Below are 60,948 nucleotides of genomic sequence, written 5' to 3' on the forward strand. Positions count from 1 at the left end.
TTGCTATTTCTTTCTCAATATAAAATAACCATATGTCAAATTGAATAACCAATCATTGGTATCATGATTCAAAATATGTGAATAAGTTGAATCTATTTCGTTTTCATTTTCATAACTAGCTTATCTTTTATCATTTGGAATAAATGGTTGTATTTTCTTAACTAAATGTCAAAATCTAATAACTCTTATGGGATTTCAAAATCTAGTAAGTACTTAAACTAAATTTCAAAATTAAGTAGATGGTGAGAGAAGTGTGGATGAATTAAATATAAGGAAAGAGAATATTTATTATTTACCTTAGTCAAAAAATCAAAGATCACTTAGGAGATTTAAAAAAAAAAAAAAAGTTGGCGTGCAGAAGAAAAGTTAGAGGTCCAGAAAGAAACTCCATTTCCCAAAACAGGTGAATTTGTGTCCAATATGATAACAACTTGCATTGGAAATAGCAGTTTGGTGGCCATGATGAATATTTTTGCCTCCAGCACCTCATAATTACTAAATGCTTCTCATAACAATAGAAGAAAACTAAAATATTTTCATTCACTCTGTCACATTCACGAGAGAGGGAGAACGATGTAGAAAAAGAAGAGAGAAAGAATATAATAAAAATTTCGTTTGAAAAGATATTTTCAAGACGTATTTCATGTGTTTTGAATTTTTTTTAATTAAAAAAATTCATTCTAAAATATTTATTATGAAAAATATTATATATGTTTAGAAAAGTTTGTTCTGGAAGTTTTACTCCAAAAAAAATTATTCTGAAATGCATTTCATGTTTTCTAGTAATCATATTTTAAAAATCTTATTCCGAAAATTCTATTTCAAAAATTATATTTCAGAAATTACATTCCAAAAATTACTTATTCTGAAAATTTTCCATAACAGACAATCCAAAAGTCACTTTTACTATAAGCAAAATGGTCACTTTAAAAACTGGGGGTGTGTGACGAAATTATGAAAGTGCAGGAAGTAAAAGCGATACAGAATTGGACAAAAAGTGATGTTCTTCGTAAAGAGGGAAATTTCTTCTTACATCTCTAAGATTTTTTCTTTCTGTACCTCCAAAAATTTTTTAAAATCCAAAAATACATTTTGACCATTTCAGAAAAGTTACGCGTATCACAACCCCAAATTTACCTCATGATGTCGACTTCTAGAAAGAATGCTTCCGGACCAGCGAAAAATTTAAACTTTTGGATATTAATAAAAATAGGGTTAACTTGTTTTTTTTCTCAAGTTTGAGTAAAATTTATAATTAATCATTCCTCAAATTTTTTGACCAATTTAATCATTCATCTATTAAAATACTTAAATTTAATATTTGAATTATTTACACTGTTTGATACATTTTCGCTTCAATATAAACTCAAATATTATCATAAAATGTGTTTAAAATATCAAATAAACTTAACAAAATCTAGTAAGAAGGACTAAATCCACGCATTTCTAAAGATGAATGACAAAATTAATATAAAGTTTCGAAGAGAGACTAATTCCAAAATTCACCGAAACATGAGGAACCAAAAACATATTTAACCCAAAAAAATATATACTGGAAATATATATATTCGTTTTTATTTTTTTAAATTTAAAGTTTAATTTTTTTAATTATATTTATTTTTTACTTTTATTAATTATTTCCCAAATTATGTTAAAATAAATTTAAATTTAAAAATAAAAAACATATATAATAAAGAAAATAAAGAAAAATTATAAAAATTCTAAATTTAAATTCTAAATAAAATTAAAAAAAATTCAAATAAAATAGAAAATAATATACATATTATTATATAAATAAAATAATTATAAATAAATAAAATTATAAAATTCAAATAATAAAAATTCAAATTAATTAATTATATATATATATATATATATATATATATATATATATATAATATTTTAAATTAAAAAAACGAAATATTTATACACATATTAATTATTTATTTCAAAAATATATAATGAAAAATTGAATAAAATAGAAAATAATAAACTAAAAAGAAAATTAAAATTCAGAAAAAAAAACTTTAAATTGAAATAAATAGAATCAGAACTAATTTTTCATTTTTTATTTTTTATTTTTATTTTATTTAAATATATATATATATATATTATTTTTTTTGGGAAATTGACTTTCGATATATATTTTTGACATTCGGAAATTTAGATTCTTTATCGGATATTGACATTCGGAAGAAGTCTACATCCAAAATTAAATTTAGAGATGCAATTTCTGTAACTTTTCTCAAATCGTCAAAGAATATTTTTAGGTTTTAGAAATTTCTCGGAAGTGCAGAGAATTTGTGGAGATGCAGGAAGAAATTGAGAGAATTTGTTACTATATATTTCAATAATTTGTGATGACAAGAGCAAAGATAATAACACTAACATAATACAAGCAGAAAGAATGCAGCATAGGTTAGGTAGGAATGACCGCGATCAAATTTTGTTTAACATCTAATCTTTCAAGACTGCACCATTGTCAATTTTAATATTAAATATAATTCAGTGGTAAAATAAAAATAATAAACTCAGATAAAATTATATTTTATGATGGACTTATTTGTACGTTTATTTTTTCATATGTTGTAATTTGTAATTGTACAGTTTAAGTTTCTTTAAGTTTTAATTGCAAATTATCTCTTCCATCGCAAGTTTTAATTGCAAATCATCTCTTTAAGTTTTAATTACCAACTTCATATTAAAAAATGACACTAATATATTTGTTGACATGTTTATGATGACGAAACTTAATTACATTTGTAGTTACTCATGTATCACAATCATATGAAATTATAAGTATTATTAAATCATGTTAATATATATGTAAACCATTACTCCAACTGTCATTTTATTATCCAATGTCACCTTAATAAATATGTTACAAATATAATAAAATATTAAAAGAGGAATAAAGTGCATAATTTGAATACTTGAAGCATCTAAATTATATAATTAATTAGAAAAAATTCTCATAATTATAATATTTACGAAACCAAAAATGCAGTTAAGTATTTGTAATATATATTTAAAATAAATAATATCACAATAAAAAATATATAGAAAATGTACACTCATCTCTTCTTAAATAAAATTAAATGACAATATTATGGAAAATCATCTATTTTTAATAAAATAAAATAATATATTTTCTAATCTTTTCAAATAATAGACATTATTATAAATTTGAATGCCGACATTTCAAAGTTCATCAATTATTTATATTGTTACATCAAACATCATTAAAATAAAAAAGAAAAGAAAAATAAAGGAACATAAAACATGGAGATCACATTAAACTGATGATATAAAAAATTACACTACATGAAACATAGGCAAATTATATATTTTGAAAAAAAATTAAATCAAGACATGCAGGTAAACATTAAACCACTTATTTGTCATCACAATGGTTTATCTCGTGAAAAATTCTAAACTTACGAAAGTGTAAATACTGATGTCATCTCTCTCAAAGACTCCAAGAAGTCATTCACTGATCTAAGGAACCATGATAAACTAAAGTAGAATTACTCTGAAAGTCCTCCCTCAAAGTGTACTCCAATGCATAAATGATCCCATAAATTTAGCACAAATAAAAGGTTGTACTCCTAAAAAAGTTAAACAATTATCGGTATATTCATCATGACTTTCTTTAAAAATACGAACACATGTGACTAAGTCAGGATAACTCTTACTTGTACCATTAGTATTCATCTCAATCCAATTAGTAAATGGAACTTGCCATATAACGTCACTAAATGAAGCCACCCTATCTTCCTACTTTGAATATTGAAAAAATTTTCCACAAAAAAATCAAGGTCAGTATTATTCATATGCTTATTAGATTTATTTCCAACCATACACACCAGTTCCTTTATTTTGAAAAACAGTAAAATAAAAGTAATTGAAACTTGAAATCTAATATAATTTCTAAATAAAAAGTTACTTTAATCAATTTAAACAAAATGCAACAAATGAGACCTCATAAATTGAACAATAAAATTCGAAGAGGAAAACTACAACTTTTGAAAAATCCCCTTCAATTATTCTCATAACTGCATATTATTAAAACAACAAAAGAACAAATGATAAAAAGATTTAACATTATTTTCACACGAATGACACATAGAGCATAAAACCTCTACACTTTTTTTTATGAACCTCCAAAACAGGCAAACGACCATACAATAACTTCTAAAGAATTGAAGTTTCTAAAGAATTGAAGTTTTAGTTGATGACACACCATCCAACCCAATTAACTTCTCATAATTCATACATTCTATATTAAAAGAATAAAATTCTTTTATAATTTTTTTAAAAAATACACTAATATCATCTAAAATCTAATTAAACACGTCCTTGTCCTCATTTGCCACAAAGAAAATAAAAAACAGCAAAATTCACAAAAAAATCATAAAAATTCTAATAAATATTTAATTGAGCTAACAACATTGTGTGTTTTGCGTCTTCACTAGAACTTCTATCACTTTATTTTATGTTCAAGGCAATGTATTAACTAAAGCTTACAAAAAAAAAAATTAAAAGTTTAAAATATTCAATTTTAAACAAATTGAATAATATAAGTGTAGAAAAGTGGCATTCGTGTTTCTTAAGATCTTGTTAAATGTCATCTTTATTAAAGTTTTTTTCTTTCTTAAATAACGTTCATATATTATGAGATGATTCATGTAACAAAAACTGGGTTCATTCCAAAATAAAAAAATATCAATTAGTGACAATCATAATATCATAAACGAAGTTTGTAATATGCCTAACAAATGAGAGAAAATGATAATAAAAGAATAAAATATGGATATAATAAAATAGCATCTTCTTTTTTAAAAGCGTTATAAGGAAGAGAAACGTGAAAAAAAAAAAAGAAGGTTGCGCCTACTTTTTTTTCCAGCCATATTCTCACCAAAATCCTCATTCCTCGATCTTCATCTCTCAATTTTTCCTTCCATGTTTATCCATTTAAGAAATTGATAGAACTACTAAGTAATTAAAGGGTTAATGATTATTTTAAACCGATTGAATTTTGAAATAAAGTAAGTTAAATTTTTATCATGAAGGAATATATTTTTTTTTCATGTAGCCTTATTTCAGTTACATTATGTTTTCTGTGTATTTGCAATTTTAGAATCACGCCTTAATATGTTTGGATCCTGTTGCATGTGTAGATAGAGAGAAATTCAAAAAGAAAAAAGCTATATAGAGTGGCCTGTTTTAGGAACTCACATTGACATGAGTCGAAAAGAACTCGTATGTTACGCTGTTATGGGTTTTGTGTTTATTTATGAACCATTGTGATATAAATGTGAGGTTGAAATTGTTGAAAGGAGTAAATTTGAGAGTATGATATTTTGGTAGAAATTATTTTTTGTTTGTTTAAATTGTTTATGTTTCGTTTAGCTTAGAATGATAAGTTTGATGCTCAGTGGCTATTTTGAAGGAAAATACTACTGTTTAATATGTCAAAGTATATTAAAAGAGGATTTCGAGAGTGAGACTATCTTGACTCATTTAGTATCTCATTCACATAGAGTGTGATATCTAGGTGGTGTGAGTCGAAGGATGCTCCACAACTGAAAAACGGTATGATATGAAAAATGATCGTACTTAGGGAGCTAGTGGAGTTTATGAAAAATAGCTTGGTTTGGGAACATTGGTCCTAAGTGATGTAACATTAGTTGGAGGATTTGGTAGCAAGCATGACAAATACAGGGTTTCACGAGTCCATTCAATGCACTAGTCTTCCGGAAGCAGAGTCTAGAATTATTCTTGTTATTTGAGTAGCATTGGACTAATAGATGTTTAATTCATGGCTAATTTTTTGTTAACCGAGATGTTTGGATAGAGTAGTGTGGTTTGACGTTTGATAGTACATGTTGAATGATTGTGAATCTTTATATTAGACAATAAAGAGAATGTCCACTGAAAGAGTAATTGAGAAGTAGATATAAGAAAAAATGAGGAAGAATTGTTGATTTCATGAATGATGGACCTATACATTTTATATCCATTTTTTATTTATAAATTATCTTTTCATTACTTTTCTTTAAATGTATTAGCTTACCCTAGTATTTTTTTTGTTGGTGTGTTGTTTGTTTACTTTTCTATGCGATGATCGTATGATTATACATCAACAAAAGTAGGTGCAGACATGACTAGTAACTCTTGAGTTGAGACAAGACTTTGAAGACTAAGTAGTCCTAGTTAAATAGAAAGCACAATGTATTTAAGGAAGACTTCATCTTTTATCAAACTTTAAACTACTATTATTTTATTTTTATAAAGATCCTAATTGATAAAGTTGGATATTATATATATATATATATATATATATATATATATATATATATATATATATATATATATATATATGTATGTATGTATGCTAAGTATTCGAATATATTTAAGGATGTTACAAAGTTAATATTTAACGCGATAGATTTATAACAAACTCATTATATTATCAAAAAATAAATATCATACACTAATCTTCAAATAAGTATTTATTAATCACTTATTTTAATGTTTTAGTAAATTAATAATTGTATTATTAGTTGAGATTTTTATTTATACTATTAAAGTCACATATAAATAAATATTAATAAGTTAATAAATTTAATAATACATTCTGATTTTAATTTTTATATTAAAAATGATATTTTCTTAAAAATATAACTTTTATAATTTTTGTGAGATAATTTGTAGTTTGGGGACTATATAACTATAATATTGTAAACGAATAATAGTCAAGTTATTCAATTTTTTTCTAGATTTTTAAAATTTATGTATTGAATAACATTTTTTTATGAATTTATTTAATTTTGGTTGATATATGATCTTTTTAAGTAATATAATATAAGTGAAGTTGTGCCTATTAAAAAATAACTAGCAGGCGTTGTCGCGCCTGTATATTTGCATTTTTTAATTTTTAAAAAATTTAAGTTAAGATCAATAATAAATATATAATTTTTAAAATAGTTGTTAAATATAAAATTAAAAAAAAATAAGAGATGTAAAAAGAAAATTTAAATAATGATTTAAGACAAAAGAGATTTGTAGAAAAATGATTAAAAGTAAATTATTTATAAAATAATTAATTTTTAAATAACTAAGGATAAAACAGATATTATGAAATGTAGACACAAAAAGAAGAATCCCTTTATTATTGTTATAGATTATAAGTTAGTGCTGTTTATTTAAAATATAAAAGAATAACAAAATTAAATATCTATTTTAAAATTAAAGTAAAAAATGATTGGTAAAGTACCATTATTTCTTTATATGCAAAATTATTAAAATACATTGTATTAGTTGGGAAAAAGTCTACAAACCAAAAGGTGCTTGATGAAAAACAAATTAGTTGTTTAATAACAAAGGATGACTGTAGAATGAGAATAAGAAGTTGTGGGGTCAAAGTTTTAATATAAAGGTATGAAGGTTGGAAAAACTTGACAGGAGTTGAAAGGAATAGTCCACTTATATTCTATTTGGTGGAGAAAACTTGAAAAAGGGGTAATCTCATAGTATATTATATTAGTATGTTACTAATTGTTGTATGGTTATAATACTTTAATCTAAAATTTTAGAGTTGATACTACATTATCGACGTCTCTTACTATTATTTGTTCCTTTAAAAAGAATAATATTTGTTTATGCCTTCTTTTTTGGTCATGCACCATTCTTCTATAAGCTTATCACTTAATCTCTCGTTTTGTTATACAGAGCATTATAAAAATTTGCTGTTGTTGAACCTTATTAAATATCCTAATTGGATTATGAGGACATTTTGTTAAAAAAAATGTTCTAAAATTATTTTGGACTAAAAAGGTTGTTATGCTTACATGTATCAACATGTTATGTAAGATCATTGATATATAAGTATGTTCGGATTGGTAGGTTTTCTTAAACTAAGTGTATATTGTTTAAACTAGCTAATGTTAGCTTTAATATTAGATAAAGTTATCCTCTCACTTGTTTAATGAGACTCCTAACTAAACGTCAAATCATAAAAGATTGTAATGACGTTAATACGCAAACTTAGTTCGATGTAAATTATATTTAGTCAATTTTAGTGACTGTGGTGTTATTTTTATTTTCTATTATAATAATAATATTTTTTTTTGTTAAAATGTTAAAATGGATAATTTGGTCTGACTCGGCTCGACCTATTACGGGTTGGTTACTCAGTGAGCCAACCCAACCCGACTCACTTATTAGTGAGCCAAAAAAAATCAAATTCGGTCTGGCCCACCATAGATTGGTGGGTTAAACGGATTGACTCATTGACTCACTTAATTAAAACAAATACATTTTTTTCAGTCAAAACTAAATTATAATTTTGATTAAATCTAAATAAACTTCAATACAATCCAAAAATACATTTCAAAAGATGTTAAACTCCAAATACAAATCAAAATCACAAAATTACAAAGTATCAATGTGTTAGCTAAAAATAAAAACCTAACCTGACCCAACTGCAAAACCCAACTTAATAAAAAAAATACCAGTATGAACTTTTATTTACGGATTGGTGAGCCAACCCGGCTCATCACGAGTTCAATCCGGGTGAACCGGGTTCTAAGTGGGTCAGGTCAAAAATCAACCTGTATTAAAATTTGTAAAAAGTTTTCAATCCAATCCAGCTTGAACCCGTGATGGACCGGGTTGATTCGCGAGTTTCAACCCATTTTAACAACTCTAACTTTAATATAAAATATTTAATAATGATCAGAAAGAAAATTTCTTGAATTTCATATGCGTGTTAGAAGTGCTTTTAAGAAATTTTCTAATTAAAAAAAATAAGGAAGCCAAAAAATAAAATAAAAATCTCAAAATTCTTCGTACTTTTTTGTGATTACAAACTCATAGTACAATTAAAGAAATACTTTGTATAAATAACAATTCAAATTTCTTTTAATATATATTTATTAAGTACTTAATAATTATAAATTTTTTGTGGTATTAATAACTAAAAATGAACTTATTTACTTCAAAACACATTCAAAATGAACTTAAAAGTACTTCAAAACATAAGTTATGAACTTAATACATTTTATTTTTGTTAAACGGATTATCTAAGATACTCTTACACTAATCCTTCAGCTTCTCATCCCAGCTCTTGTGCTACTGTCATCCTCACCTCCTAACACTACTCTCGAATATAAAAATATATAATCATCGCATTAGAAAGAAAACAAAAGACACACAAATACAAGGGTAAACTAATGCATAAAAAAAGAGAGCAATAATATAGAAAAAATAGCAATATATCAAACTAATTATGAATAATATTGAAGTATATTTGAATAAAAATAAGCTTTTGAATCATCTTATATTGTTTCTCCGTATATTACTACACCCTCACTCAGTGATTATTTTTTTAAGAGACCAACATAAAAACTCACATAATGCATTTAAAAGAATATGCTTAATATTAAAATAGTAATAACTTATAATAAATATTATCAAAACAAATCTTTGCTAGAAATCAATCCTTAACTTAGTCTTTCTTTATTTTCCCATTTATACAACTTCATTACTTAATTCCAATAACTTATTCAACAATGAATTTCATTACATGAATAAAAAAAAAATGCAATTAGTTCACATTCATCAATTCAAATATCAGGTATCAGTCCATATGAACAAACATCATTCCAAAGCGAATCAATAACAAAATAAATATAGACTCTGTTTTCATAAGACTACTGTATTGAATGGACTCATGAGACTCTGCACCTGTCATACTTATCACCATCTCATTCTTTTCTACAACTTGTTATCAAATGGAACTCACGTATCCCATCCAGTCATGACAGGGTTAACCTCACTAGCTCCATCAGTATGATTATCTTTCATATCATATTGCCTGTCAAGTGAACCCTCCTTCACCTCTCACCACCTAGTTATCTTCCTCTATGTGGTAGAGTCAGGTTAGTCTCATAACAAATCTCCTTCAATACACTTAGACTAACCCTAGATTAGTCCCCAATTGGAAATAACTAATTTAAACTACTATATCACAACCAAAATACCAAAATTTCTCAAACAAAGACAACTCAATCCAATCATCATTACAAATCGAGGTATGAAAGGATCATTATAGGTTACATAAAATCTTAAAATTCTAGAAATTTTTTGAAAAGCCCGCGCTTGTAATTAATTACACTCAACATGTAATCGATTACCAGAGAAGATAACATATGTATCCATGTTCCTAATTAACTCATCAATCAAACAAAATTTAAAAATCACGGATTCTAACCATGTAACCCAAATTAAACAATGCCAAAATAAATTTATAAATTTCTCAATAATAATAGATACCTCAATAAACTTCATATTCCGTAATAATTCATATCTTTATATTCAGATTTTTCTATGTTTCTACTCTCTTTAAGCTTTACCTTTCATATAACAATAGAATCATAAGTGTAATTACCTCACTGCATAAGAGGCACTCAAATAACCAAACCTAAAAGAATCACTTAGTCATGCAATTACAAAAATCACATTCAATTAATAAAGTTTCTACTCATCTAACTCTTCCATGAGTACTTTCATACCAATTTCACAATGGGTAGTTTCACCCCACTTAGAAACTTCATAGTACAAACCCAAAAATTCCTTCCTCTCGCAAATTCTTAACTTGCAAATCACCACTACAGATATTATGCATTAAACTTATACTTCTCTTTAAGAAATTCTCATTTCTTTGCAACAACTTTCAATCAAAACAATCATTCCATCAATTAATTTCTTTCCAAATATAAAACAATAGATTATAAAAGAATGAAACTAGCTTCCCTTACCTGTTAAAGTTGACCTAAGTCTGGCCTCTTCACCTAAATAGCGTCACACGTGAAAATCATTAACTACAAAATCAAAGGCCTGATCAAGGATCAAGGCAAATTTATAAAGATCATAAACATAAAGGATTTATTAAAAACGAAAGAGGTGACGACGTGAAATTGAATATGGGCTTGCATGCAAGGGAAAAACGGATTGTTCTTAAAGAATGGGTAGAATTTTCCAACTCACCATGAAAAGAAATCGACAGAGGAAGATTGACTAAAGGTTTTAATAGGGCCGCATAGATTACTCCAATAATGTTGATTCCTCAAAAATTATGGAAGTTGATTCAAAATTTTGGGAGAGAAAGGGGAATTTTTGGGGAAATCTAAGTTTATAGAGAAGAAAAGAGTTTTCTAAAAAAAAAAAAATAATTCTCACTTTGACATATAAAATGAAGTTATATATCTATGTAAATGGAAAATGTCATTTTATTTTGTTTATCTTTAATGTTATATTCTTAATATATATTTGAAATTTTTTTATCTAATTTTGTTTAAAATGAGTTAAAAATGAAAAATAGCTTTTTTTATAAATTAAAATTAATTTATATATAAGTTAATTTGTCAATTTTTTCTATCTGAAATTTATTTTAATTAATTAATTAACTAATTTTAAGTAAGTTAATTTTGTTATCATTCTAAAAAATTTGCATGCCTTTGTATGTTGTATTTTCTCTTTTCCTCCAACTTCATTGAAACACTTTTCCATTCAATTTGGAGTAAGTGTAATTTTAGTCTCTCTCAAATCTGTGATCTTTTAGTTTATTTTATGAATGTTTGACCGTTGTGTTGGTTTTGTTAGCAAACAAAAATATTCTCTGAACTACTTTGTTCATTGCTTGAAGTTTTAATTTATATGACAATGTTTCACTAAGTATATAGGATTATATATGGTGCTACTTCAGCCTTCTATTCATCATTTGATAAGGAATCATGATTCATGAAGCATAAAAAAAGTGTGAAAATGATTATTGTTGATTACAGGATGGTTTTGCAGTATTAAGATATTTCAAGGATACCCTTTTTTTTTTTTTAATTACCGCAAAGAGAGTATGGATCTTTTGTTAAGCATGAGTATGGTCTAAAATCAAAATTGAATTTCAATTCTATCTAATTATCAATTATTATGATTAAATTAATGGGATTCGCATATATTTAATTCAAAAAAGGAAACAAAATTTAGAAAAACATATGCAGGATTTGCGCTCTCTCTCGCTCTCAATTAGCCTCACTTAAACATGACTGTCAATTGAAAAAGTAGGAAGAAAATTGAATGGTCGGGACCTACTTTGTCATCTGTTTTTATGTATTGCTTTTAACTTTTATTATATGAAAATAATACAAGTTAAAAAAAAGTATAAATTTATAGACTTAAATACCGATTTGCTTTTCTAATGTTCAATTTATTTTTAATATTTTTTTTATTCAATTTGGTTCTAAGATTTGTCAATTTATTGTTACATTTTCGTCATTTTTTTAACACCGTTAAAATAGTTAATGGATGATAAATATTGACTGTCACGTGCGTGGTTTTTTTTTTTATTTTTTTTAATTTTATTTTACTTTAAAAAAATGTTTACGTGTCAAACTAATATCATGTCACGTATTAAGGTCAATTTTTTATATTCAATGTGGTCATGATATTTGTTATTTTTGTTCAATTTAGTCATTTTTTTTTAAATTGAGCAATTATGTCTCTATCCAGATTGATACTAAATTTAATATTTTTGTATAATTACTGATTTAGTTCTCTATTTTTTTTTGTTAGTTCATTTTGGTCCCCTCATTATTTGCTGGTTCAATTTAGTCCCCAATTATTTAAAAAGGTCAATTTGATAATCTTCGTTAAGTTGAAGTTAACACCGTGTTCATACATGTCACGTGTCAATTTGTGAAATTTTTAATTATTTTTTAATCTTTTTAAAATATATAAACCGTCATGTGTCGAATCACAATTGTGCCACGTGACAGTAATAGTAATTACTTTCAATTTAGTCATCTATTTAAATTTTTTGATCAATTTAGTCCCCATATTTTTTAAACAATCCAATTTTGTGTTCTCCAATTTAAAACTATATTAGTAAATAAACTTAATTACAACTTATATATACATGCTAAAATATTTTTTTTTTTGAATTTATACATTAAATCACTACACCTAAATATTCAAATTATTTTATTGATGTATAAATTTTACAAAATTATTTTAACATATATAGATAAGTTGTGATTAAGCTTAATTACTAAATTGTTCTTAAATAAGAAATGACCAAATTTGAGCGTTTTAAAGAACAAAGAGACTAAATTGAATCAAAAATTCAAATAATATTAAATTGAAACCAACTATTACCATTATCATGTGGCACGACTGTAATCTGTCTGTCACATGACTAGGGATGACAAAAATACTCGTGCCCGCGGATATCCGCGGATAAAATCCGCGATGGATAGTTACTACCCGTAGGTATTTATTACCCACGGGTAGCGGGTATTTTAATACCCGCTTATAAACGGGTTGGGTACGGGTATCATACTATCCGTACCCGCGAATACCCGTTACCCGCAAAAAATTAAAATTAAAATTTAATTTATATTTTATTAAGTTAAATTTAATTAAAATTAGAAGTAACAATATATTTTATTATGTAAAATTTAATTATAATTATAATTATAATTATAATTATAATTATAATTATAATTTAATTTAATTTATATTTTATTTTTATAATTTTATATTAAAAATTTTATAAAATACATATTTTTTTTAAATATTTGCAGGTATCGGGTATCCACGGGTACCCGCGGATTTTAAAAATATCCGCGAGTATTTTTTAAGCGGATACCCGGCGGGTAAACGGACGAGTAACAGGCGAATTTTTTTTTTGCGGGTCGGGTTGCGGGTAGGCACTATCCATGCTCGACCCGACCCGTTGCCATCCCTACACGTGACAGTGACACGATTATAACCTGCCACGTGACATGACTATAATTTGACATGTGACCGTTTATATATTTTAAAAAAAATAAATAAATAAATTTGAATTTTTCATGACTTGACACATGTCACGTACGGACACTGTGTTAACTTCAACCTAGCGGAGAGGATCAAATTAAAATAATTAGAAGACTAAATTGAACCAATAAATAATAAGGGACCAAAATAAATTAAACTAAAAAAATTAGAGAACTAAATCAATAATTATACCTTAATTTTTATATAAATGTTATACTAATATTCTTATTAAAATTCACAATTTTTTATTAAACATTTTGAATTTAAAGTTAGAATTGGTTTAAAATTAAAACGAAATTTTTGTAAGTAGGAAGGACATTGATTTAAAATTTTAAGCCGTTTAAAACAATATAAATAATATAATGATTAGTATAATGTTTATGTGATTTTTGTACTTATACTGGAATTACTTTTTTAATAGTTAGTCCGGATAAATAAATTTTGCTATGGTTAATAAATCAAGAATATCTCATCTTAAATAAAACTTACTCATTTAAATGTTCAAGAAAGAACTTCCAATTAAAATTAATTTAAACTGAAAGAATATAATGATAACTTTTTTACACAAAATTGATAATTTAGTTTTAAAATTATATTATAAAACAAAATAAATAATAATTATATACGGTAAGTTAATACATATATTATTATTATTTATAATAATATAATATATTTACATACATATATATTTAGAAATAGAATAAATTAAAAAATCGAGTTAGACACATCTCGCACAATGAAACAACATAAAAATAATAAGTGGAAAGAAATATGGGATTAGGGACATCCCACACAGCATAGTAGTATATAAAAAAGAAATACACAATTTATTATTTTTTTTTCTCCTTTTTTTCTTCTTCAAGAATTTTGATAGCTTCCTGAGAGTAACTTCAAAAGTGACTCACTATTCATTTTGGTTTGTGATGTTCACAAGTGCAGAATACTAGTATTTATAGGAGTGGATGTTGTAGTATGTGATAAGCTGTAACTAATTCTCTTGTTTATTTTCACTGCTGCAGATCAGTTTCTTAGTCAAGTCATTCTCTTATACTTCAGCTTTTATCTTATAAGATAAGATTAACTTCCACAGTTATATTCTATAACCCCTTTACATATCTGCACGTCAAAAGAAATTTCCCCCTCCCTTTTTAACTTTCTCTTTCCTATCCCACAGGTATTACATGTTCAAATCTATAAATGAGAGCGTTTTTACAAAAATATGTATTCTAACTAAGAAAAAAAAGGATTTTATATTAATAATGAAAGAAACAAAAGTTTCAATTATTTTGTGAATAAAACAAGACAACGCGATTCCTTCTATAAGATTACTTACTTTTAACATCAATAAAATACTCGCTTTGAATCATATATTCAACTAGCTTCATGGGGATGTAGTAACAGGGTAAAATAAACTAAAGCATCTAAGAAAGAATTACCTTCTACATTAGAAATAATTATAAACAGTCAACTAGACAAAAAAATAAAGATAAATGAAAAAAACAATCAACTTTAATTTAATATCAAGGAAGAAAAAAAAACAATTTATTAAATAAAAGTGTATTAACAAGCTGAACATATTTGAAAAATAAAAATAGTAATAAATTGTATATAATATTTACAATATTTAATTATTTGGTTCTAATAAATTTTAAAAAATATATTAGTTTTTATTATTTTTTTTCACAAATAGCATGATTATATCATTCATACTTTTGATGTTAAAATGAGTTGATGGATCACTTTTTGATGTGTAATATCTGCTAGGAGGTGAACAAATATAGATACTTTTTATACAAATATAAAATACAAATGAGCAAGATAAAACTTAGATAGATGATCTTTCAATTAGACTTGAGAGTATTTCTCTTTAATGATATACTTATAAATAATTTTATAAAATGTCATCTAATTGAAACTTATTCAAAGGTGTTTCTAATGAAATGATTTAGTACGCATAATTCAAAGTTTTTTAATACAGTAAAAGCGGGAAAAAAGATAACGATTCTGAGAGTGAAGTTACAGTTAACTATTTTGTTGACTAATTTGTTGTTGATAATTAATAATACAATAGAAACCAATTTGCCAAACAAAAACAGAACACACTGAAGCCAGAATAAGGATCCGCCGTACAGTGTGTCAGGTGGGTCAGCCAAGCACCACCGAACCACACACTAACCCTAACCCTTATTTCCCACATTACCCTTGTTCTATTTCAACGGCGACATCTCATTGGGTGACTCGGTGGACCTCACCATAACTAGCCTGAGCTGAATCTCATTCTATATAAACTAAGTTCATATTTTAAAGCACTTCAATTCAATTTCATGTTTATTTGAGTTATTTCTTCACCCTCAGCATCTCATGCCTAGCAGCGCCTCCCTCTATGAACCTCACAGCATTAAAGAGAGACACAAATTAAGCTACAACCTTAGTTTGTCGGTTTTCCCTTCTCCAGGAAAAGGAAAAAATAAGAAGCGAAAAGTTTCTTTCTGTTTTCTGTGATATCCTATCTTTGTTCCTTGTGGGAATCTAATTCCTCAAAGTGGTGTTAGAAACAAATATATTTTGAGGAGGACCTCGGCTACTCAATTGGCCTGTTGATGAAATGTGCAAGAGGGGTGTGAGGAAAATAGCTAGCTGTGTGATGAATTGAATCGAGATTGAGTTTGGAGTTGAATTGAATTTTGAATTGAGTTTGGTATTGGAGCATGTGATTTGGAATTTGGAGTGGGAAAGAGCAAAGGGATGGCTGGGGATGGGAGTGTCGTCCCTGCAGACCCAGGGGCAATGACAGTTGTAAAGAAGAAGACACAGTCTTCGAGGAGTTGGATTCTGATTGATGCTACTGGACATGGTTCATTGCTCGACGTTGACAAATATGCAATCATGAATCGGGTTCAGATTCATGCGCGTGATCTCAGAATCCTTGATCCTTTGCTCTCTTATCCCTCCACCATTCTCGGTCGTGAGAAGGCTATTGTTCTTAACTTGGAGGTCCACCACATATTTGGTTTTGTTTTTTTGTTTTTCTTGTATTACAATTTCCTCTCTGTTTATTCATTTTTTTTTTTTTTTTTTTTTGTTTTTTTGTTCTGATCTTGCCTTCCAGCATATCAAAGCAATTATCACCGCTGAAGAGGTTAGTGAGCTTTTAATTCTCATGTGTCTGCTTTCATCTCTCGAGGGTCTAGATTAGAGAATAAATAAGAACATTATGCAGATTAATTTAGGGAACCAGTTTTGACTTTTTATTCTAGGGTACTGATAATTGAAAACCTTAACTAATTGAGACATGAGGATTTGGGGATGGTAGATGGGCTTCTCTTAGCATTTTATCCTACTCTTGCATTTAATGACCAGACTAATCTAGAATGGATCAAATTTTGGCGACCAACTTTTGTTTTTGTTGTCAAGTTCATTGAATAAAATGGATAGGAATGGGAAGAGATGTCTTCTTTTGCCTTGCTTAACTAGTTACAGGATATTGACCCTCTTGTACAAGAATATACCATATATCACTTTTGTACAAGAATATACCTACAAGAATATCTCTCAGTAAAAAAAATTTTATATTTATGAATTCGTGTATCAAACATTTGGTCCTTTGTACAATACATAACTGTTTCTTGCAATTGAGATGACATTGGTTCCACATCCTGAATTCCCAATTGTATCTAAATTATGGTATAGGTATTGCTGAGAGATCCAACAGATGAAAATGTGATCCCGGTTGTCGAGGAACTGCAGAGGCGGTTGCCTCGATTAAGTGCCGGTCTTCAACAGCAAGGAGATGGTAAAGAGTATCTTGGAGGCCAAAATGACGCTGAAGCAGCGGAAGAAGATGGTATGTTATATCAATGATGAACCATAAGTAATGAATAAACTTAATGATTGCATCTCTTATTCTTATAAATATCTTTATTTATTTGCATCATCTATTGTCCTCGATATCTGAGTGATCTAAATTATGCAACGTAGAGTCACCCTTTGAATTTCGGGCACTGGAGGTTGCTTTAGAAGCCATTTGTAGTTTTCTTGCTGCACGTACAACAGAATTGGAGATGGCAGCTTATCCTGCATTAGATGAACTTACCTCCAAGGTACATATATTATTGAATTCTTTATCTTCATGTTATGGTTTTGATCTGGGATCCTTGGTCCATACCCTTTCTATACGTATAAAATTTTCTTCCTCTCAATATATCATAATTTCCTTTTGTTATATTTGTCATCTCCAAGGTGTTCATTCTAATTATGCCTGCTTTATTAAAGAAGTATTTTGTTGTCTGGCTTGAAGCGTGGATGGCTATAGTTCCCTTTCTTTCCTTTATTTCTTAACTTTTTTTATTTAATGAACTTTAGATTAATGTAATCTGTAGATTAGCAGTCGTAATTTGGACAGAGTTCGTAAACTGAAGAGTGCAATGACAAGGCTGACTGCTAGAGTTCAAAAGGTAAGCCAAGTTTTCATATGAAAAAGGCCTGTTTTCTTTTATGAAAATATATTCTGTAGCCTCTTCCCCTCATTGCTGCTGATATTTTGCATTCTTTTAAGTAAATATTGTATTTTTCTTAAATATAATTAGTTTAATGTGACTGTAAACTGGCTTTATCAGTTTTAAGTAGAAAACAGCACATCCCTTTTCTTCTTCCATCCCCAGTTTTTGTTATTTGGTACAGGTCAGAGACGAGCTTGAACAATTGCTGGATGATGATGATGATATGGCTGACCTATACCTGTCAAGAAAAGGTGGTTCATCATCACCAGTCAGTGGTTCAGGTGCTGCAAATTGGTTTGCTGCCTCCCCCACCATAGGATCAAAGATATCTAGAGCCAGTAGAGCAAGTCTAGCAACAGTTCGTTTAGATGAAAATGATGTGGAAGAGCTGGAAATGTTACTAGAGGTTATGTTACTTGTTTCAAAAATAGTTGGAAGAAGTTCCATTATGTTAATGAGGAAAAATTGCTATTGATGGTGTTTATTCAATTTTCAGGCTTATTTTAGTGAAATTGATCACACATTGAACAAGTTAACCACGGTAAGTGTCACCATTGTGTATGTGTAAACATGTGCAATAGGAGCAGTAAATCTTAATTTTTTTATATGACAGCGGATATAAAGTAATTTTGGAAGATTGTTTCTTTGTACATACGGAAAGTTTGTTTCTCATTGATCTATTTAGTATTCCGATCATTAGATCGTGAACCCAAGGCCTGACCTATTGGGTAGAGATTTTTGGTTCTGACTACTAAGCATGTTAGAGTTTGACCAAATTGATACTCTTACACTAGGAAATTAAGGTTTAACAAAGGGGTTTTACATTTTTCTCTCTCTTCCTTTTTCTATCTGCTCCCCTGTTTTAAAGTAGAATTTTGTTGTTTATATTCAAAAATCTTGTTTCGGAAGAACTTTGTACAATTTTTTTAAAAACTCTTCACGGTAGCTTTGTGAGATGATATACATTTGTTCGATCTTCTTGCTGAGAATGAGTGATTTATGATGTTTTTTCTTTTGGACCAAATAGATCATACTTGGATCTTTGCTGTGCCACATTTGCCTCTGTCATTAAATATTATGATGCCTGTGATTCTATCTCTAATTTATGTTGTCTAGTTTGCTGAAAATTTATTTGTTGTGCAACGTGTTAAGAGATTGAAAACAAGTTTACTGTTTTTATTTTTGTTTGGTTTCTGTAAAGTCTGTGCTATTTACTTGTATAGGTTTACTTCAACTCTGAATCTGCTGTTCAAGATAGCTTTACTTTAACCTAATTATTTACCTTTTTCTTTTCATTTAAAGCTGCGAGAGTACATTGACGATACTGAAGATTATATTAATATTCAAGTAAGTAGCTAGCAAGTTATTGAAAATATGGTATCTGTTTAATGACATGAAGTTTATGTTAAGTTTTTCCATTTTGCAGCTTGACAATCATCGTAATCAGCTTATTCAGGTGCCTTTCATTTATCAGTATTCTCTTATGTCGTTTTTCTTTTTCATGAGTTTGCTAACTGGTCTTCAATTCTTGTGCAGCTAGAGCTCTTTCTTAGCTCTGGAACTGTGTGTCTATCTTTCTACGCTTTGGTAACTGCTATATTTGGCATGAATATCCCATATACTTGGAACCAAAACCATGGTTACATGTTCAAATGGGTATGCAAATTATTACTGTTTATGAGTGTATGTATATAATATATATGGCTTTTGCTAATACATGGCATTTGCTAATGTATGCAACTATTTGTTTTTTAGAAGCAAGTTTTAATCAAGATGAAATCAAATGTTTAACTTGCTAATACATTTTTTCTTAAAATACAAGCAGGTATACTTTGATAAATACTTGTGTGGAGTTTATTATAGGATATCAACTTATTTTTAAAAAGTGTATAGATATATATGCAAAATTTTGGACTTTGATGATAATGTGGTATTTCTTCTTGCAGGTAGTTATCACCGCAGGATTATTTTCTGCTTTGACGCTTGTCACGATTACTGCTTATGCTCGCAAAAAGGGATTAATTGGATCTTGAAAATAATTGATAGAAAAGGAGTGCCGAATGAACTTTGACTTATGCATATAATAGTCTAATGAATTATGTTGTACAACATTTTATTAGATATAGTTCAACTTGTGGTTCAGTATCAACAACCCGTTAAAGGATCTGGTCCTAAGTTGATGTGAAAATTGAGGGGTTTTGGATCAACTACAGTCCCTAGTTCTCTGGATTCCGTCATTGTTATAATAGACTGTAAATACATTCTGCAGATTCAAAGTTGATTCTTCCTTTTCAATAATTTTTAGGTGTTCATAATTAAGTTGAATATATACATTATCTTATGTGGGTCTGTCTACTACTATAGTGTGAACAAGATATGTCATCAAATGTTTTGTGAATTCCAATGTCTAGGTTCAACACAGAAAGCAGGTCAAAAGAATAAATTGTAATGCTAATACTTTCTCGTGCTTTTTCTATAATGTCAATTAATTAGAAAATATCTTAAACGTAGTTATTAAGATAATTATTATACAAAGTAGCATAATTTTATTCATAGCTTTACATATAATGGTTTATGATTATATAAGTATGTAATTTAATTTTTTTAAATGACTGTTATCTCATAAACTTAACATGATTGCTGGTATTAGCATAATTTAGTTATTTTATTTCATAAATGTAAATGATAATATACCTAGACCTACTTGAAAAAAAAAAAGTAGACGTGAAAGACAATCTATTTTAAAAAACCTATTTAATTCGTTAATGTTTAAGGAATACATCTTTTGGAATTAAATGATTCATTCTACCAAACTTAAAATTATTAGTTTTTCATAATTTTGTAGCCTTCATCAAACGAGTTTATTTAATGTAAGTTTTTATTAAGTTGTTTAACTCATACAAAAATATTTATATTTTACTTAGTACTCTGAACTTCAGATTACTTAAAACGCGTAACACTTTTTTATGGTATATACAATCTTATTGTAGAAAACAATATATATATATATATAAAGAGAGTGTATATTATTGAATATATATAAAATGTTAAAGATGTGTTATATATATATATATATACAAAACTAACTTTAGAAGTCACAAAATAAATGAGTCTAAAACATGGATCTATGCTAACATCTCTTCAAACTCACAATGCTACGGCTAAAGACATTGAAAGTTTGTCAAATAAAAAAATGAAAACGTAAAACGGAGTGTGGCTTGGTAAATATATTTGCAATCTGTAGAGCTAAAGGAACAAACGGTAAATATATAGTGTCAAGTTGAAGATGATGACAAATAAAATGATAATATATTTTAATATGCTTGGTTCGCTCACTAAAAATAGAGTTGAGAGCAATATGAATAACAACAAAATATTTCAAATGACATATGATATCTCAGATAGACACTCATATCTATAAGTAACCAACGCAGCAAAATAATTTCACAGGTAATCAAAGTCATGATGCAATACTCAACTTTTGTAGAAGATCAAGGTATAACATTTTGTTTCTTACTCTTCCATGATATAAGTGAATCACCAAGAAAGATGCACCACCCACATCCAGTAGTAGGTTTTTTATCATTAGGATCATCATTCCAATCTACATCACAATAGGTACGCAAGTCTAAAGACGATGTAGAAGAAAACAAAAGAGACTGAAATTGAGTGTACCGAAGATACCTGAGAATATAAAGAACAACCCAATGAACTATTGTGGGAATTGAAACAAATTGACTAAAAACATGAACAACATGTGCAATGTTTGGATGAGTCACGGTAAGATAAACCAGACTCCCAACAGTAGTTCGATATAAAGTAGAATTAGTCAAAAGAACATCATACGATGAGGAATATTGTACACTTGCTTCAAGAGGAGTATCAACAATCTTGTTGTCAGTAAGCCAAGCACACTCAAATAGGTCAACAACATACTTGGACTGAGACAGAAAATAACCTTTGGAAGAAGAAGCAAATTAATACCCAAAAAGTAATGCAATACACTCAAGTCTTTAAAAACAATGGGATAATGCAATTTTTAAAGATGTAATTCCACCAAAACCATCACCAATAATAATCATATCATCAACATATAAGGATAACAAAATACGTCCTGCATTGGTTTTTCTGACAAATAATGTAGAATCATGATGACTAGCAACAAAACCAAGACAGATAATTACTGTAGAAAACTTCTGAAACCAACCACGAGGTGTTTGTTTAAGACCATATAGGGCTTTTTAAAGTTTGCGAACTTCACCAGATTTGTGAGAGACACCTGGTAGTAGAATCATGTAGACTTCCTCATGTAGATCCCCATTCAAAAAGACATTCTTCACATTCATTTGAAAAATGTTCCATTGAAAAATAGAAGCGACAACTATAAAGGTACGAACAGTAGTCATCTTTGTCACAGAAGCAAATATTTCGTCATAATTCATGTTATACTCTTGGGTATATCCTTTAGCAACAAGTCTAGTTTTATACCTTTCAACTAAGCCATCTGATTTTGTATAGCCAACAAGATCCAATAGGATGTTTTCCTGGTGGTAATGGAACTAGATCCCATGTATGAATATGATGTAGGACAATAAGTTCCTTAACCATTGCTTTCTGCCAAAGTGGATCACAAAAATCTCTTTATAGGATGAAGGTTCATGAAGACAATGAATAGAGGCAACAAAAGCAACAAATGAACCAGAATAAGAGGAATAAACAAAAATTAATAATTGAGTAGACTTACGATTACGACTAGGTCAAACATGTGACAGAGGAACCACAACCTCAAGAGATGATTGAGCAGACATAGTAAGGAAATCAAAAGGTACAACCTCTGGTACGATGTCTATAATTGGTGCTAAGATAGGTTCTGGAGTTGGTATGGAAGTAGGTGTAGTGTCATCAATATCAAAAGGATCAATTTTAATGACTCGGGTGTAGTCAAATAATGTGAGCTAGGTGGAACAGAAAAGAATGAAATATGTTCTAAAAACACAACATGACTTGAGACATACAATTTTTTAGTAATTGGATCAAAACAACAATATCTCTTTTGACTAAGACCGTATCCCAAAAAGTCACACAAAGTAAACTTAGTTAATAATTTAGTACGCTCAACATGTGGTTTTAAAACAAAATAGATACATCCAAAAACATAACAAATAGAGTCATCAGGTACATGACCATACAATTTTTCAAATGGAGACTAATTAGAATTATGTGAAGTTGGGATCCGATTCACAACATGAGTTGTTGTAAGAATAGTTTCCCCCAAAAGACACTTGGAACATTAGTAGATAAAAAGAATGATCTTGCAGTCTCAATAAGATGACAATGTTTTCTTTCAACAACCCTATTTTGTTGATGAGTGTCAATGTAGGAGGTTTGATGTATAGTTCTATTAGAGGCAAGTAAAGTGGTAAAATCATTAGAAGTGTACTCACCCCCAAGTCACAATTAAATATTTTTATGGTAACAGAGTGTTGGGTATTTACAACGACATTAACATTTCTAAAAATCGTGAGATAATTATATTGATGTTTCATTAGATAGATCTAAGTGAAACAAGTAAAATTATCAATAAAAGAGACATAATATCTAAAATCATCAATAAAAGAGACATTATAAATATCATTTAATTTATAAAATTGATGAGAGATATCGAATAAAACACTTTCACTATAAATAATAAAAGATTTGAAAAATCGATAGGAATGTTAGTGATCAGTTTTCAACCCTAAGTTAAAATACAATATTAATATAGTAATGAAGTTTGTAATTTACATATAGAGATTAAAATAAAGAAAAATATTTTATTTCTATTAATATATTATAAATGATATTAGATTAAATTATGTTTTTGATCTCCATTTTCATAAGAAAATATTAATTTGGACTCTTTTTTTTATTTGTCTCAATTTGGTCTTTATTTTGAAATTTTTGATGCAATCAGATTTTTTCCATTAGTATTGTACTGACACGTTAAAGAAATGTCACATGACAGTTTCGTAGTTTTTTTAAATTTTTTTATTTAAAAAATAAAAAAAAAAATTGACATGTGTAAAGTTGATGTTGTGCCACATGGTAATGACAGTGACAGTGCCACGTGTCACTGTCACACCATGTGTCATTTTCTCATCTTAATTTGGTTCCTATATTTTTGTTTTGTCTAAATTTAGCTCTAATTTTTTTTAAATTGAAAAATTTTGTTCTTTTCCAAATTAAAACAAATATATATATATTACACTCATATTTTTATTATAATTGAATTTTTTATTCAAATTGATATTTTTATTATATATTTTTAACAAAATTGAGTTTATTTAAATTTATATTTTACATTCGAATTTTTTTAATTGTTTAAAATTAAACAATTAAAAAAAAATTAATTGGTTTAGAAATTTAAATTTATTTTTTAAAATTGTTTAAAATTAATTTAATATTTTACATTTGAATTGATATCTTGTTATTTTTAAACCAACTCAAATATTTGTATAAAAATTATTGAATTTTACACATTTTTAAAATATACAATTATATAAAATATAAATTCAAATAAAAAATAATATTAAAGTATGATGTAATAAAATATCATAACAAATAAAGTTCAATGTAAAATATAAGTTTTAAAAGACTTCAAAAAGTTGATAAATTATTTGAGATGCAATTAATAAACAAGTTTAACATATTTGTTAGTTGGAATTAATTTTTTTTTTTAATTAACATTACTTACTATAAGTAACTTTAAAACAATTTTAAATAAAGTTCAATGTAAAATATAAATTTAAATAAACTTAATTTTGTTAAAATTATTTAATAAAAATATCAAATTTAATTAAAAAATATACCATTTATATAAAAATTAAATTTGGTTTTAATTCGGAAAGAGACAAACTTGCTCATATTTTTTAAAAAATGAGATTAAATTGAAACAAAATAAAAATATAAGAAACAAATTGAGACCGAGGAGATGACACCTAGCGTGACAATGACATGTGGCACTGCCACCGCAACATCACACTGTCATTGCCACGTGACATAATGTTAACTTGACACGTGACAAATTTTTAACTTTTTTAAAAAATTAAAAATTCAATAAAATCACAAACTGACACATGACACTTCTCTAATCGTACGATACTAACGGAAAAGACAACTTGATTACATTAAATTTTTCAAAATAGGGACCAAATTAATATTTTTCTATGAAAATAGAGATCAGAGGAATAATTTAACCATAATATTATATATATATATATATATATATATATATATTATGAAATAAACATTAAATACAAAAAAAATTGTTAAATATATAATAGTGTCATTATTAAATACATAATAGTGTCATTATTAAATATTAATACATATAATTAATTTAGAAGAATATAATAATAAAAGAACTTCTACAGTCAAATAATAGAAAATTAGAAAAAACTTATAAAATACAGTGGTTTAGTTTTTGTTACATCAAGTCAAAATATTATATCAAAATAACATTTATACAAATAATAAATTTGATCTCAATTTAGATATTGATAATATTGTTCAATTCTAAAACAAAATTCAGATTAAATTTAATAAAAAATAAATTTAAGGATTGAATCAAATACAAGGCAATGACACTAACACACTCTAATACATGATATTGTCACGTGATACTCACAAACATGACATGTGAACAAAAAACTCAAATAAAAACAAAAATACTACAAACTGATACACATTACATATTTATACAAATCTAAGAAAAATGACCTAATTTAAAAATTGAGACTTAATTAAAGAAAAAAAGGGGACCACGTTGAATAAGATAAAAAAAATGGAAACAAAAGAGTATTTTAATCTTTATTTTAAACATTAATAAAATATCATGTATTTTAAATGAATTATATTATGACATTATAAAATATTAATTTACATTAATATATATAATTAATTTGTTTGTTTTTATAATAAATTTTTGGAATATTGTATTTAAATGTATATGACATGAGAATTTAAATAAGCAGTTGAATCATTTATTAAATGCATAGTAAAAATATTATATGAAAATTTTCTAGTAAGGACGGATGGAGAAGAATACAAGACAAAGATGATAAGTATTGAGAGAAGAAACATATGATTAGTAATAGTAATAGGAATAATACCCTAAAGATTTAATTAGTCTAATTAATGTAAAGATGAAATTTAAGTTTAAGAAGTTGAACATTAAATACTATAAAAATATAAACAGTCTGTAGTTATAGTTTCAATCAATTTTTATCTGTCATCAGAATATGTTATAATACATTTGTTAATTAACTGTAGTTAAGATATTATGAGAAAAACTAATAATGATCAATTTAATGAGTTTTGGTTTTGGTGACATTTAATAAAGCTTCATGCATGTGATGTATAGTAACATAGAATTGAAAGAAAAAAAGTAGTCACAGTTATCATTATTTCATTATGAATGTTATGGTAAAAAAATAAAAGGGAGATTGAAAGTCATTTAATTAATAATTAACACTATAGATTATTTAAATTTGAGTGAAAAATAACATCATTTCAATCAGAAATATAGAATCTATCCGGTAAAATAGTTAATAACTCATTTCATTAATTTATAAATTTAATTAAACAAAAATATTTATAATTACTTTAAAGGTAATTTGTTTTAGAAAATTTCAATTTATAAATTACAAATTATAATTAGATTTTAGCTTATGAATATTTTTTGTCTTATATTTTAATATGTGCATGTATTATTATCTATTTACATATAAATACTTATGATAATGTTACATAAAAGTTAACATGGGACTATTTTATTATAGGTTGAATAAATTTGTAATCTTTTATACATTTACATATATAAAATTAATATTATAAATTAAAGTAATAAATGTAATTTAAATTTTAAAAAAACACATAATAACTAAATTTGGTTGATAATCATTAGATCAACTTATTTAAATAAAATAACTATATAAATAAAAAATATATACAACTTTTAAAAAATAAATAATAACTTTAATAAATTTACTTATTAAAAAATCTGGAATTATAATTATATAGAAATATTTTTATTTTAAAAATACAACTTTTCTTTAAGTAAAATTTATATAATTATACTTTCATATTTATTAACTAATTTATTATCTCATTTAGTAAACACTCATTATTAAATAAGTTACTTATTTATTGTCTTAGAAATACCTGGAAATTAGTTAATACTTTTTGAAGTATAAAATTCAAGCTGTGAGTGACCAAACAGATGAAGAAAAGGACGTCTAAGGGGAGTCTTTGTCGTAATATTTCAATTAAAAAATAAAACTTTAATCAAAAATACCACGTGGAGTTATAGTCTTATAATATGAATTTTACACGTGGAGTTATGGTCTTATAATATGAATTTTACACGTGAAGTTATGGTCTTATAATATGAACTTTGCACGTGCAGTTACAGTCTTATAATATAAATTTTACGCGTGTAACTGCTCTATCTATCTTATTATCGAGCTATATTTAGAAAGAAGAATCAACCTTGAAATTCGAGGAATTGATGCTAAATAATCATAAATTATAAATTACTGCATGTAAAGTTTGAAGTTTCTTGACCGAATAATTATCCAATTTACGGGTGATTCGATCCACGTTTTAAAATAAAAGTTCACACATCATAAATGGTTTAAAAAAAAAATTGACAAGAAAATAACATGCATAAAATTAAAAAAAAATACAAAAGTAATAATATTTTCTTTGCGTATATTATATTATTTTATATTCATATCTAGAATATATTATCTTTATATTTATATTCAGAATATATTATCTTTAAATTTATCTTTTTTGTGTTTTTTATAAGTCATTTCTTTGAATTTATAATCTTACATTTTTTATATCTTTTTTTATAATATATATATATATAATATAAAGTAAGTGAGAGTTTAATAGATATGCTTAGTGATTAGTGGTTTATTTAAGGCATATTTACACATTCAAACTATTATGTTCACTTCATAAAATAAAATTTTCAATCTAATTGAATTTTGAATTTTGGATCATAGGCATTCTCTCATTCTCAGTTCTGTTGATAATCTTGCAAGGTGTGTTGGTTTGAATAAAACAAAGGTTTGTGATGTGTCCTTCTTCTGTAATTAGTTTTATGCCTAAAAGTACATTTAGGAATTCATTTTTTGGTTCTCTCTAATTGAATCTTTTACTGTGCATTACATTTTTTCTCTCTGTTTCAATTATTGGGCTATGATCAATATATAACTAAAATCTTTGCAAACATGTTGTCTAATTTATAATAAGTTTGTGATATGCCACACAGTCATTATTACTAGAAAAATAACAATTAGATGCTTAAAAAGAACACACCTAATTGATAACTTTTTATAATAATAAAATAATATATATTAAAATTATAAATTAAAAAAAATATATATATACATATATATATATATATAATTAAATATTATTATTTTGATTGTAATATAGATTTTTTTTAAGTCATCTAAACATATCAGTACTCCATTTTAATACCTAAAGAAAGAGGTATTAGGAACTTTGCTTCTTGTACAACATTTTTCTGCAATAGATTTTTTCACTCACATTTTCTCCTTTTCTTTATTTTGTTATTTTGAAAAATGGTGGTTATAGGAGTAATTAGAGTCTGTGTATAATTAATTTTTATTCATAAATGGTGTTTACACTTTGTCTGGTAGTTAAGAGGGAAGGAGAAGGGAATGTCAGGATAAACATTAAGGATTCATATTATTTTTGTTTTTCACACAAAATATCTTTACCATCAATTTTTTTTTTTTACAAAGTATTCTCTCTTTATCAATTATTGTAAAATTTACCTCTTCCAGTATTTTTCACAAAATAATTTATGTAGTGTGCATCATATTCTCTCTAGTGTTCTTTTCTTTTATAATAAATGCATAACAGTTAGTCCAATAGGCAGTCAAAATAGTTGATTTAATATATATTTATAATAGAGTAGTAAAAAGCTTAAAATGTATTAATAATAATTAAGATTAATGAGGCACATTAATATATAGGGATTAATTATAGTTTGAAAGGAGTTTAGGTTAATATAAATAAGTAGCTTAATTATATTAATTCTTATTCAAAATAAAAATCTTAAATGTGTTATAGATTAGATAGGAATATAATCAAAAATATAAGAGTTGCCCTATAGAAGCATGTGTAAGAGGGAGATGATTGGTCTCTGATCCTATTTATACTGTATCATATGTGCCTCAAAACAGATCCCTCAATAACACAACCCTTCTGTCACACTAACATCATTCTCTCTATTCTCTTTCTCGAGCACACACATTCCCTCTCTCTCTCTCTCTCTCTCTTTCTCTCATACACATCAAACCATATATCACCACCGATTAGAAATCTTCAGCCATCAAGAAATAAATCCAACCACCATCACCATTGAACAAATCGAGCAAGACAACCTACGATACTCCAAGGATCTCACTTTTTTGTTTTCCTCCACGTATGTCAATCATCTCATAGTCGTGCCTTCTTCTTCGGATCATGCACAATTCTTGAAACCCTTTATTTTTTTTTTCTCTAGAACTGGAATCTATTTTCCTTAATTTTGTCGCCGGTTTCTCGTTGAGAATGATGTAAAACTGGCGTGTTTTCATTTTTTGCTTCTTTCAGTGACATGCACCATGCTGGTTACGTGATAACGGAGGTGTTCGTCGTGTTTTCTTTGTTGTGTATGTTTGTTTACGAGTGTGTCATTCTCAGAGGCGATAGATATAAAGACAATAGCAATGGCGAAGGAACTCATGAAGGTCAACTTGAAGAAGCTCTCAGAAGCGGTGACATGTTATTTGTGCAAGAGATGGCTGAGAAACGCAGCCACTATAACAGAATGCTGTCATAGCTGTAAGTGTTTCCTTTTCTCTTCTACCTGTTTCTCTGTGCTCTTATGCTTTTTCAATTTATTTTTTTTTATGCTGGTGAACTAATTTCTTGTGTTTTTGTTTGTATTTTTTTTCCCTTTTATGTTTTTGGGAGATCTAATGTCTCATCTCTCTGATTTATGGTCAGCTTTTATAAAGCGACTTTATTGAAAAGGACAGAAAAACTCATCAGAGAATCCAAATTCGTATAAACACTGAGTGTAAATTTTTTAGCCGTATCTAAATCAAAAATTTTGATTTTCGGCTAGGTTTTTCTGTGATGTTTATTTACTGTGTCTTCAAAATAGATCGATGGTCGGTCACGGATCTTGAAATTTTAAAATATATTAAAAAGATTTTTAAAGTATTAATAGATTGTATTTTTAATTTTATAATAGAGAACACTTCCAAAAAAAACTCCATAGATAATCTGACCGGTGTCAACGCATGCATCAAGGATAGAGTTCTGGCAAAATGGCATACTGTATGTTTTACATCATATTCTTATGCAGATGATTCAAAAAAATATATTTTTATAAAAATTACTGAGTTAAAATGTATAGACTTAACTATTTCTAAGTTTACATGTAAAGGAACAAGGTATGCCTAATTTTTAGCGGTGAAATTAGCAAATATATATCTCTCTAAATAGTCAGCAAATTCACATTGTATCTGGTAATCTGAAAAATGATTCTTCTTTGAGAAATTTAGAAGGGTCCGCTAGAAACTATGCTCTAGTATCTATCATAAAAACCTCCACTCATTGTTTTTTCTTTTCCATAAACATTTCTGTTTCCAAATCTGTATGCAAGTTGCAAGTCTAATTCTTGAGTTTTTCAACAGTTTGCAGGGAATGTATAGAAAAGAAGTTAATAGATGAGAAATTAAATCATTGCCCGGTTTGCAATACAGACTTGGGTTGTTCTCCACTCGACAAATTAAGGTAGTCACAATGAACATGGTACTTCCATATAGTGCTGGCAGATTGTTCTAATATTCTCTCTGTTTCAGTTGCTGGTGTCACATCATTCAATCATGGGTTGTAATTTGAATCATCACTATATGATTGTATTGTTAAAACAAATTTATTTTCCATGAAATTACTTGATCTTCAGTGTGGAACCAACCATACAGGGATCTACCAAAAAGTAAGGTTGTTTGTAACTAGTGAATGAGATATCTGATTGTTTGAATCAATGCATGCACTGAGAAAGAAAATTGATGTGATCAATTTTGCTTCTTCTTTTTCCCTGCTCTTATTTCTATTTGATGGTTGAAAATCTTGTTGTTTTCTTTTTCTCCTAGTCCTCGGAGTTTTCCTGCATTTTGCCTGACTTCTATGCTGTTTTGGGATGAACAGGTCAGATACTCGTAAGCAAGATTTGAGGGACAAAATTTTCCCACCTCAAGATTATAATGATGAGGAACCTGCCGATAAATTGGTAGAAAAAATAAAGAAGAATTTAGTTTTGTCATCACAACCCAATAGAGAAATATCCAAATCTGGTTTTAGAAAAGAAGCAGATCTTTCATCTCCCAAACCTGATAAAGTGGAAGATGCAAAGGAAGATGAAAAGCAGGGTGAGGCTGAATTTGGGGAAGAAGGTGCTACAATTGGATCCGCTAGAAGAGCGAAAGCTGCGGCAAGAATAAAATTTATCTGCCCTGCACAACCTTCAGGAAAAGAAAAGACAGAGGGTGATCAGCCTCGAGTTGAAACTTCCAGCGGAACTCTCAAAATCAGAATTCCGGTAAAGGTTACACATTTTTTCTTATCATGTAATCTTTATCAGGTTCTTCTTTCTTAATCCTCAGTGTGTCTCTCCTTTTAGGGAAGCTAATGTTATTTTGACCTTTTGTCTCTTAACTTCACATTTATGTTTTAGCACATGACTATTTCCTGTGATATGCAGAATCCTTCAAAACCAAACACTGAGTTAAGGAAAGAAAAGGCTGAAATGTTTGAGCCAGTAAAAAGCAAGGTGGGAGCTGGAAGAAAACGCAAGTCCCGTAATAATTCCACCATGCAAGAAAATGGTGCGACTTCAGTACCTGTGCACTCTAATGACGATGACCCTCAGGTTGGTATGGTCGAAATCGACAACCGTAGTCACAAAACTGATGGTAAGAAAAACGAGTCAATTCCTTCGAGCTCTGAATCAATGAAACCTATTGCGAGCATCCAAGAAAGAAGGCCAAAACTCTCGGAGGACTTGAACTTTCCAGCAGCAGCTGAAACTGATTCCGACAGTGAAAGCAGCAGAGAGTTTGGTCCAATCTGGTTCTGCTTACTTGCTTCGGAAGAGAAGTGAGATTACGTTTCATGGCCTATTTAACATTCATAATCATATTAATTCTTGAATATCTAACCTTTGAATTTTCTTATACAGTAACGGACTTGAACCACTGCCACAACTATCTTCGTGTTACCTACGGGTCCAGTGAGTTCTATATTCCTATTTTCTGTTGAGTTTTTTTGTTGGCTGGTTTTTTAGTGCTTGAATGAGCTTGCCATGCCATGCTTGGAATAATGGCTTATCTGGCTGCTGTTGAATTGGTAAAAAGCTGTTTCTGTATATTCACTTTTATATGCTATAAAGTATATTTTCACTGTCCTCCTCTGGCATCCCTTTATCCATATAAGTTCTTGTGTGATTCTGTATATGTGCCATATGATATCACTCTCATTCCTTATCCATCTACATTGTCAATTTTGGTTTCTCAGACATTTTTGTGATTATATTTATCTTTCTTATCAAGCACAAACTGGTATGGTATAACTGGTAACTTCCACAAATAAATCTTTAAATCATTACAGGGATGGCAATGTGACCGTTTCCTATATAAAGAAGTATCTGGTGAAGAAGCTCGGTCTTGCAAGTGAAAATGAGGTAAATTTGTTGTCTCTTTTTGCTGAAGCTTACACCTTAGTGAAACAATGTATAGCTATTTTTCAGAAGCTAATTGGTTTTTCTGGTTTACACTTTCAGGTGGAGATCTCATTATATGGGCAACCTGTTTTATCTTCATGGAAACTGAACAGCTTAGTAGACATGTGGTTGCGAGCAATGCCAAAGAATGAGATTGTGACAACTTTTGGAAGTTCAGCCAAGGATTTTATTATGGCTCTTTCGTATGGTCGAAAGGCTTAACACCTCAAACTACCCTCCTTGGTCTTAGAGAATGTTTATTATGTTTATGTCTATTAGAAGCACCTAGCTTTTTTTATTGAACATTTGCGGTATATACATTATACCCTTGAGTTTACTATAGATTTTGTTGTTTATTGGAATTAGATTTTCTTTTTATGTTATGATCCTTTTTATATGTTTCACTTATTTTTCATTTCTCTTGTGTTTGTTATTGCTTCTTTGGCTATCCACAAGAAAATATGAACCTTTTCAAAGTATATCCTATTCTTTTAGCGTGTTGATAGAAGTAAAGAGAGATGGATAAAAAGATAATGGAAGGAAAAAAAAGAGTACATGTGATAAATAATGTGATAAGAAAAAAAAAGTAGTGAAAAAGTTAAGGGGAAAATAAATGCACAATAATAATAATAATAATAATAATAATAAACAATAATTTTTAGAAAATATGCAATACGGATCTCGCAGGCATTCGATGATGGTGCGAATGTGATTGTGCTTTTAGCAGTAGATTTACAAAATATATCGCAAGTTATGTTATAGAAAAAAAAAAATACAAGTATAAATAATGATATGATGGGAAAAATAATAAATGTTTATCAAATGTTGTATTTATATCATTAAATGTTGTATTTATAGTATTAAATGTTGTATTTATTTTATTACCACTTACCGATATTGTTAGTTTGGCAACCAATAATTTTTTCATGAAAAATGATTTATTCAAACTCCTCGGGATACATACAAATCCCCTAAGAGGGAAAGACACAGAAAAAAAAAAAAAAAAAGTGATGGATAGTTAGATTAATTGATCATGAGAGATGGATATAAAAGAATAATATAGAAGTCAGGGTGTGCAAGAAAAACAGATTATTTAGGGGGTGAAAAGATTAAACAATGGTTCAGAGTTAACAAGAGGAGAAAAATCGTAGTAGTGTGATTTAAGAGTGAAGTTTAAAATGAAAAAAATTATGTCTTCCTTTATCATAACAGTTCAACCAACTCAAACATGAAAGATATCAACTAATTTCGAGTAAAAACATATGTTAAATAACTGACTACTCAAAAAAAGTATTTTAAGTTCAATTTAGTTTGTATTATTATATTCTTAGCAGTAACCATTTAAATTTCTGAAACAAATTCATGGTCATTTTTATTTCTCAAATCTAACTTACAACCTTTTCCAGGACACACTAGAATTCCAAAAGAGGAATATCAGCAATATTTAGGAGTAAGAAAGCAGAGAACTTAAAAGGGAATCAATATTGAGACAAAATTGCTTTTATAACTTTCTATTCTTCATTCTCGCAAGTGAAGAACAGATATTAGGCACGTGACACTGGCGTCTTGTTACTTTTGGATAATAATTGTAAACAATAGTTGCATTCATTTATTCTGTTGCTTAAAAGGGAGATATAAAAGAATGTTTACAACAATACACTTTTGGAGTACTTTTCATACCCAAAAAATATGACATAGGCTAGATGCAAGGTCTATACCGATGCTACTATTCCAAATAGAGATATGCTGCATGCAAAAAATCAGAGAATTCAAGCGTTTGAGAAATTTTAATTAATTAAATTCCAAACTTACCGAATAAAAACAAAATGGAAGACATACAATTTTTGTTCTCTCCTGAAAAAGAGCAGAACCTAAAATTCATCAAAGAGAATTTGAATGTTCATCCTCTTTGAAATTTTTATTTACTTTGCAGGCTACTCGATAAAAGTAGAAATTTAGCGAACTTGTCCCATGACAAAAGTTCGTCCGAGACTTGCAAGTAAAAACAGAGGAATACTTCTGTAGAATAAGAAAATTTGCAGAACTGCACAACAGAAAGTTAAGTAGCAAGTGCACAACAAAAAGTTTACACCAAAGATCTAGCGCATGATATATCTAGTTTGCAGAATTGATTTTGCAAGCAATTAATTCACAGGACAACTCTTCTGAGAACATCATCATACTATGGTTGATAAAGAAACAAGTTCACAATAAGGGTGCAATAAACTATAGCAAATGCTGTCAACAAATGCTATACACAAGCTTGGTGAAATATATCCCACACTCAACAGTAATACCAGTTTATAGGACATTTGGATTCCCATTTATACATTCATGGAGATTACAAATTGTGGCGAAATACAGTTCCATTGTTGATAGCTAGTTCTAACACAATGAAGGAGACTTTTATAATGCAAAAGCAAATCCATACAAACCCTAGGTTCCAACCAAAAAACCTGCAAATCATTCAGGCACAATTATGCAAGTGAAATTGAAGATTACCAACACTTCGATGCAGAAGTTAGGTATTGCTGTACTGTGTTTCAATAAAAATTGGCGGGTTTTAAAAGAAAAACTAGACTAGTAGCAGAAACAGTTACAAGAACTACACTTAAATTGTCCTCAGATGATGCATTATTTGTGCTTGCTTTCAGTTCAACCTAGCACATGACAGGGCAAAGTCGTATAGAAACCCTATGATAACGAGGATAAATCCCCAGCAGCACACCAATTACGGGGATCTTTCATCCAATGACAAGGCAAATTTGATACAATGAATGTAGCATACATGAATAATGGGTGATTGTTAGTGAATTGTACATCAGAATTGAGAAATGGAAAAGGAGAAATCAAACAGGTACATAGGCACCAGAGGCGGGAGTGTCACCAAGCATATGGCCGTAGGGGGAATCTTGATCGTCCCCGATAAGGTCGTCCGTGCTCCGGAGCACCCCGTGCAGGAAAACCACCAGGGCCTCAATTAGGACGGCAAGAAGAAGGTTGAGCCAGGCGGCGGTAGCGAGGAGTGCGACAACGGTGAGAAACGCGAGTGGGAGGATTGCGAGGGGGAAGTCGTCGCGGGAGAAGTAGATGAAGTACCAGGCGGCGGAGAGGAGGAGGAAGAGGAGGAGAGGGAGTGGGTGGGGGAAGAGGGTGAGGAGGAAGATGAGGAAGAGGAGGACGGCGTAGTTGAAGAGGAAGTAGGTCACGTTGTGGGCGAGGCGTGTGGTGGCTTCGGAGACGGAGGACGGGAGGGTGAGGGCGAAGAGGTCAAGAAATACGCGCCATGGGCGGCGCGTGGAGGCAACGTTTTGAGTTGCTTCCTTTATGTTGGCGAGTGTTTCCGCAGAGAGCAACATTGTTGTGTGCAGCAGATTGATGGAATTTGGAAGGAAGAAGAAAAGTTGCGGTGTGTTTGGGGGATTTGGATTTTGAATTGGAATCAAGAGAGACCAGTGAGTAGTGAATGAGTCGTCGATGGAACCAACCAAGACGAAGTTTCTTTACCAAGACAAAGTTTCTTTCTCACTCCCTTCTCTTACAATTGGGCCCTCTTGGCCCAACTAACTATCAACAACCACCTCCAGAAGTAATTGCTTCTTCCACCTCATTTTTCTCCTTGCACCTTTTCCGTCATAGTTTAATAATATTTTCTTTTAAGAAATACTAACACTGTCCAGAAATATTTTCATAAATATATTAAAAATGATGAAAATAAATAAATAAATAAATTCCTACATAGCGTTTAAAATGCATTTGAAAGTATTTGGTTGGATCCCTGAAGCGATAGCAAAAGTACATGGAGAGAAGCGCAGAAGAAAATGACGGCCTGGCACAAGTTATCAGAAATCTGCTCTGGAGCAGGAGGCGGTTAAAAAGGACATGCTCCACCGCTTCACGTGTTCATGCCCATCTCAGACACAAAACTACCCAATAAATAATTAACAACCCATATTTGGAAAACTTTCAAAATTTATGGTTTCAAGACTAGTATTCCAAAATATATAATTATTTTGAAAACATTATTTTATAATATAATCAAATTTAATAAATATTTCAAAAGAAATAACAATTAATTTTAATTCTGAAAATAAATTTTTATTTTAAAATTTATGCTTCAAAATTTTTTAAATATTTTTTATATCTTTTTGACATACCCACTTTATTATATTCGCATTTTATTTTATTTTTTAAAGACTTAGATAATATGTCATAAGTTTTAATAATTATTTAGGGGTGTATTATCAAATCCAAGAAAATTTGTTAACGTACATTTGCATTTTGCAATCACGAAACTTAATTAGTTATGTAATCTCATTAACAAATAAGAAAAGTGAAGCACTCCACGGCTCTTTATTTTTCAAACAAAAGCATTAGAGATATAAGGCCATTTTATTAGTAATTATTTCTTGAAAAAGTTTTTTTTTTATTAAAATAAATAGGTCTTCATTTTGACATGTTTAACTAGTTTGTTATTTTAAGTTTTTTTTGAAAGGGAAATTTTATTGACTTGGATGATTTTTTTTCTTAAAAACGTCCTTACGTTGCAGATATTGAGGAATGCTATTAGCATATCATTAGCTACATAAAAATGTGATTAAATTCTTTAGTTGCATTCCGTGAACAAATTCTAGATATTGCAATCTGTAAAAGGTGTCTACATCAATTTTGTCAGGTAAAGTTGTACAAAGACCCACACATTAATTAAATTTGTTTTCCAATGTCTTCTCTGTATAAAGTTGAAATGTTGAATATTGACTTATACGCTTTCAATAATTAACTCATCAAGATTTACCATGTATACAAGCCTTTTAATTAATCAGATTTTCATTATATATAAATATAAACACTTAACTGTCATGATGACACGTGTCTCATCCTTATATCACTCTTGTATGGTTAGAGGGTTAGAGCAATTAAAATGAATTATAATTTTCAACTTATATAGATATTTGGAACAAATATAATTGTGTATAAATGTATAAAATAAAAATTTAAAAAGTACAATGATATATCAAAATTATATTTATTCATTTAATATCACTTTTATTTGAGTTTTAGTATTTTGTTTCCATCATATGTAACTATTATGAATCTTTAATATGTCTTAACTTCATTTATATTTTAAATAAAGTTATAATTTAGTTTTTTAAGGATTTACGAAAAAATTTGTAATTCTTTTTATTAAGTGAGTCAACTCGTTTAATCCACAAATTTGTGGTAAGTCGAGACTCGTTCGATTTTTTTAGATTCGCTAAGTTGGATTGGATTTATTCACTAAATTGCCGATTTATGATGGACCAGGTCAGATGATCCATTTTGACAGGTCTATATGTGGTGATAAAGTGAATGAAACTTAATGATAAACAAGTAAATTTTTAAATAATTCATAATTTTTTTATTTTAGTTATTCACAATTTTACTTTTATATTCCCTCTTATATTAGTAAAATGAAACTTAATGGTAGACAATAAAAACTTAAACTAGTCACTAACAATTTCATGTCTAACCAGAAGATTACACCTTTTATTTTATTTCTACCACCGCTACTAAAATAAACTCACATAATTTGGTCTAACTCTTGTATCTTTATCATTTAAGTAAACTTTAAATCTATTTTAACTTCACAAAACTAACTTATAATATAAGATTTATACTCATTTATATATTATGAAATTGTTTTATCTCTAATCGATATAACATTTCTAACATTTTACCTTACACCGAAGTATATACATTTTATACATGAGATTAGACACTAATAAATGATTTGATAACAGTATGAATAACAAGTGAAATAATCAATCTAATTTTCACTATAATAAATTTTAAATCATAACTTTAATATTAAGTTAAGAAATAAATTTTAATCTTAACTCAATTCCATGATATCAACAAATAAAATAAAATTTACACTCCGTATAATTTGTATAATACATAAGATTGTCTTATCCATTATCTGATGTGGACTTTCAATATCCATCTTACCATACTCAGAATCTAATTTCCCCAAAATATGTTACTCTTCGACGACTCCATACACTCATGCTCCAAAATCAAAACAAATAGCTGTCAAGCACAAAAAATAGTCTTCCATTTTTGATTTTTTTTTTGTCTTCATGTTAGACAAAAGAAAACTTGAATTGTATTTTACGTGTACAATGCCCCAAAATTGAATAATGGGAAAACAGGAGAGACAAAAAGTAATAGATACCAGGACTTTGAATTTATAGCAGTGTTTCTTGAAAATATATAGTATAAAAACAAAGATATAAAACTATAAATCAGTGAAGCATGTATTTAGGCATTTTTTTATTTCTGGATTGTTTTGACCATCAATCTGTAAAACAGGATTTGTTGAATTTTTCTTTTTCTAAAAATGGGTTAAGTCGTCTTGTAACATTAAAGGTAAAGTCGTCCTCACCCCAGCCGGTTTCATTTTTATTATAGAAACTTGAACCCAACACAAGTAATTAAAATCGGTTTGCATAATGTTATAAAAAAAAACCTTAAAAGTGAAGTCATCAAGCATAAACCGAACTGGTTCATGATGACATCTCTTTTCTAAAAAAAAAAAAAAAAAACCGGTTAGGGGGAGGACAACTTCACCTTTAATGTCCTCCCCATGAAGACTTGATCCTATTTTGCGAAAAAAAAAAATTGAAAGACCCTTTTTCACAAATTTGAGTTAAAATGAACCCCGAATTACAGAAAAGCCCATGTATATACAAGTATTTGAATTTCATCCGACTGTAGCTTATATCTAAAATGTATACAAAACTAAAGTAAACATGTTACACGTAAACTTAAATGCATAATAATTTTGTTTATAAACTTATTTAGATATAAACCTATGCATCTTGATCTAACTAAGGATCAAATTTAGTATTTGTGTATTAAAATTTAAATCATCCTATATCTCATACAACAGTTTCGGTGTGGTGATGTGAACTTATTACCAGAGGCATCCAAATCCCAATATCATCATAGGAAAGAAGTTGTGGAGATGTCTGAGTCTGCGATTGCATCAACTCAGTTGCCACCTTTGACAGTGACACGCGTTATTTACTAACAGATCTGTGTGCTCAACTTTCTGAAACTCATCCAAAAGTGAAGAAAAGTCAAACATGAAAAACCTATATAAGTAGGTACCAATCCCTCTCCCTAATATTCACATAACTAAAACGTTTCCCTTTTATCTCTATCTTCACGTCTCTTCTATACATCCTTGCTTGCCTTGTTCCGATGGCAGCCTCTGCTAAACTCTTATTTTTGTCCTTTCTTACGTTGTTCATCTCCTCCTCCATAGCTCGAACCTCTTACAGACCAAAAGCACTTGTTCTTCCTGTCACCAAAGATGATTCGGCCTCTGTTCCTCAGTATGTCACCCGAATCGAACAAAGAACCCCACTTGTGCCGGTGAAGCTAACCGTTGATCTTGGTGGTGGTTACTTTTGGGTCAACTGTGAAAAGGGCTATGTCTCATCCACTTCTAAACCTGTCCGCTGTGGCTCTGCTCAGTGCTCACTGTTCGGGTCGCACAGTTGCAGTGGGGAGAAAATTTGCGGTCGCTCTCCTAGCAACACCGTAACTGGGGTCTCCACATCCGGTGACATTCATGCTGATGTTGTTGCTACCAATTCCACTGATGGAAACAACCCTGTGAGGGTGGTTTCTGTGCCCAAGTTTCTCTTTATATGTGGATCAAATGTTGTCCAAAGAGGCCTTGCTAATGGTGTTACAGGCATGGCTGGTCTCGGCAGGACTAAAGTTTCCTTTCCTTCTCAATTTGCCTCAGCTTTCAGCTTCCCCAGAAAATTTGCCATTTGCTTGAGTTCCTCCACCATGACAGATGGTGTTATGTTTCTCGGTGATGGCCCTTATAATTTTGGTTATTTGAACGAGGATCTCTCCAAGGTTCTCACTTTCACCCCTCTGATCACAAACCCTGTTAGCACTGCTCCTAGCTCTTTCATGGGGGAACCGTCGGCTGAATACTTCATTGGGGTGAAATCTATAAGAATTTCTGAGAAAGATGTCCCCTTGAACAAGACCCTTTTGTCTATAGATAGAAATGGCGTTGGTGGGACTAAGATTAGCACCGTTAATCCATACACTGTGATGGAGACCTCAATTTACAAAGCTGTGTCTGAGGCCTTTGTGAAAGCAGTTGGAGTCGCTACTGTTGCTCCGGTGGCTCCATTTGGGACTTGCTTTGCGAGCCAAGACATTGGGTCAACGAGAATGGGCCCGGCTGTGCCTACCATAAATCTGGTGTTGCAGAACGAGAAAGTGGTGTGGAGCATCATCGGTGCAAACTCAATGGTGCGGGTAGATGATGTAATTTGCTTGGGCTTTGTGGATGCTGGATCAGGCCCAAGTACAGCCCAAGTTGGATTTGTGGTGGGTGGTTCTCACCCAATGACTTCAATCACCATTGGAGCACATCAGTTGGAGAACAACTTCCTACAATTTGATTTAGCAACCTCAAGGCTTGGCTTCAGCTCGCTCTTCTTGGAACATACCAACTGTGCCAACTTTAACTTTACCTCTTCTACTTAGAAATTTGTATTGTAGTAGGTTAAGATCAATGTGTGTTTAGACGAGGTGATGAATAATAAGTGAGGTTATCTTGCCTCCAAACTTAATTGCCTTAAAGAGCACGTTGTTTCATCATTTTCATCTCTACTACATCATTACCGTTGTTATAAAATGTAAGGTTTCACAATCAGTGATCATTACTTAGCTTATATGGGTGATTGTTTCAATCAAATAGCTAACTGTTGGATACAAGTTACATGGTGTCGGTTTGTGATTTGAAGTGAGAAAAATCTCACATTGGAACAACTAGAGAAAAAAAAATTGTTGTTTAATAACCTTAACTGTGCAATAAACATGAACTAGCTTTTGGATTAAGTCGAGTCCAATCCCAGTTATATATAACACGCTTCATTCATGTCAACACTCCTCCAATCTAAAATCTCATAACTAGCATTCACAAGATTTTCAGCATCAAGTGTTTTTTATTGAAAGGCACGAGATCATTTTTCTTGCTCTAGATTTGTGTTATCACAAGGAAACTACTGAACCATTAAAAAAGGGAAATATATCAATAGTGTGTCAACTAACAAAACTTTTAATTGCGCATGATTGAATTAAATTCTAACAAGATTAAGAAAGGTTTTACTAGTTTTCCGGTTATGGTTTTATCACATTTCGGAAAATATTGTGTAATTGCGAAAAACAAAAAGGCTTGAGTAACACGAATAAAATTAAAGTAATGTTTTGTGTAGAGTATTTGTTGATATAGCTAGTAACTACGAGATTGTCAGAATGCTTTTGGACCGGCCAATCGCACAAGTTCATAATATACAATGTTCACTGTTGTTTTAATCCGTGTTCTTCTTGTTGGATTTCATAACCTATTACACAACTCATTCATAGCATATGCTAAACAAACTGCAGGTCTCAGATATGCCACAATTTTCTTCCCGTGAGTCCTGCAGCTGCTACTGGATTTATCAACAAGAACAACATTAATTTCACATAGCTCCTGCATTGAAACTCTCATTTATTAGTAGCACGCAAAAAGCCAACAAAGTTGCAAAGAGAACATCATTGTAAATCGGTTTAATTTCTTTTCTCCGTTGGAAATGTAAGAATATACTTACCATCTTTGCTAGAACTCTGCTCCATGTCAATCTGTTCTTGCCATGGCCACTTTAGATTTGAGGATGAGGAACACTGCTGTGGAACTGAAAATGAATATGAGCTTGTACTGGTACACTGCTTCTTGCATGATGAAGAATCAGCTGTGGAGCAAATTTCTTGATCAATGCCTGACATCCCAGTATCTTTGTTATGATTTTGAGAGTTATCCTGGTTTTGCCCCTCCTCTACCACACAATTTGGCCTCTTACGAGTAGGAGGGTGGTCTTTCTTGGAATCCGGTAGTGCTGGCACCTTCTGATCATTAGCAGAAACAGTAGCACACGGAGCCTTTTCCAGAAAGACAACTTTTGGAGTGTCCAAGTTTTCAACACTGTTAGTGTTGTCTACAACAACTTCATCCCTTGGTTCGGTGCCAGCAGCTTTTGCTGCTGCCTCAGATTCCCACATCTTAAATATAGCTTCAGTGAGTCTTTCTCTGGCCAAATCTACATCAATCATTGGCTTTGGGTAATTTTGACCCAACTCAACTCCTGATGCTCTAAGCACAGTAAGTGGTGCATCCCAGGGATGATGGATCCACTCAGTTGGCATTCTTGCCAACTCAGGTAGCCATTGCCTCACATAGTCACCTTCTGGATCAAACTTGGCCCCTAGAATCTGTCACCAAAATTACAGATATGAGACTTCTTACTTTTAATTTTATTATTTTCTAACCTCTAAATGGGTACAATTTACTCCTTCTAGATGAAATGAAGTCAAAAGGGAGACTAATAGTTCTTCTTTCATTTTCCTCAAGGGGAAAAAGTAATAACAGATCAGTTGAATATGCATCTTAGCATAAGATAACTTTCTAACTATTAGGATTCCTAACCTACAAAATATTTAATAGGAAATGGAACCTAGAAAGTCATGAATGTTCAATGAGACAAAAAAGAAGAAAAAATCAAATGGACTTATCCTTAAGCAAATATTATTAAGTCATTCAAATGTTAAAAAAAAAATAAAATTAGATAAGGTATACGAGAGAGCAGTGTTACTATTTAGTGGATGTAATCAAACTTCTTAGATATCAAAAAATGGCGCATGAGGCAAGGAAACAAAAGAGCTTCGCTACAGTAAAAAACATGCTATTCCAGTTACTGATGATGTAGGTTATGTTAATTAAGTAACCTTGAAAGTGCATACAAATTAAATTGTGGAGTATAAAATATCCCATCAGATTGATACCTCAGGATTGTCCAAGCGCTCAAGCTCATGACCATCTGGTAAACCACCTGAGATATACTGCCAACCCAAGATATCACTTTCAAGGTCTGCATCCAAAAGTGTGTCCCAGAAATACTTCATCCCCCATTTCCATGGTAGAAGCAACATTTTGACAGCAAAACTTGAAACTATTACTCTTATTCTGTTGTGTATCCATCCTGTTGCCCAAAGTTCTCTCATTCCTGCATCCACCAAAGGATAGCCAGTCCTCCCTTGTCTCCAAGTCTTAAAGTTATCAGGATCAGGATCCCAAGGAAAAAACTTTAAGTGCCCCAGAAGCGCTCTCTCGTGAGTGAAGGGAAAGTTGAAACAAAGATAACGTGAGTACTCTCTGAGTCCAATGGCCCTGAGAAAAAGATTTACACTTTCTTCACCAACACTGTTGCCTTCATTTGTCCATAGTATTTGCTTCATACGTGTCACTTGAAAAACCTTCCTCACGCTCAATTCTCCAAAGTGAAGATATGGGGACAAGAGTGAGGTGGAGTCTCCACCTACCTTCAGCCTTTTCTTGGAGTAGTGAAGTAGATGCTGCTCCACAAATTCTGTTAAGGCCTTGTCGGCATTTCTCCAACCCGGCGACCATGCCCGTCCCAGTAACGCATTGCTTGGCTTTTCTAATTCGTTTTCAAGGTCCAGTTCCTCCACTGAACAACCCTCAACTTTTCCTGTGGTTGGTATGATGACAGAAGTTTATCAGATTGCAGCTAGTTTCTATAAGCATTGTCTTAACCTCTAGCAGTAACTTGATACCAATAATCATACTATCCAGAAAAGATCAAATCAAAGTAACATGAATTATGCGTATAGTCACATCATACCTTCAGCTGGAGTTAATTGCCACGGAGGAACAAGTGAAACAATATCCATTTGCTTGTGCAAGCATTTCTTCCAAAAAGCATCAAAGGTAGTGAAAGCACGTCCACTCTCAGTATATACTTCCCATGGCTCATACAACAGATCCCCATTGTAGCTTTGCACAGAGATGCCTTGTTCCACTAGTTTTTCTTTGATGTTGTGGTCACGGACAAGTGAAACTGGATCTGATAAAACATTCAGGGTAGAAATATCGATCAGCTAGTTATTTTGTTCATTATTTAGTAATCGTGTTCGTGCCAGTTAATTCTCAGGTCTCAACTAGTTAAGCTGCTATCTAAAAGACTAAATAATTAATATGAAAAACGAAAGAAAAATAGTAGTGCTAGATTAGAATGCTTGAAACAAGTAAAGCATAGAGTGCATGCATTGGTGTATCAACAGTCAACAAACAAAAATACAGATTTATTGCTAATTCTTCATGTTACCTGCTATATAATGACTTTTAATGTGTTATGACAAATAAGAATCAGTGTATATTTTTTTAAATTCTCCATATTGACAATCATGCGCCATTTTTCAGTAGCAGGTTATCAAACTGAAACACAACCAAAATAATAAGGGTGAGAAAACGCCTAAGTATCCTACCTTGAAGCTTATCCCTAAAGCTCCTCTAAAATATCAATAGAAAAAGCCTCCACTTGCTTCTTCAATTTTTGGAGATCCAAAACATTAAATGATACCAAACATATGATACGATGGCATGCACTTCAAAATTGACTAAAACATTTAAAATAGAAGGCTAAATCGACACCATCTACATTCTGACAGCAGCACTTACCATATAGATGGTTAAACACTACTTTTGTTGCTTGAATGGCCTTTATGCAGTCCAAAAGAGCTGTGACAGTACTATGGGTTTTGATGAACACAAGCCTGGTTCCAAGAGACTTCAGTGAGCGATCCAGGTGAGCAAGAGATTGCTTCAGCCACCACCTTGACACTCTTCCTGGATAAAATTGACCTTCCTCTTTAGGGCACCATATATAAACAGGGAGTACAGAGCCCTCCCTGGCAGCAGCAACTAATGCAGGATTGTCCTCAATTCTAAGGTCCCTCCTAAACCAAACAATAGTCCTGTTGCTACCCATATTGTACACTTCCAATTTTTCATGGCACAGCCAAAACTTTCAACCTCACACCATGTCAGAGTAACTTATCCACAAGTTACTCGTACTCAATTAAAGAATTACGAAGTTCGCCTCAACACTTGACGGTTCTCCTAATCAAGATCCCTGGCAAAAGAAGATATGTGAAAATTTAAGACAAGACAAGATATCAGATACAAAGGTTGGATCTGGAATTTTGCAAAAAACATAAAGATATCTATTAGCAGCATGAGATGAGAACCTCAAAATCACAGCCAAAGTGGACCAAGAAACAAGTAGCTTATCAGGATGTCCAACTTGGATGCCACTTTGCTTTGTGTTAGGTATCCAACCTAAATCCTACTCAGAGAACCCATCCCCACATGTCTCACTCACCAATTTAAAGACCAATTTAAAAATAACAAAAAGAAAAGAGGAAAATTTCCGATCGAGAAACAAAAGTGACTGAAGAATAATAAAGCTTGCAAAAGCATAAAAATCCACAAACCACCGAGTTGGAATATTCAAAACATTATATAAGAAAATAATCCTTCAATACAGAGATGAATAACTGGAAAGTTCTTCCAATTCATCCTCAAACACACCTTAAACTCGGACTATATGAGGAGGATTTCAAATACCCTTCAGCAGCTAGATATTTAATATTCACAACCCAATCATCAAAGTTTACCTGCACTAAATCAAATCAAATAAAGATCCGGCCTAAGTTACAGCTTAGCTAGAAATGAATAATAGAGGCCATTAAAGGAGGCAACAGTGATTGAATCATGGAAGTGTGTTGGGAGGGTTGGGAGGATCTGATTAGTGTGTGATCACGTGTGGAAGATCACAAGGTTTGTGCATTGATGAAAGTGGGAGACAGACACGTATGATTTAACAGAGACGAAAGGATAAGAACATTGAACATGTCACTAGGGTCTACCAGCAGCTTCCACAACTTCATCAAAATGGACCAAATTTTTACCACAACATCATAAAAATATCGTCAATAAATCCAAAACCTGGTGGGCGTAACAACAAAAGTTGTGCGTCGTGATTTGTAAAAGATAATCACGACATGGACTTCTGTTCAATATCAATGCAATGAAACCCAAATTATTTTTTCTTTGTTAAAGACATGTATGATTTACTTTGATCAGTGATGATGACACCGTTAATAAGAACTGTAACAAGATTTTTTTTTTTCTTGGGTACGAGGATACGTTAACTAGCTGCTGAGTGGAACACTAGGCAAGGAATTTTGTTGAGATGCTTGTAAATTTCGAAATCAATTTTAAGATCACAAAGTTAAAGTAATCTCTCTTATATTAAATTGACATGTGTTAGCGTCAGTACCAAAATGAAGAATTTCTCACTCAAATAACATGTTTGGATTTAAAATTTATCTTGATAATATTATATTAAATATTTATACAAATAATAAAGTTTTCTTTTAGCCGAATTCTACTTTAAAAAATCGTATTATTTGTGTAAATATTTAACATGATATATTATTTGAATAATTTTTTAATCCACATATGTTATTTACGTCAAAAAATCTCAAAATAAATGTACAAATAAGTTATAATATTATAAATCATTTTACAAACATGACAAATTGCAATTAATAATCTATTTTAAACATTTGATAAGAAAAAAAATAATGATCAATCAGTAAGCTATAACAAAGTAATTTTTTTTTTCTCAAATGACATTTGATAAAAAAAAAAATGTTTCACCCTTTACCTAAAATTAATTTTCTAAAAGTAAGATTCTTAAGAAAAGATTCTACAAAAGTTTTGTGCAAATATTTAATCGTTATTCAACTTTATTCGGAATAATGAGCTCCCTTTTATCATTATAAACATTAAATTTGGTAACTTTATAATCAAATTCTACAGAAAAAGTTTTATTCCCACCTATAAAGGTGAGAACTCATTCATAAATAAACATTCCTATGCTACTTTCCCAAATATGCTAAATGATGATGATGATACCTTAAACTATAAGCCCTGCATCTTATTATGATAGTATTTTTATCTCATTAGCTAATTTTATTATTGATTTAAAAAGATATCAATTGAGAATAAAATAATTATAAAACAAGTTTAATAGTTAATTCTTTGTGTCAACAAATAACAAATAAATAATTCTGTATTTCAAAAAAAAAAAGTTAAAGTTAAAAATAATATTTTTAAATAAGGATTTTGACTACCTTTGCACAGATTATTGTTGGATTAAACAATACATTGATTACTATTATTTATCATGTAAAAAAACATAATTAAAGAATACAAATATTGGTATCAGGACCTAAAGATGTTGAATTTAATGAAAAGAGATAAAGAATGAAATTTCAGGACAACAAAGCAATACTTTTAAAAAGTTTGACAAAAGAAATGGATATAGAATAAAGTAAATGGAATATATAGTTTTAGTTATCAATAGAATAATTTAAAATAAAACAAAAAGGAGTAAGATTCAATAAATATAACATTATAAATAAATTCACAATATCTTGGTATTGTTTGATGTTGCCTTCATTAAGTGGAGAATTTTTGCGTTAAGTACCAAACACATTTTTGTATATAGGTAATGTCTAATTTTTATAAATATGGTATAGGTGATACTCAACTTTTTAAATCATGTAAGAAGACATGAATATATATATATATATATATATATATATATATATATATATATATCATATAAATATTGACTTTATTGATTATATTTATATTTATTTTGGTACAAATGTAATTTAGAACTAAGTCGTTTTAATTTTTGGTTTGGACTAATTTGTTATGATGTATTAAGTTCTAGTCGACTCGTCTTGACTTTCAACAAGAGCCAACTCGTCTTAACCTTTAGTTCAAGCCAACTTAACTCAATTGTAGCTCTGATAGCTTGACTTGAATATGGGAATGGGTCGACTTAGCTTGACTATAGGTCAAGCTAACTCGGGTCGACCTTTTGCCTCGATTTATCAATCTTGACCTTTAGTCACAACCAACCTATCCCAACCGTCGAGCCCAAGTTGGTCGGTCTTTACCTTTGGCCCGAAACGACAGGTCTCGACCTTATGCCTAAGTTGAGCCATCTCAACTTTCTTCGCTTGTCAGTCTATCTCGACCTTCGTCTCAGGACAACCTAACTTGAGCTTTAGCTTAGGTTAATTTGTCTCAACCTTCGATCTCAACCAATATGTCTTGACCTTCGATTTAGGTCGACTCATCTCGACCTTCAACTAGGGTTGACCCATCTCAACCTTTAGATTAGGCCTGTTCATCTTAATCTTCAACCTAAACCCACTTGTCTCAATTTTCGGCCTAGACCCTCTTGTCTCGACCTTCGGCTTAGGTTAACTCATCTCGACCTTCAACCTAGTGGTCTCATCTCAACCTTCGATCTGGCTGACTCATCTTGACCTTTGTCTTGGCCCGACTTGGCTATAACTTTGGGTTAGACTAACTTTATTTGACCTTCAGTTCGAACCAACTCAACTCAAACTTTGGTCTGAGTAGACTTAGGTCGACCTTCAAGTCGGGACAATCAATTTGACATTTGATCGAGGTTGAAGATGTTGTATTTAAGAGTTAATTAAAGTTTTTCTAATGGGAGCAATGAAAATTTGCTTTTAGATCTCAATTTGAGATTTCTTGTTAAACATATATAAAAAGTAGGGATGACAACAGGTCGGGTCGGACACAGATAGTACCTACCCGCAACCCGACCCACGACAAAAGAAATCCACATGCTACCCGTCCCGCTACCCGCACGGGTATCTGTTTAAAAAATATTTGCAGGTATATTAAAACCCGCGAGTACCTATAAATACCCGCAAATATTAAAAAAAAAGTATCAATATTTAAAAATATTACAAAAAAATGTAAAATAAAATATAAATTATATTAAATATAAAGTAAATATAAATATAAATTTAATTTTCATTAAGTTTAACTTAATAAAACATAAATTTAATTTTAATTTTAACTTTTTACGGGTAATGGGTATTCGCGAATACAAATAGTATGATACTCGCACCTGACCCGTTCATAAGCGGATATTAAAATACCCGCTACTTACTATCAGCGGGTACAAACTATCCATCACGAATTTTATCCGCGGATACCCACGGATACGAATATTTTTTTAAAAGTAACAAATTTTCTTTAAGGTCTCAAATATAGAGCTTATATAAAGAAAAATAAAATATATAAGATCTAATATTTATATAACACAACACAACTCAAATATATATATATATATATATATATATATATATATATATATAAAATTACCTAATAAATTATAAGTATTTTAATAATTTAAACAGGAACGAGATGAGAGCATATATGAATATTGGGATAGAGACGGGACGAATATGTATATAGTCATCTTTATCCCATATTTAATTTAAAAATTTGAATATTACTTATACTCATACCCAAGGACGACTCAAGAGTTTGGGAGGTCTAAAACAAACTTTAAAAATGAGGTCTTTTATTTAAAATTTATTTTTATAGCGTTTTTTTATACAAAATTATTTATTAAATTATCATAATTAATTTTATTTAACATTTATTCTTAAATAGATAATAAGGCTAATTCATTTAATCTACATTGTTGACACTGAAATTATTAACATTATTCTATAAGTTATATATGTATCTGTGAAAAAATATATATTCTTTTTATATAATTAAGAATATCAATTGATTTATCATTTTCGAAATCTATATTTCTCTTAAGATATTTAATTATGAAAATAAATAAAATCCATCACTATCCAACCGATTATCATGTTTTAAAGATTTTTCTAGGTTTAAGCATTTTTCTTTAAAAAATGTATAATCTAGTGACTTTAATTTTTTAACACTACATACAAAACAAAAAATATTTTCATATATTTTAAATTATTCAAATTTACTCTAAAGTGTGGTAATTTCTTTATCTACAATACATAACCAATTCTAAATGATTCTTGAAGAGAGTTTATGATTTCATTCTCAATGTTTTCATTAAATTTTTTCTTTTTACGTCTATTATATTTTTCACAAAACTTAGGTTCTTCTCAACTCTGGCTGTAAGTCTTTTTTTTCCTAAACTTGAATATCTTTCTATAGAAAATCATCCTTTGAATTATGTTCCAATTAATCTATTATCTACCAGAAAACTAACCCTTAATCTAATTAATAATTTTGTAGAAAAGCTTCTTCGTAAACAAAATTAAAATTTACTAAATAAAGGTTTTAATTCATTAATTATCATTTTTGATAACAAGAAAAATTAATATACACTAATAATAATTTAATTAAATTTATTCTCAAACACAAACTTATAATTAATATAGTAAAATTATATTAGTAATAAAATATTTTTTTGAGGTCTTTTTTTATCTCAAAAATGTAATTTAATAGAGATATATTAGTACAAAAACATTTGTTTCGAGACTTTTTTTTATTAAAAGTAATTTTATAACTAATTAATTAATAAAAAATATCAGTAGTAAATTTTTTTTTAAACTTTCTTTTAATAGAAACCTAAAACGAGTGTAACTTTATTTGTTTTATCCTTAAAATGACCATGTTCATACCATATTCAGTCAATAATCAAAATAAAGATGAATTTGGACAATAATTTTGAATTGGATTGATTTGCCATCCTAGTTGAATAATTTCTATTCTTGTAAATATATTTTTCAAATCACTCTTAAGTCTGAACCAACATCCAACCATAAATTGAAAATAAATAGCATGTTTGGTATTACAAGCCCATCAAAATGAAAAGAAAACCCAAAAACCTTTCTTGCATTTATTACAGCATTACTGTTAAATAACCCTCATCACAGGACCCATGCTTCCATTCAACACAATTACTAACAGAAAAAGAAATTTAGTACTTTGCATAATAGAAATAGAAAACAGTAGCAGTTTATGCCCTCACTTTTAGGATAAGACATACATAACCAAAAAAAAAAAAAAAACAGAGAAAGGTGACAGGACCAAAGCAATAATTGTGTGGAGCCATAGCAGTTGCATATCATTGCCTGCCAATCTGCCTTGGCCAGTTCATCATCCTCCCTTCCTATAAACTAATTCATCATGTCAATCCCATCCCACACCACATTTCTGATCTGGAATCTCGAGAATGAAATTAAACTAGACATAAAATTAATATGTAATTATATTTAAGTGATAACTTTTTTTTTTTTGTATTAAACTTTAGACAGACTATTCAATATTTTTTTTCTTTTTACTCTTGAATACATCGTTGAAAGGATTCTTGTCTAATAAAGTAAACCGACACCACATAAATTTTATTAAAAGTCGAGATTGATTTAAGAAAAAATATATTTTGCGAGTCTAACCAAAAAATTATAGACATACTAAAAGTGTGTTTGTTTTAATCTAATTTTAATAAAAATTAGAAAATGTAAATATGCCCAAATAATAAAAAAGTCGTAGGTAAGAATTAGATCCAATTTTACTAAAAATTAAATATATGGAGAAAATACACAATAATTTTACACTGTTACTCGATCAAATTAGTTAGCTTATTGATTTGACAATAACTATCTTAAAATTAATATCAAAATTAATTTAAATTTACTAAGAATGCAAGTTTTTACTGCACCAATGCGCATCCATAAAACTCGTTAGTTTTTACTGCACCTTGAGTTCAGAAAGCAAGTGGCAAATATTCCAATCCTGGAACTGAAGCAACAAAACTAAATCCCTGCGTGGATTAAAAAGTAACAAAGTAGATTCACCAACTTCCACTTGAAATTCATAGAATATAAGTTCATTTTTCAATAGCCATTAATATATTAATCTGCACCTATGAAGCATCATGGCAATAAGGAAATGTTGAAATTTCTCTGCAGTGGAGTTTCTTAGGCAGGAACCCCTAATCAGCTTTCACAGGTGCAGGTTATTCACTTGATAAATGATAAGTCAGCAGTTTAAGTGAAATATATCGAAACAGACATAGAACATGGTAGAACTAAAGGGTGTCAATCAACATCATTCCCTCAAGGTCTCATACATCCTAACTAGATCACCTAAAAACACGACCATCTTGTGTAGCTGCTCAGTTTGCACGCTCTCTGAGGACTTCAAGATCCATCTCTGTTGGGTCTGTTGCCTGAATCTCGTAATGGATGCCCTGTAGTTCCCTTCTGAACCTGTCCTTCGATGTTGCATAAAGCATCTTAGAGCGAATGCGGGATACTGAAGGAGACCTGTAAAATAATCTCTTCGTAAACCGTAAAGTAGAAGAATACAAGCAATAAAAGATGTGCCAAAATGTTTGAGAGAAACTTCCTCTGATTTAGTCCAACAGCAATAAATAGAAGGTAAATTTTATCTGCAAGTGTCAAGATAAGCTAGTTGAAAGTAACTGTGAGTCTATCTTGCAATCATAGTCAATCTATAAAATAAACGCAACACCTGAAAGTATTATCAACACAAAAAGAAATAACTGAGCAGATACAGACACTTAACCCGAGTTCACGAAGTGAAAGGTAATAAAAAACTATCACATACGTTTAGTAAGGACGACGGAACATAATTAACTACTGGAAACATTGGGAAAAATGACTAAGCACAAAAAAGAAGTCCCAGAGCTGACAAAGCAACATACTAATGGATAACAAGTCTAGCAGTTGAGGAAAAATAAACTCAGTCCCCAGTTCAACGAGGTATTAATTAAAGTTCAATTTTGCTTGAAAAAATAAACAATAAACAATTCCATTACATCTTACCCCTATTCCATTTGAAAATATGATATGTATCCCAATAATAAGTTTTCTTCGACAGGCCGATAATGTTAATTTTTACCATTAATTTAATTATCTTTTATTAACAAAATCAAACTCTTCTCTAGCTTTTAATCTACTTAGTCTTCAATTTTATCTTATTTTTGTAAATAATTACATTTTGGGTTATACTAATCTAATTATATCACTTATCTCCATTATTTTGTGTCTAATTTAGTAATAGGAAGCTTTTGTCCCAAACCAAAACATGTTTGCATCCTATAGAAGCAAGAAAAACAAAAAAATGCGAAACTTCGAAGAAATGCTGGTGCCATAGAAGCCAAAGTCAACACCACAAAGTCAAAGAGCACCAGATGTCAACTGCGCTAGGCACCATAATTCGCGTCGGGCGCCACCAAGTCAGAGATCAATGCACAGAATTGCGTTGGGCGCCACTGCTCCAGGAACAAGTCGTGTTGGGCACCATCTTCACAGAGAGCCCTCTTCTTTGTTCTGTGCAATAGCGCCCAGCGGAGGAAGCCATGTGCCGATCTCAGTTTTGCTGACCTGGCAAATTTTGCCCTATTTCTTCTTGTTTGCTCAAGGGAAAACGGATCTTTTGGAGGATTGGACGCGAAAACACTCGTTTGGAGAGCTTGAAGGACTGCTAGGGCTTGTGAGAACATCTACTTCTTCCTTCTTGTATCTCCATCTTCTTCCATTTCTCATTTTGTATTCTTAGGCTCTCCATGACAATGGAGAGCTAAACCCATTTTGTTGGAGGTAGATGTAACCATTAAACTCTCATGTATCTTGCTATGTTTTGATATATATATATATATATATATATATATATATATATATGCCTTTTCCATTGAATGTTAGTATTTTTGTTTGTGCTTACTTTGGTTTGATCACCCATAACTTGATACTTGGTTCATTAGGTGTTGAAAAATATCTTTTGTAACTTAGAACTGAAACAAGATCCTTAGTGCAGCTTGTCTCATTAGTTGTCTTAAACCCTAGTTGCTAAAGCAAGTTTGTTTATTAGGGGTTCAGGGGATTGACTCTTAATAAAGAAACCTAGGCTCATTCTTCTAAGGGATTAGGGTTTAAATAAACTCGTGGGTTGACATTAGCATTATAATGGAGAGGACTTAAGTGTCTAAATGCATGAGTGAGGTCGGTGAAATCTAACCCCAACATCACCAATCCATATCATTTCTAGTCTTTTCCATCTTCTAAGCGTTCTTAACTTCCAAAGTGTTATACTTGTTCATGCATAAACTTTACTTTCTTGCATGTAACACAAACTATGAAATTATTCTTTAGTCTAGATTAGTTATTAGTTGTACAATTACTTAGTATTTACATGAGTCTCTTGGAAAACGATATTCGGTCTTTCTGATTACTACTTGCACAACTTGAAACACTTGCAAAGGAGTTAACACTGGCACATGCCAAACATCATGTGGATCCCAAATCAAAGAGATTACAAGTTCTTCCACAGTAAAAATAACATGAAAAAAAAACAACCTCTCATGCCAACTAATGACCAGACATATTCCATTTATACTTATTCCTTTTTTTCTATATCATAAACAAGGAGAAACTTTATAGCTTTACCAATGTCTAAACTCCATCCTGTGACTTCAAGAAAAGAAAAATATTCCAAATTTTGTAATTCTAAAAAGTAGAGTCTGTAGTAAAAGGGTTCAGTCATTCAAACTTGTTCAATATTATTTGTATACTTTTCTAGCAACATTTACTATTGGCAAAGATCTAGGTCAAAGAGCTTAGATGGGACAGCTATAAGCTACGTAATAAATTGTTGAGCATTTTATTATAAAATGAAATATACAGAAACCTTTTTCATGTTTCTACACTAGAGATTGCAAAAAGATATTGGACTTTGACATATATGCATAAAAATTGAGGTCTAAGAACTTGTCAAAATACTTGTTCAGTCTCTGCCACTAGTATGTTTAGAGTGGGCCATGACAAGAAGAATGAAAATAGGCATTCATAATAATAGAATATTGGTTACATCGAGGGGGTACTGGATGTTTCCAAGCGTAGTGTTACGTAGAATTGAATGTGTCAGGTGTACCACCTTTATGGTTTTTTATGGTTGGAAATAGGAGCATTTTCCACTCACATCTCTCAGTAAAGAGAAGGTTAAGGAGTGGAGAGAAGGTTAAATTTTGTATGATAGGCGGTTACGCTCATGATTCCTCAAAGACCCTTTTATTATTGGAGGGGAGGCATAGACAATCATTGTGCTCTGTGTCTCGTCAGGTGTGATCTTTACTTTACAATTGGCTTGGATTTTCCGTAGTTATGCCCTCATCGTGGTCAAGTTCATTATCTTCAGCATGGAAGTATGTTGGAGGAAAGAAAGTATGCTTGGCATATTTTCTAATATGCTGTTAATATGCGTGTTGTAACAATAAGACTTTTTTCCAAATTTTGACCAAGGATATGATGGGGTTGATAGATCTCATAATGCTCAATGTCATTTCCAAGAAGAACAAAAGGGGTTTCTTTTTTGTTTTCTGATTGGTACACGGAACCTTTTACTTCTATCAGACAATGTGGCTGGTTTTGGACCAGCCTTTGATTGATATGGTCTGGTTCTTTTGGAGGGTTAAGCAACCCTTGTACTCATTTCAATAAAACTTCATTGGCGCATCACGGAAAAAAAATACAATCATAGTAAACAATTGGAATCATATGTAGATATACTAGAGAATTACATCATTATAGAGAATTTAAATTGTATAATTTGCTTTCACTATACCCATAGATACCTCTTTAGATCAGCAAAGTGGTCATGATACCCTAGATGTCTTAGGATTTAATTATTTATCTGTATTTCAAGATTTGAGGCAAGGCAAGCTACATAGATGCAACAGTAAAATGCAATACCCACATGCATAAAGCAGTGTAAACAGAAACCAACGTGGGAATATTAGAATGAGTTAATATGATATGCAACTTCTAAAGTAGTATATGAAATCAAGAGACTCACCATGCCACGAAAAAGATTTTGCTCTTCTGGCAGTTCTCAGATGTCACAAAATCAAAGTCATAGACAGCATATCGGCAATCACTTTCAGGCAAGGATGCAGTGAAATCATCATAGCTCTCAGCAGGGCCTCCGGTTTTCTCCACCACAACTTCTTGCTTTTTCTCATCAATTTTAAAAACCACATAGCGATGAACTTTCTTCCTCTGTAATTCCAGGAACGTGTTTACGCTATGCTCAGCAACACCCATTCCAGAAGAGGCATTTCCCTATAAGCAACACATTGATTACTTCTAAATTATAGCCTCTTTCAAATTCAATGATCAAACCATATTACCAAAATTGAAAATGATAAGGGCAATGATGATGTTCTTACAGTAAAATGAATCTTAGCATCCAGGAAAAAAAAAGGATATTTCCTTTACACGCATAGAAACAAAATACAATAACCCAACAGGAGAACCAATCATGTACTCCTAACACATGTAATTCCCTTGAGCTCCGTCACAAGATTCATATGCAGTATGAGTGCAAAAATTAAATAATATTTCAAAAGTAACAAAATGCGCTTACTTATTTTGCATCCAATCCCTGGATCAATTAAAAATTCTGATACAAGCAACCCTAAAGTTAATTGCAACTCAAAGCAACTTCATGCATGGGAAAGGAACAAAATATTCAATAAACTTTCAATTGTTAGTATATGATCTAGCCTGATTTCTTGACCCCTTCCTTTTGTAAGATAGTATGTATCATCACAGTGAACCAATTGAAATTTAAGCCAATGGATAGATCAAAAACCTTCCCATTTCAATTTCTGAGTCATCCTCGTAGCGAACCCAACATAGCACTAAAAATATAACACATACCAGGCCCAACTCAAATGCATCAACGATAAGTTTCAAAATACTAGAATATAGACCCAAACTAAAAAACGACACAAAGATCAATGTCGATTTGATATCAAGTGAGTGTAACAAACTAAAAAACACGCGATTAAACAAAGATGTAGCATTAAATTTGTAGCATCCGTAAAATTGGACCTAGACAGCGCAAAAATAAATAACAGTTCAACAAGATCAAGTGATAACAGCGCAGGCAAAATAAGGAAAATAAAGAAGAAAATAAAAGTGTTAGTTAAGAGAGAGAGAGAGAGGCGAAAAGATGAAAGGAAGCTTACCCCTCCCCCTCCTACTCTGAAAGCCATGGGTACAGTGAGATGAAAGATGGGTTTTGCGGAGAGAGAGAAAGGTGAGAGAAATTGTGTGGAGAGAAGAGAAAAATAGTGAAGAAATTTATGAAACGCAACAAAGGTATTTATTCTCTTCACTGAAAAAAGGTAAAGTAAAACCAAAGCAAAGGGAAAACTCCACAAAAGAGAAATGCCAATTCTTTAACAAAGTTCCAAAAGCCCTCTTCAGTTTATAATTTCCAAAGCTCCTTTTAACAATTTAGTCTAAAGTTTGAATAATGAAATGATGTCATATAAAATAAATATTTAAATATGATTTTATTTCTTTAATCTAATACAATTATTTGATTAGTTTTTTTTTTTAAATTATAGAAATTAGTCTTAATAAATAATATTTTTTCTAGGATGTTATTATTATTTTTTTATCTCAAATATGTTAAGAGATATTGTTAGAATTAATTACTATATCGAAAGTATTTTTAGAAATATTTTTTTAGTTTTTTCAATAAAGATATATACATTATACATTGACGTGTGAAAGGATGTTAAAAGTTTCACATTGACCAGAAATAAGGTCAACTTATAATATATAAATAGGTGTAAACCTCATCTTATGATATAGTTTTGTGGAGTTGAGATTGACTTAAAATTTACTTCTTAATATGATATCTAGAGCCTAAAGGTTTTTTTAGAAAAATTTTTTCACCTTTGTCACTGTACTTGTCGTCGTCCGGAGCAACAGTTTTAACTGGAGACCACACAATTTTGCTCGTCTCAGCCAGGCAACCCCAATGTCGTATACTGTTATATTTTTTATTCCAATCTCATGTCAGTTGAGAGACATCGAGTTTTCGTCCCCACTGACAATGTCGATGTTTCGATTTCAAGTTTGTCAAGACATGGTTAGGGTCAATCACCGTATTGTTGACTTTGAAGATCGAAATTTTATCATAGTTTTATTCTTAAAAGACGTCATGGAAACATAAATAAAGAATGGTTATTTAAATTGTCTTTATTCATGACTCATAAGCCATGTGAAACTATTAGGTGTATTATAGCATTTATTATATTTACTTGTTTAAAAGTATAAGTTAATTATAATTATTATTTTTTAACTACAACTGGGGTTAAGATTAAATATTATCTTTTTTTAACAACCAAGTGGATTCGATTTTGTTTCAAGTATTGTAAAATCTTAATCCAAAAAAATTCAGATACAAAACTGAATGTATCAAAATTTTGGTTGAGACACATGTTCAACAAGCATACAAGATCATGAATTAAGATTGTTACATGAGCTTTATTTTTTTTAAGAAATTTATCATTGGTAAAATATTGGCCTAACTCTTTTCATTTAGGTGATCCTGTGCGATGAAATTACGTACCCACTCTATCAACTAATTAGTCTATCATATTTCTATAAATTGATTTTTAAAATAGACTAATTGCACATTTGCAATTTAATCTACCAAATTAATAACAACTTTAGTCTTTTAAAACGTTTTTTTATTTAAGTATTCCTTCTATCCAACTACCACGCTAAACTAAATGAAAACGTTTATTGTTTTCTTCTAGTCGACGCAAATAAACTTGAACGGTTCTTACCAAAAATCCTTTTTTTTTGCTTGACTAAAATTTATTATTTATTAGTAATTTTATTTTCTGGATTTTACTTTATACAATTTTAAGTCCTTAGCTTTTAAGATTCGTAGTTTTCTTTCTAAATATCCATAATTTCTTATCATTTTAGACATTACACAGTAAAAATGGAAAATAAAAAAACTCATCATTCTATGAGAGTTTTTTAATGTATTTTTAAAGATTGAAAATTGAACAACGTTAAGGATAATTAAAAAGTAAAAGACTAAAATTGCTTTAAAATTACAGGTTCGACTAAAATTGTGGGAAAAAATAAAAAATTTAAATATAGATTTTGTAAAATATAAGGATAAAAAACATTGATAGATCGTTTCGAGTTAAAATAAATTCAAAAGGGACAAAATTACAATTAAGTCTAATTTTTTATAATTTTCAATTGAGTTAACAAACTAAAAAATTCTTATTTTATATTATAAAAGAAAAAATTGAAAAAAAGGCTTTGTCGCCTAAAATTAAGCTTATTTTTTGTAAATATACTTTAAATTAAATAAATTAGTGAACATAAAAAAAACAACAACAATATAATGTCTATAATCAATAATTAAAAAAAAATATATCACATTTACATAAGAGAATTCCAATAATTTGTCACACAGGATAAGGCCCACTTTTATTTTTATGTTTATAGGCTCAACATTGGATTTGGATTTGTAAGGATCCATAGTCATCCACTTGTTCCTAAGATCCTTTCCAGCTGTCCACTCACTTCCTATTTTGTCTCCTGAAATCAAAATAATTCATTCATCTCCCCATTTTTAAAACAGGAGCTCTATTAGGGTTTGAGTTACTCCCTCATCCAAGTTCACTGAACGCTCCTCCTCCATGTAAGTTGAGCTCAAACTTTCTCCTTTCTCTTTTTCCAGCTCTTTTGCTCTGATTCTGTCATGGATTCTTCCTAGAACCTCACCTTCGTTCTGGTATTCATGTTTTTCAGCCCTCTAGTTTGTTCCTGGAGCTGTGGTACTCCTTCTGTTAAGTGGTTATCCTTCTTATGTTTAGTTCCACTCAAAGATAAGGGAAGCTAGGGTTTAAAACTTTTTATATATATTGCATGTTTTCTAGTTTCTGATTCGTGTTTCTGATGCCTATTTGATGTTCATGTTGTATGAGAATGAATTGGGTGTGATTTTGCTTGAGTTCTTGGATTTGCATGTTTGAACAGGTGCAAAACCTCTTA

At 30.0% G+C, this 60,948-nt stretch overlaps 3 protein-coding genes and 3 pseudogenes across 7 annotated transcripts; 3 read left to right on the plus strand and 3 right to left on the minus strand.

Moving 5' to 3' along the window:
- Positions 1-16,212: 16,212 nt before the first annotated feature.
- Positions 16,213-20,675, plus strand: LOC114192249 (magnesium transporter MRS2-2-like). Its single transcript, XM_028081907.2, has 11 exons — positions 16,213-16,872; positions 16,988-17,017; positions 17,569-17,722; positions 17,857-17,978; positions 18,258-18,332; positions 18,559-18,783; positions 18,874-18,918; positions 19,680-19,724; positions 19,804-19,833; positions 19,914-20,033; positions 20,324-20,675. Exons 1-11 carry the CDS (start codon positions 16,624-16,626, stop codon positions 20,408-20,410), a joined length of 1,182 nt encoding a protein of 393 aa, XP_027937708.1. The 5' UTR covers positions 16,213-16,623; the 3' UTR covers positions 20,411-20,675.
- Positions 20,676-30,087: 9,412 nt separating this feature from the next.
- On the plus strand, positions 30,088-33,614 carry LOC114190928 (E3 ubiquitin protein ligase DRIP1-like; annotated as a pseudogene). The gene is made up of 7 exons (XR_014996768.1): positions 30,088-30,284; positions 31,145-31,244; positions 31,662-32,052; positions 32,215-32,609; positions 32,692-32,742; positions 33,120-33,192; positions 33,292-33,614. The product of XR_014996768.1 is annotated as an E3 ubiquitin protein ligase DRIP1-like (transcript).
- Positions 33,615-35,531: 1,917 nt separating this feature from the next.
- Positions 35,532-36,780, minus strand: LOC114190345 (PRA1 family protein D pseudogene; annotated as a pseudogene).
- A 3,612-nt stretch (positions 36,781-40,392) lies between these two features.
- LOC114191581 (putative aspartic proteinase GIP2 pseudogene) lies at positions 40,393-41,959 on the plus strand (annotated as a pseudogene).
- A 525-nt stretch (positions 41,960-42,484) lies between these two features.
- LOC114191579 (cryptochrome-1-like) lies at positions 42,485-47,111 on the minus strand. 4 transcript variants are annotated; one of them, XM_085676198.1, is made up of 6 exons: positions 46,825-47,111; positions 45,827-46,280; positions 44,991-45,212; positions 44,131-44,837; positions 42,899-43,560; positions 42,485-42,784 (listed from the first exon to the last, which is right to left on the minus strand). In XM_085676198.1, the coding sequence occupies exons 2-6, from the start codon at positions 46,134-46,136 to the stop codon at positions 42,700-42,702; spliced, it is 1,986 nt and encodes a 661-aa protein (XP_085532324.1). In that variant the 5' UTR covers positions 46,137-46,280; positions 46,825-47,111; the 3' UTR covers positions 42,485-42,699. The 4 variants fall into 4 exon arrangements, with proteins under 4 accessions (XP_085532324.1, XP_027936631.2, XP_027936630.2 ...); XM_028080830.2 differs by having other exon boundaries at positions 42,903-43,560; positions 46,825-47,110; XM_028080829.2 differs by having other exon boundaries at positions 42,903-43,560; positions 46,739-47,090.
- A 5,789-nt stretch (positions 47,112-52,900) lies between these two features.
- LOC114191936 (actin-depolymerizing factor-like) lies at positions 52,901-58,310 on the minus strand. Its single transcript, XM_028081390.2, has 3 exons — positions 58,101-58,310; positions 56,924-57,189; positions 52,901-53,376 (listed from the first exon to the last, which is right to left on the minus strand). The coding sequence occupies exons 1-3, from the start codon at positions 58,125-58,127 to the stop codon at positions 53,226-53,228; spliced, it is 444 nt and encodes a 147-aa protein (XP_027937191.1). The 5' UTR covers positions 58,128-58,310; the 3' UTR covers positions 52,901-53,225.
- Positions 58,311-60,948: the final 2,638 nt, after the last annotated feature.

The sequence above is a fragment of the Vigna unguiculata genome, chromosome 7, assembly GCF_037176805.1.
Source record: "Vigna unguiculata cultivar grain cowpea cultivar isolate G323 ecotype 2 chromosome 7, ASM3717680v1, whole genome shotgun sequence".
NCBI lineage: Eukaryota > Viridiplantae > Streptophyta > Magnoliopsida > Fabales > Fabaceae > Vigna > Vigna unguiculata.

Coding starts and splice junctions, on each gene's coding strand:
- LOC114192249 (XM_028081907.2), top strand. CDS start 16,624: ATGGCTGGGGATGGGAGTGTCGTCCCTGCAGACCCAGGGGCAATGACA. Junction 17,018..17,568: donor CAATTATCACCGCTGAAGAG/GTTAGTGAGCTT, acceptor ATTATGGTATAG/GTATTGCTGAGAGATCCAAC. Junction 19,725..19,803: donor AAGATTATATTAATATTCAA/GTAAGTAGCTAG, acceptor TCCATTTTGCAG/CTTGACAATCATCGTAATCA.
- LOC114191579 (XM_085676198.1), bottom strand. CDS start 46,136: ATGGGTAGCAACAGGACTATTGTTTGGTTTAGGAGGGACCTTAGAATT. Junction 44,838..44,990: donor GCAATTAACTCCAGCTGAAG/GTATGATGTGAC, acceptor TACCAACCACAG/GAAAAGTTGAGGGTTGTTCA. Junction 43,561..44,130: donor AGCGCTTGGACAATCCTGAG/GTATCAATCTGA, acceptor TTTTGGTGACAG/ATTCTAGGGGCCAAGTTTGA.
- LOC114191936 (XM_028081390.2), bottom strand. CDS start 58,127: ATGGCTTTCAGAGTAGGAGGGGGAGGG. Junction 57,190..58,100: donor TCAGAGTAGGAGGGGGAGGG/GTAAGCTTCCTT, acceptor TGTTGCTTATAG/GGAAATGCCTCTTCTGGAAT. Junction 53,377..56,923: donor AAAATCTTTTTCGTGGCATG/GTGAGTCTCTTG, acceptor ATTATTTTACAG/GTCTCCTTCAGTATCCCGCA.